Source organism: Chlorocebus sabaeus, chromosome 9, assembly GCF_047675955.1.
Source record: "Chlorocebus sabaeus isolate Y175 chromosome 9, mChlSab1.0.hap1, whole genome shotgun sequence".
Lineage (NCBI taxonomy): Eukaryota > Metazoa > Chordata > Mammalia > Primates > Cercopithecidae > Chlorocebus > Chlorocebus sabaeus.
The window spans coordinates 78,968,885-79,040,973 of record NC_132912.1 but is presented as its reverse complement, the minus strand read 5'-3'; the positions used below and the strand labels follow the sequence as shown (position 1 = coordinate 79,040,973).

At 36.8% G+C, this 72,089-nt stretch overlaps 1 long non-coding RNA gene across 1 annotated transcript; it reads right to left on the bottom strand.

Annotated features, from left to right (window-relative positions):
- Positions 1–44,103: 44,103 nt before the first annotated feature.
- On the bottom strand, positions 44,104–50,769 carry LOC140712506 (uncharacterized). The gene is made up of 3 exons (XR_012094110.1): positions 49,646–50,769; positions 48,892–48,946; positions 44,104–45,551 (listed from the first exon to the last, which is right to left on the bottom strand). It is a non-coding gene; the product is annotated as an uncharacterized lncRNA (long non-coding RNA).
- Between the last annotated feature and the right edge of the window lie 21,320 nt (positions 50,770–72,089).

The window sequence follows — 72,089 nt, the reverse complement described above, 5'->3', positions numbered from 1 at the left end:
GTAAGCCTAAATAAATTGTAAAGAATCAATATCTTACAGACTATTTTCTCTGACCCTAATGCAATAAAATTAGAAAATATTAACAAAAAATTGCTAAAAATCAAATTTTAGAAGATAAAATATTAATTCATAATCCTCTAGTTAATTAGAAATGGCAAGGAATATTGTAAAGTAAAAATTAAATAGTTCATGTCAGCATTTGTGGGATGAAGCTAATACAGTACTTAGGGGGGAAAATATACCTTAAATGCATATATCAGAAATCAAGAAAGTTTGAGAACGAATGAGCTAAGCATTTATTTTGGTCAGTTTCAGGGTAAGCATTAGAGCTCAACAGCAAAAATGCAAATAATAAAATAATAATGATGAGGACAGACTCATATCTCAATAAAGAACAAAGAGACAAGGTGAAAGAGAAAGTGAGAAAGGAGTTACCAAAAAGTACGAAGTGTAAAAAAATGAAAATTTAAAAAATATTATTTTTAAAACATATGCATACATTTGAAAATCTATATAAAACTGATAAATTTTCAGATACCCTAAAATGAAAAATTGGTGCAAGAAAAAATAGGAAACAAAGAGATAGCTATGCACAAAATAAATTGAAATTGTAATCAAACATCTCTCTTTCTAAAACGCCCTGGACCTACATAGTTAAAGAGATACCTTCTACTAAGCTTCTAGCAATCAGGTTGTGAAGGTTAATTTTAGGTGTCAACTTGACTGGATTAAGGGATACCCAGGTAACTGGGTACCCAACATTAAATAGTTCATGTCAGCATTTGTGGGATGAAGCTAATACGGAGGGGAAAACGTATCTTCAAATGCATGTATCAGAAAGCAAGAAAAGTTGAGAACAAATGAGCTGAGTATTTATTTCAGTAAGTTGAAGGGTAAACAATAGAGCTGAATCACAAAAATAAAAATAATAAAATAATAATGATGGGGAAAGACTCATACTAGTAAGGCATTCTGGGTATGTCTGTGAGGGTATTTCCAGAAGAGACTGGTGTTGGAACCAATGGACTGAGCAAGGAAGACCCACTCTCAACCAATGTGGCAGACACTGTTTAATTGGATAAGGGCCTGGATAGAACAAAAGGGCAGAAGGACAAAGTTTCTCTTTCTCTCCTGGAGGTATGACATCCTTCTTCCTCTGCCCTTGGACATCAGAACCCCAAGTTCTTTGTCCTTGAGATACTGGGACTATCACCAGGAGCCCCCTGGATCCTCAAGCATTCAGTTGCCAACTGAGAGTTACACCATCAGTTTCCCTAGTTCTGAGGCTTTGAGCCAAGCTACCAACTTCCCTGGCTCTCTGGCTAGTGTAACCTTGACTCCAAAACAGGAAGAGGAAAAAAGAAGAGAAAAGAGAAGCAAATGGGAGGCAAAAGAAGAGAACATTTTAGGTGCATGCTACATAAAACATAGCTGCAAATATCCTCCATAAAATATTAGTTGTATAAATTAAATATTGTACTAAAAGAAAACTTCATGATCCCAGGAAAGCAAGTATCAATTTTTATTAGAAAATGTATCAATATATTTCTCCAAACAAAGAGGAGAAATCATATTATCTTAAAAGTTTCAGAAAAACAATTTGGGAAATTTAATACCCATTTGAAATTTAAACAAAAATGCTATTGGCAAACAAAGAACAGTCAACAATTTTATTTGCCAAGGGTTATATACCAAAAACATATAGAAATGTAATACTTAATAGAGAAATACATTATTATGAAAAGAATTTTAGGTATTATTCCTTACATATTCGGGCAACCACACAGATACTCACTTTTACCACTGTTTTCTAACAAACTCTTAGAGAACCTGGTAAATGTTTTAAGGAAAAAAAACAACTGTAAGGATTAAAGTGAGAGTTAAAACTCTAAATGTTTTCAAACTATATGGTCATCTATACAATTAACAGATTCAACAAATTTTAAACTAATAAGATAATTCAATAAGGTTTATGAGGTTTTAAACATCAACTAATGAAAATCTAAAGCATGTGTCATGACTACTAATGTCCAGCACAAAAAATCTCTAAGAATGTTCATAGCAACTTGTCAATGACCTTAAGTCAAACAATCCAAATGTTTATCAATCAGAGAATGGGAAAACGAATTGTCGTGTATTCACACACTGAAATACTGCTCAAGAATGAAAAAGGAATAAACCATCATAAATAAATCTCACAAACATCATGTGTTGAACAAAAGAATGCAGACACAAAAAATACATAATATATGGTTCTAGTTATACAAAGTTCATATAAATGGTAGAAGACATGAAGGACACTTTGGAATTTTTGAAAGCTACTACACGTTGGTTTGAGCGGTATTTGTATGGCTGTATACAAAAATAAAAATTCATTAAGCTGTACTCTTCAGGTTTATGCAATTTATTATATGTAATTTATACCCCAAAAGTAAACTAAATAATCAGTAACATTTCTTTATATGAGCAATAACATAATAGAAAATATAATAAATGAAAAAGGCTATTCATAATGGTACCAAAGGTACTGTAAATAATCCAGAACTTAAAAGACCCTTAAGGATAACATTTTTAAATCATAAAAGAACATAAAAAATATTTTAATATGTGGGGAGACATTCCTTACTCTTGATTGTAATGACTTACTAATATAAAAATATTAATATTCTCTGAATTTTTTGAAGATAATAAATTTATTTTTACAATCAATATGGAGAAACAAATATAAACAAATTGCTAAATAAAATATGAAAATGAGAAGCAAAGGAGTGGACTTACATTACCAGGTACTGACATACTACAAATGCATTATAATAAATTTTTTTTTACTCGCACAGGAATAGACAAATATAACAGAATAATTAGCCAAGAGACAGATCACTTTTATATGTAAAAGTTGCACTACAAATCAGTGGAGGAAGAAACAGGTGTTTAGTAGAACTTGTGGCGGGAAACTTGCTCATTATATGGAAAAATAAAACTAATCTTCCACTTAACATCATAAACACAGAGAGCAATGGGATGGATTAAACACACAAATGTGTAAGGTAAAACTACAAAATTAAAACAACTGTAAGATCTGAGGGACAAAACGACTTGAAGGCATAGAGAATGAATAAACCAGAAAACACCAGAGGGGAAAAGGAAACAGCATGTAGTGAGCTTTTTTTAATTTTTAAATTAATTTTTTTAAGTATGAGAGCAAACCACAGTGAGGACTATGTGAGTCGGTTAAAACTTTGACATAAAATACACAGATTATCTTGCTAGAAAAACCAGAGGACACAGTTCAGTGCAACGACCATAGTAGGAAAATTAGGGGGGAAATTTCAGAAAGTCAAACTCTGAAGAAAGGAAGCCCCAAGTTTTTGGTATACTGATACTCTACACAAATCTGTAGCTGATACTTGAACATATACACGAAGTAGACTTAGTAGACTAACTAATGATAAAAGAACTCTGGCCAGGTGCAGTGGCTCACGACTGTAACCTGGGCTTTGGGAGGCCCAGGAGGGCTGATTGCTGGAGCCCATGAGTTTGAGAACATGATGAAATCTTATTTCAAAAAAAAAAATACAAAAATTCGACGGGTATAGTGGCACACACCTGTAGTCCCAGCTACTCAGGAGGCTGTGGTAGGAGGATCACTTGAGCCTGGGAGGCAGAGGTTGCAGTGAGCCAAGATTATGTCACTCCACTTTAGCCTGGGAAATAGAGTGAGACTCCATCTCAAAAAATAAAAATAAAAAATTAACTTCTACAACATATCATTCTCAATGTCCACGGTAAAATTCAAAATTACTTAAAATATGAAGTAACAATATAATGCTGGCCATTCTCAATTGAAAAGATAATCAATGGAGACCAAACCTCTGATGACTCATATGTTGAATTACTAGAGCATTTTAAATTATTTATTATAGATACATTCAATTATGTAAAGAAAAATACGCTCACAGTGAATGAAAAGACAAAGAAACAAAACCTATAGAAAGAAATTGATGGAAATTCTAGAACTAAAAACACAGTATCTGAAATAAAAATTTCACCACCTAGCTTAACATTAGAATGGAAATGACAGAGAAAAGGTAAGTAGAAATTATTCTATGAGAAGATGAGAAAAAAAATACGGGGAACTAGATGTACCATATGACCCAGCCATCCCATTACTAGGTATATACCCAAAGGATTATAAATTATGCTGCTATAAAGACACATGCACACGTATGTTTATTGCAGCACTATTCACAATAGCAAAGACTTGGAATCAACCCAAATGTCCATCAGTGACAGATTGGATTAAGAAAATGTGGCACATATACACCATGGAATACTATGCAGCCATAAAAAAGGATGAGTTTGTGTCCTTTGTAGGGACATGGATGCAGCTGGAAACCATCATTCTCAGCAAACTATCACAAGAACAGAAAACCAAACACCGCATGTTCTCACTCATAGGTGGGAACTGAACAATGAGATCACCTGGACTCGGGAAGGGGAACATCACACACTGGGGCCTATCATGGGGAGGGGGGAGGGGGGAGGGATTGCATTGGGAGTTATACCTTATGTAAATGACGAGTTGATGGGTGCAGCACACCAACATGGCACAAGTATACATATGTAGCAAACCTGCACGTTGTGCACATGTACCCTACAACTTGAAGTTTAATAATAATAAATAAATTTAAAAAAAAAAAAAAGAAATAAAATTCAGTTCATTAAGCAAAAAAAAAAAAAAAAAAAAAATACGGGGAAAAGGGAATAGGGCTTTCAGAATCTGTAGGATGATAGCAAATGGTCTCATAGATGTATATTTGAAGTCCCAGAGGAGATAATAGAAAGAATGAAGCAAAGAAAAAGTTTATGCATAACATTGGAAGGTATCTTTGTATCTTAAACTAAACCCCTAAAACACAAACCATAGGTGAAAATTGCATACAAACACTGCCTTGAAAATATCACATGCAGAAGCATTTGCGTTAAACACATTCATGGAAATCTGAAATTTTTATTTCAGATACTGTGCTTTTAGTTCTAGAATTTCCATCAATTTCTTTCTATAGGTTTTGTTTCTTTGTCTTTTCATTCACTGTGAGAATATATTTTCCCCAATCAACTTGTTCTCATTCTACACATTTAGGAGGAATGAGAACAAGTTGATTGGGGAAAATATATTCTAATTTTGGTATTTTTTTCACTTATACATAAATACTAATTAAGTCAACTATAAAACACTTATACAGAGTGGCTTACCTGAATTGCTTTATATATATACCATCCCTCTGCATCATCACCTTTGGAAAGTGGGGATAACTCTTCAGAACTTTCATTCAACTCAAATGAGTAGGAAAGGAAATAATTAGAGGGTCCCCCAGAGATTGGGGTAAATTTAAGAAAGAGGCGTTCCTGCCCTTCCTTGTTTCTGAGAGTCATCCTTGGGATAGATAGCTGAGCCAAGCAGGGATTCAGATACTAGTCATCATGTAGCTGGGCTCCAGAATATTCCCAAATGGACTTCCAAACCAAAGATGTTCTGAAAGCCAAGCTCCGTCTGGGATCTACATTGGAAAGTTCTGGCTGTTTTTCTTCCTTTCTGGAGTACTCTGTTGGTCTCACAAGCAATTGCCTGGGCAAAACAAGCTCTTAAAGGGTCTTAAATGTTAATGAGGCCTCTCACCAAAAGAATCAAACACAGTAGCAGATCGGTGAGCCTAGGGACTGCCTAACGTAAAAGCAGGTACTGGTCTTATTTCATCACATACTTTCTCTCTGTCCACAATACTTCCCTCCCTTTGGCCTATGTATTTCCTTCTACCAGACAACCAGTGCTCTAAGACTGTTCCCAAATGTTCAGTCCTTCTAACTGAGTTAGCCTTTTCATATTCTCTCTGGTATCACCCACGGTTTTATTTTTTCCTTAATTTTCTAAATTAGAGATCACTTTCCTCTACCTCAGCCACTTAGGGCTCTGCTCATTACTAGCTAACAGAAGAGAATGAAAGTAGGAACAGCTAAATAAGAAATGGCAGAGTGTGAAAACCTTCCCAGGTGTTTACATTGTAGCTCAGGGGTTCAGAGTCTCAATCCAAATGAATGAATCACTAGAACACTTATCATACTCTAGAATGATTCTTAGAGGAGTTGGTTTTAGAGAGAGCCTTGGGCAGGAGACAGTTCAGTGGTCAGAGCTCTGAGGCTCTTACTAGCACTTTAGAAGCAGCTGCTCTGCTTTTTCTTTCTTTCATGTTGGGTTTCTGAATAAAACTGAAGAAAGAAAAAATGTTCTTCTATTTTAAGTTTTAAAAAGAACAAAAGCAAAGAAAAATCAGAGTAGAGGGCTATGGGTAGGAACTTCATGACCATTCCTGGTGAATCTCTGAAGCCATGAGCCCTACTGATGTCTCATTCTACATCAGAAAGTCTGCATTTGTAGGCTGTCCCAGGCCAGTGAGGGTAAAGAGATGCATCGTGAGGGTAGAGGGAAGCATTACTTTACACTGCATCAATCACAATATTTTTATTTTTGAAAGTCACTCTGCACAGTCATTAAATAGCCTTGCAAATATAAATCTTCCATACACACCCCACATACACACACAACCCAAATTGTCATCTCTACTGCCGGTGTTGATCACTAACATTGTTCCTCAGAGGTATTGTAGAATTGCCATTATAACAGAATGGGTTCTTCTTTCTTTTTACTTTAAAACCTCTCTATCTGCTTACTTGCTAGAACCCCCTGCAGTGAACAAAGAAAACCTTGCAAAGGTTTATAGACACAGGTTGGATTCCCTAAGCAAAGAACACCGCAGGATGCTTTTACATGTAATGAGAACTTCCCAAATCCATAGTCTTAGAGGAATCCAGGTATCTAAATTACTGATGCATTAAATTCACTTAGGTAATATAATAGTAAATAAAATAGCCTTTAACACAAGCATTGTTGGCTAGTTCCTAGGAGGCTTCGCAGGTTGAAATGTGTATACATAACCAAATTCCTTTGTATCATTTCAACCTTGTATGCATAAATTAAGACTTGAAACTTGTTTAATAAACATTTAATACAGGATATTTGTCATCAGAAGAAATGTTTGTTATTATACAAAGTTTCTGTATCAAGACAGAACAGTAGCCAGAAACATGGTTTTAATTTCTTCAAATGTTTTAATCCAAGCAGTCTATGGGCAGAAGTAATACTGAGTCTAGCTCAGTTGAAAGATAGAAAGAAAAAAAGGAGGAAAGAAGGAAGAAAGGAAAGGAGGAAGGGAAGGAGAAAGGGAATAAAGGAGAAAGATAGGGAGAGATAAAGGGAGGGAAGGAAAACAAGGAGGTTATCCATATTAGATTGCAGTTCTAAACCAGCACTTTAGTTTACAGTATTTTCAAATTCCCCACTGAAGAGTTCAGTAGAGGATAATTGCAATATTTGAATCACTAAATCAATGTAAGTTCAATTAATGATCTGTAAACTTTGAAAGCATTGGTTTTAGTGATTCTGTAGCATTCGTGATTTCAAATGAATACATTTGAGATTATGAGAACTACTGTCTTGAAATGGAGGCAAAGGGAGACGGAGAACATGGTCACACTACATTATTATCCAATTGTGCTTAATGGAGAGTTCATAGTGAATGGGAATGATAAGAATTCTTGTTTCAACCTATACCAATGTTTTGCTTTGCTTAAAAAGTTACTAACACATTGACTAAATACTCACTTTAGTATCAGAGTTATGGAAAATAATTATGATCTACTGAAGTCAGTGAAAAGAAACAAAGTTTAAACAATCACATAACAGGGTTTTAAATTTTTTATCCTTAGAGATTACTTTTTCAGTAATAAAGTATGTTTAAATCAAATTAATACATAAATAATAAACTAGATAGTCATATCTTCTGCCCCTCATATCTCTTCCTTTTCACCATTTCTTTTTCCAATTAGGGGCATGACCAGCTATAAACATATAATTAGTCACTGGTAACATTGACTACTCACAGTTTGGGAGGCAGCAAATTGGTTTAGGGCCGACACTGACAAGTCACGCAGCCCTGGACTCCCATCCAGTGTCCACCACTTACTAGCTTTGATGTCTTCAGAAAGTAACAGTGCTAAATTCAAAGTACTCTTACTTGTAAGATGGAAATTGTAATGTTTACTCCCACATGTTTGATAGGATAATCAAATTTAATAATATATTTAAGACCTTAGTAAAGTAACTAGCACGTGGTAAGTATTCAACATAAGGAGATAGTTGAGGTTATTGTTAATTTTTTTATTGCATATAGGCATGATCTATCAATGAACATAATCTAAAATATAAGCACATTTTTATACTTTAGAAATTACATATTCTAAGAGCCCTCAGTCTGGAGATACAGGATAAATCTAAAGTAGATTTCCAGAGAAGGAAGTAATTTCTGCAATGTCAAATGCTAGCTGTTGGCAGCATGGGTGGTAGAACGCAGTTCAGTTGTTTCTCTGCCCCAGGCTTCTTCTATAACATTGTGTTTACCTCATATACATCCATCAAACATTTTGTGTGTAATGCACTACACACCAAAAATTGCACACCAAAAATCCCTGCATGAGTAAGATATGGCACCTGCCTGGGGAAGCTGACAGTTTAAAATCCCCGCTAAGTACTAATTCCTATTTCTACCAGTAGCTTCATTAAAGCAGAAGAATGGAAGCTCTTAATTCTTCATACGTCTCTTCTGAAAGGAGATTTCTCATGTCCAGCAAACAATGAAGTCTATAATGAATCTCTGGGTTCTGGTAAAACAGTCGCTGAGTTCTGTAACACGGAAAGCCTAGTGTAATGCTGGCCAAGTCTGGTGTGACTTTCCAGGTGTGACTTGCCCTTTATCAGCTTCTTTCATTCTCAGCCATTCAAAGTGATACTTAGAAAGAGCAAGAGTTACTCTTTTAATTTGCCAATTTTTATGACCATGGGTAAAAAAGCTAAAGTCATTTAGATGCTGTCAAATTGTAAAAGTACATTTTTGTTTAAAGCATAGAAATAAATCATGTGTTCAGACACAGCTGAGGAAGAAGGAGGTTTTATAATAAGATGTTCTAGAATGACAGCCACATAGAATGGATGATGGCCCCAAATATGACTCAATTTTTAAGATGGACCCAGAGATAGAGATAGTTTCAGCTCTCTCCTTTATCTCCCCGTTTTCTCTTCCACTCAAGAAAAAGTATTACACATGAGTGAAAGCAATGATATTTACAGAGATGTAAGAGGAGCTGCTTTAGCTTATAATAAAAAAGAAGTCCTATCTACTTTGGTATAATAGGTATGTTCCAGCAGATTTTTTGTGACGTACTTTATAGGATGCACAAGCATGTGGTAATGCCAAGATATGGAGCTTAGAAAAATATTCACTCTTTCTTCTAATCATGCTGCCAGACATATAGCCTGGTCATCAATGGCTTCAGGCTGTGTTCAACTTATAGTGAGCACTATGTATATGTATATGTGTATATATATGTATATGTGTATCTATATCTATAGGTATAATAAGCATTATGGGTGCAGCATGCAGAGGGCCCTTGGGAGAATGCACCAATGGCAATGGAGTCAGTACCATGCTAGCCACATATGTATCTCTTATTGGATGGGTGCTAATAAACAACCTATTCTTTCCCCTCTTCTTGAATGATCTAGTCTTGGTTTGAGCTGTGTTTCCTCTTAGTTGTTCCCTTCTATTAAATTCACAATTTTGGCTGTATCTGTTTGTCCACCTACAAAGAGTAAGTAAATACTTAAATATTTGATAATTTTCTTTAACCTGGTTCACAATGTCTTACATATTTTATCCAAAGAAATAATGCCAGTGAAATTGAGGTTTTATTTGTCTTCTAAGTCTTTTCTAGTTCATACTAAAATATTATTAAAATCTAAAGTGTCAGAAGCCTTAATCAGAACAATCAAGCAAAAGAAACTAATAAAGACATCAAAATTAGAAAAGAGAAAGTCAAATTATGTCTGTTTGCTGATAACATGATCATACACCTAGAAAACCTTAAAGACTCTTCCAAAAGACTCATAGACTTCATTAATGACTTCAGTGAATTTTCGGGTAGTCAAATCAATGTATGAAAATTAGCAACATTTCCATACACCAATAACATTCAAGCTGAGAACCAAATCAAGAACTCAATCCCACTTACGCTACACACACACACACACACACACACACACACACACACACACAGACAAATTACCCAGGAAAACATTTAACCAAGGATGTGAAAGCTCTCTCCAAGGAGAACTACAAAACACTGATGAAAGATATCCTAGACAACACAAGCAAATGGAAAAATATCCCAAGCTCATGGATTGGAAGAATTAATCTTGTTAAAATGATCATACTGCCTAAAGCAATATACACATCCAATGCAATTCCTAACAAATTACCAAGGTCGTTTTTCACAGAATCAGGAAAAAACCTATTCTAAAATTCATATGGAACTGAAAAAGAGCCAGAATAGCCAAAGCAATCCTAGGCAGAAAGAACAAGGCTGGAGGCACCATGTTCCCTAACTTCAAATTATACTACAAGGCTATAGTAACCAAAAGAACATGCTATTAGTTTAAAAAAAAAAAAAGAAAGAAAGAAAGAAAGAAATAAAAGAAAAGAAAAGAAAAGAAAAGAAAAGAAAAGAAAAGAAAAGAAAAGACAAGACACATAGGCCAATGGAACAGAATAGAGAACCAATAAATGAAGCTACATAGCTACCACAAACTGATCTTCAACAAAATTGACAAAAATATACATTGGGGAAAAGATATCTTTCAATACATGGTGCTGGGAAAATTGGATAGCCACATGCAGAGGAATGAAACTGAACCCTATCCTTTACTATACACAAAAATTAACTCAAGATAGATTAGAGACTTAAATGTAAAACGTGAAACTATAAAAATCTTAGAAGAAAATCTAGGGAGAATTCTTCAAGACATTGATCTAGGCAATGAATTTATGACTAAGATTTAAAAACAAATGCAACAAAAACAAAAATAGATGGTACTTTAAAAAAAGCTTTCACGCAGCAAAAGAAATAAACAGACAACATAAAGAATGGAGAAAATACTTGCAAACTATGCATCCAACAAAAGACTAATATCCAGAATCTACAATGAACTCAAACAACTCAACAAGAAAGAAAGAAAACCAACTAACCCCATTTAAAAGTGACAGACATTTTTCAAAAAAAGATACACAAGTGGCAACAAAGATATGAAATAATGGTCAACATTACTAATCATCAGAGAAATGTAAATTGAAATCACAACGAGATACCATCTTGTACTAGTCAAAATTGCTATTATTAAAAAGACAAAAAACAACAGATGTTGAGGATGCAGAGAAACTGGAACACTTACTTGCTGTTGGTGGGAATATAAATTAGTACAACTTCTATGGAAAGCAGCGTGGAGATTTCTCAGAAAGCTAACACTAGAAATACCATTTGACACAGCAACCCCACTACTGGGTTTCTACCCAAAGGACAAGAAATTATATCAAAAAGACATCTGCATGCATTTTTTGTTGCATCACTATTTGCAATAGTGAAATCATGGAATCAACCTAAGTATCCATCAGTGGATGATTGGATAAAGAAAATACGATGCTCTCTCTCTCTCTCTCTCTATATATATATATTATATATTATATTTATATTATATTTATATTTATAATATATTATATTTATAATATATAATATATTATATATATAAAATACCATGAAATATTACACAGCCATAAAGAGAATGAAATCATGTTTTTTGCAGCAGCATGGGTGGAGCTGGAGGCCATTATCCTAAGTGAAATAACTCAGAAACAGAAAACCAAATATCACATGTTCTCATTTGTAAGTTGGGAGCTAAACAATGGGCACACATGGACATACAGAGAGAAATAACAGAGACTGAGGGTCTCCAAAAGGGGGAAAGGTGAGTTGAGGGATGTAAGTTGAAAACTTAACCATTGGGTATGATGTTCATTATTCAGGTGATGGGTACACTAGAAGCCTAAACTCCAACACTATGCAATATATCTACGTAACAAATCTGCACATGTACCCTCTGCCTGAATCTATAAAATAAATGTTTTCATTTAAAAATGTCCATTGGTGCATCTCCCTAAAACATCTCATCCACCTTACCCCAGAAATGTGGTTTAGTGCCATAGGGATATGTGCCAGTTGGGAAAACAGCATTATGAATTTTTTAAGCCACATTTTAAAAATGCAAGTGTAACTGATTTTAGCACATGGAAAAACAATTTGTAAAGCACTGAGCTAGCTCAGTTTGCATGTCCCAAAAGATTACAAAAAGATAGCATTGTCAGATACTTTGCTGAAACAATAATGTTAGGCTAATTTTGCCCAAAATAATCGATCCCAGGAACTTGAAATTTATTCACAACAGTGGACAGTTAATAACTTGTGATATCTGTCTCAGAAACCCCAATCATCTTTTATAATCCATTAATGACATAATTAGAGAATATTTTCCAATACATTCTTCAGGGCCTCCTTCCTCTCAAGAAAAGGAAACCTCCTTGTTACCCAAGTCCATCAAGCCCACAGTGGAGATGTGGCAAATAGTAAAAATTACATGCCCCTCATCATGAGTGTGGTTATGAAGAGACCTCCTGGAAGATGAGTCTCTTGTCTCTCAAGCTGCCTACAGTCTAGCTGATAAGACTGAAGCTAACATATGTGAGGTGAGAGAGAGAAAAAGAAGTAGAAGATGGTATATAACCAAGGGCTCAATCAGGAGCCAGTGTCATTCAATATCCAAGGAAAGAGAGAACAAGCAGGCCAGAATCCCTAAGAAAGACTTTATGGAACAAGCAGAACTCAAGTTGACCCGGTGATTGGTCACAGTTAAGAGAACCAAAAAAGAAAAGCATGTCAGAAAAGAAAAAAACATTAATGAGGATACGGATGCCAGTGGGAGTGAGCTGGTGCTGCCCATCCCCTCGCGGGACCAGGCAGAGGCTGGACTAATTGTTGCTGGGACTGCCAGCCCTCCGTTTGTGAAAATACATCATTGCTGAGATAAAAGCAAAGAGATTTAGCTTTCACAAAATAAAAACTTCCAGAAAAACTGAATGCATTCCCTTAGGGTAGAGCAAAGCATGGAGAATTTCAGCTCCAAAAGCAGAATCTTTGAGTTGGAGATAATAGGGGGAACAGAATTGGAAGCCAGGACGTAGCCCTAGGAGGGAGCTCGCCGCTATGCACAGCAACTACACATTTTCCCCTTTTCTTTGTGTTAACATTACATCTGTGCTCACATTTATTTCCTTGGGGATAGGTATCTGTTTTTCACTAGAACCACTATTTTATCTTACTTTTTAGTATCCTTTCTCAACTGTTAAATTTTATGCCAATTAATCTTATTAATAAAAGATCCCAGATTCAAGTAACACTTTTTTTTTTGAGTTTGGATAGCTCAAGCCGACTAGGACTACAGTCAGATCAATCACTTCTGTGGGCATTCATGAAGAAATCATGAAAGGATATTGTCTGGGAACCCAGTTCATGGTACAGAGACCCTGATACTGTGATTTTCCAAAGATTCTTTTCAAATGGGCCTTTGTGCTTCAACCTGCAATGCATTTAACACATAATTTTTAGCCACACACACTGCCCTGTTCACAGGGTGCCAAATATCTGCTTGAAAGAAGAAAAATATCAACCCTAAATTGACACTTCCAAATACTCACATGTTTAAATATGTGAAAAGAAAACATTTGGGTTTTGGGGACTGTATTTATCCAAATGATTTGACAATTCATATTGTTCCATCTGAATGTTCTTAGGAAAATGTGGATTCTTATTATGTGTCCATAACTTATTGTTATTTTAGTATTACCACTACATTGAAAAATAGCAATTTGGTCTTGAAAATTAACATTAAATATGTACAACAATCCAAGTTTTAAAAAGCTTTTTTTTAAAAAAACAAAGTACCTAATTTGCCTTCTCCCCCGCTGAGTGGTAGAACTACTTTAATATCATTCATATATAAATAGTTTCTCATTTTGGGGGGGAATAGTCAATTAGCAAGCTTAAATACCCAAGCACATACATAAAGGACACTATATTCATGCTTTTAATTCTGATAACCTTGACAGAGACCATGACGTCAACCTGGGACACATCTCCTTTCTCCATTAAAAATAAATATACTACTTTGATTTCAAAAGAAAAATGCAGCATCTCTCAATAAGCTTATGTAAGTAATTTAGTTTGGAAGGGTGGGAAGGGGAAGCTGTATTTATAAAGATTTTAACTAAATTGAGAATAGGCCCTGGATTCAAATAGAAGAGTAAGGAAAAGAAAATAGGGAAAACAGGACCATTTATTATCATTACCTTTTAGAAAACACCCAACACTCTTGCAGCAAGATACAACAACACATTTGATGAGTGATCTCGTTTCTGCGTCATGATGTTTGCAAGGAGAAGAGTGTCCAGCATACAGATATCACTCTCAGAGAGTCTGGGGATTTGGTTTTCCTCTTTGGGAAACCATAAATCTTGTGGCTGTTTATCATGACCTAACAGGACCTCTGTCTGAAGGAATGGCAGGCGCATTCTGGCTCTAATCTCTGACATCAGCCTGGGCTGGCTGGTAGCATGTGTTTACACAGAACTGTCTGAAAGCTCTGGCATGTGACAAGTGTCACAGCCCTGCCTTCTTTGGGCAGCCTAATTAACTATTGCTACCTGATACAGTAGGGACGGGGCCCCATGCCAGGCCAGGGAAACCTAGATAGGGAAAGGGAAGCAAGTGCTTCTGAGGCCAAGTCTGAAATCAAAGGAAGGCACATATGATTAAACAGATCTTCCAATGCTTATAATCGAAAACTCAATAAAATCACAAAGTCTTATAGATTCTATTCCAGAGGGATCTTTAAAAACTAAAATGACAACAGGAGGTAGCTAAAATGGATAGATTGAAATAAAAACTGCACATGGCCTAGGACTCAGGCTGCAAGAGAAATCAGGAGGAATCAGACCAGAAGAGCATCCTCCTCAGATGAAGAGCACCCAGGAGACAGGAAGAGAGGTGGGGCCAGGAGGTGGAGGGGAGTTTCCGGAACAAACTGTAAAAGTGCATGGAGGGGCCTGCCAATGGTGGCATTAAGGAAAGTGGCTGGAAAATCAATATGGAAAGGAAAAAATTTTTAAAGAAGTCTAGTGAAAAATGAAAAACAGCCTCATTAAAACATTTGGAAGTGATTATAAAAACCACCTTGAAATAATCAGTGTTAAACACAGCTTCAGAAAAATGTACTGAGATTTAACTTAGTTAACTCTTTCAGTCCTGCACTGATGTCGGCTCTCACAGGCACAACTTTATGCTAAATATACACTTCTTCTCACTGTACCGGTTTTAAATAGGAACCATTGATGCAAAGAGGAAGTGACTCAAACAAAATTCAAAGAGATATGAATTAAAGAAACCATGCAAATTACCTCTGATTTTTTTTCTTTAAATCATACAAACCAAAAAAGAACCCAAAACAACTCCATCATGATTGTACATAAAAGAAGCAGCTTAAAATAAAATGTTTGTAATCAACCAATGAAGAAACTATGATGTTAAATCAGGCTTTTATTTATGTATTTGTTAAATGACTCCATTTCCTTGGCCAGAAAAGAGGTCACAATGAAAATAAAGCTTGAGAAAAACAGCAACCAAGAACCAAGGCACGTGGCCATCCTGGCCCTTCCGCTACACCATGGTCCCCTGTCCAGGAGTCACCGGCTGCCCTAGGTCAGAACTTCAAGGAGCCTATGAACATTAGGAATCCTGGGCAGATTCTGTGTGTGTTTGCTTATGCTTTTTCTTTTCCTGGGCAAAAGGTTTGTTAACCTTCTTGCAGCTTTCCAAAAGGTGTTTATGACTCAAAGAAAGTTTAAAGGTTTGAAGTCACCTCTTTGAATAAGTGACTACTTTCACAACGTGATGGTGGTAGGGGCCAGTAGCCCCAAGGACCACCCCCTAAGTATTCTATCACCTGTTCCTTTAATGCTAAAAAATGCCACAATTAGAACTGCATTGTTGTTAGCTCACAACTAAATCCTGTTAAAATGAAAATCCTGTACATATATATGTATATATGTATATACATATATGTGTGCGTATATATATGTATATGTGTACATAGACATCCTCCAATAAAAGAAATAGCAATTTATATCATCCTCCAATAAAAGAAATCAGGGCTTCTTGAATAGATGGCTGATTCTTTGGCTGGGACATAATGAGCCTGGGGGCATCTTGTAGTACCAGAAAATAAAGAATTGCTAAAGTAAATAACTAAATAAAATGACCCTGGGAGGTTAGGGGTGTGTCAAAGGGATATAGAAGTTATCTGAAATAGCTCCCAATGTTCTAAGCTGGAGCAATTTGAGCAAAAGTAAATAAAGTAGAATTGGACCTAAATTATAAAATAAATAACCATGAATCCATACTGACATAAATAAATGGTTGGATAAATAAATGGGAGAGAAGTGACAAATCCCTCATGCAGAAGCATTCCAAATGTCATATCCTAGATGTAGAAGATATTCTTCCCTCAAATGAGGGGCAGAGGAGCTTCATTCCCTACTGCTTAAGTGTGAGCCAGGCTTACTGATTTCCTTCCAAAGAGTACAGCATGCAAAGAGGAGGATAAAAGAATAACTTTACAATGGAGAAATCTGGCAAACACTACCTCAGCCAGGTGATTAAGGTGAGTATCAACAGTCATAAATCATGTCGATAAAATGGACCCTTGGTATGACATGATAAAAATGGCACTTTGCCTCTGTGGTCTTCCTCCACCAAAATTTTCCATAACCCTAGTCGTGATAAAGACATCAGACAAATCCAAGTAGAGAGGCATCCTATAAAATGCCTAACCAGAATTATGAAAGCCATCAAAAACGAGCAAAATATGAGAATCTGTCACCACAAGAGGACTCAAAGGAGACATGACTACTAAACTCCTAAATATCATGTGACATCCCTGTATGGAATCCTGGCACTGAAAAAGGACATTAGGTAAGAACAAAGGAAATAAGAATAAAGTATGGACTCTAGCTAATTGGGAAAAAAATGATCTAGAAGGATACCTACCAGTATTATGATACAAGTTGGGGAGAGCCGTGTTGGCCATAGACTTGAAGAAAGTGGACAGTGAGGCTGTGGGGTGGTTCAAAGGAATTCTAGCAGAATCCAAAATTCCTTATATTTTTTAAACAATACTGGTACCTTATGTGATGAGGGTGAATCTGGGTTACAGGCGTATTATTATTATACTATACCTTAATTTTTCCATAAGTTTTAAATTTATCAAGAAAAATAGGTAAATGTGTTTGTTAAAAGCAGGAAGCAGATAACCCTTTGAGCTGTAAGCTGTCATCCCTGTACAATGGTTTTCCAGCTGAGTTCTGTAGTCCCATATTTCTTATCACTGCCTCAAGGACCAGAGCAAAGGTATAGAAGGCTGAGTGGGCAGGACTTTAGAAACTACTGTTGCTTCAACCAGGGCAATCTTCTCCCAACTGTTTTATAAACTGGGGTGACTATGTAATAAGGAAGGATTCTCCCTCTTAAAATGGATACTGCTGGTCGTGATTTTTTTTTTCCTTAAGAACAGCATCCTCCAATTTTAGCAGGACATGTGGGCACTCAGAATACAATTCACGTTGCCCATGCTTCCTTGCAGGTAAGTGTGGTCACCTGACCACCTAAGTTATAGAAAGTAGGATGTAAAGTATCCTTAAAGGAGGTGTCATTCTCTCTCCTGCCCTTTCCTGCTTCCTTCTGACTGAAATATTGGATGTGATGCCTATAGCTTTCAGGTTTTGAGAGTACCTGGAACTATGAGTTGACCTTCGGAAAGTAAGGAACACATGGTGGAGCACCAAGATACAATATGAGAAAGAAATCAACCTGTGTCTTATTCATTTGGTGATTTAATTTTTTTCTGTTCCTTGCAGCCTAATCTAGTTGTAGCATGTCTAAAGAAATATCACTCATTTGGATGCATTAATTGGGACAGACCATGGGCCCAAAAAAGGATTTTCTCTAATATCATGGGTTAGGGTGTTGATGTATAAGGGAGGCTGGTTTGGGATATGAACTGTTTCTGAGACAGGAAAACCCTCATGCCCTAGCTTCCCAGACAGACACTGTGGGTGAGAATGCTTTCGACAAATGGCTGTAGATTGTGTTTTGAAAGGGCAGTTACCTAAATGGTAGAGCCATATGAGCAGGAGGACGGATGACCATAGCTCTGCCTAACACAGAGAAAAAGAAGTTCCCATTCACCCCTCACATCTGCAGTCTGCCACCAGCCAAAAATGGCAGTGTGTGCAGATAGGTCTCTGCTGTGGTCTTCCATGGACACACAGTGCCGTGGCTTTGGTACTACAGTCTCCACCAGTGACACCATGTGGCGGCAACAGCAACAACAGCAGTGGAGGTCTTGGCTCCTGGGAAGTGCATTAGACTATTTTGGACTTTTTCTTCATATGGTGTCTTATATGTCATGAACTGAATATACACTTTTAGCATTGTTGAGCTTGTTATGGGAAGGAAAGGTCCAAGGAGAAAAGAGAGACATTTTCATGACACCACGATGGGACTTAGCATCATTTAATTTGAATATGAAAAGAGAGATGACCTTGTTTTGAACTCCTACGTGGTGAAGTGGGACATATTGGTTACATGTGTAAGATTTCATTTAACATAAGGTTTTGCTGCTAAAGTAAATTTGAAAAACCACTGCCTTATTGTGAATGAAGGTTGAGGACTTTACAGTAAATGTGTTAAAACTCCAGACTTCAAATCAGACACATAGGGTTTGAATCCCAGCTCCCCTGCCCCTTTTCATGTTCATGGACAACTAATGTAATCTTTCTGAAGCTGCATTGCGTCTTCCAGACAAAGGGGATAACTACATCTAGATTTCCTATTTGGGGAAGTAAGGAAGACATTGTGTATAACGGATATCTGTGTGTGAAAGTAGTTAAGGTGAGTTAGCAATCAAATGACCAAAAGTGATTAACTATGAGTGGTACACAGAATAATGACTCCCCAAAGATGTCTAGGTCTCAATCCCAGGAATCTGTGAATATGTCATCTCTCACGGCAAAAGGAACTCAGTTACCGTAATGCAGTAACTGGATCTGCCTGAAAAGGGCTTGGGTCTTTCAGAACCACCAAGCAGTGAAGAGGTCCTGAGCCGCTATACAGTTAGTATTTGTGGTTGGAATAATTATGCCACCATATGTGTGACATGACTGTGGCCCTTGAAAACGACAGACATGCACACCATAAACTAACACCAACATTATATTCAAAGAAAGGGACTCAGGAGCAATGACAGTTATTTGAGTCACAAGCACTCCTGAGAGAAGGCAGGAAGACATCATGGCATGAAGGGAAAGGAAATACTTTTGTAACTCAGTACCAGTGTGATCCTTGGCATAACACACTATCCTGGAGCCTTAGTCTCAATGTATTTGAGGTGAAATTGAATAATATATGTGGCTATGAAGTTCCTACCCGACCTAACTTTTAAAGTCTCTAAGTGGTAAGAACTCCATTTGACTGTCAAAGAGCTCACTTTATTAACATTTCTTTCTTTATGGGTAAACATGTAAAAAGGTTTATAACCAAGTTACTTTCCTCTTGATGGGCTTTTTTCTATGTTTTCTTACTTTCTAAGAAAAGTGCTATATTTTACCAAATTTTACTATTATAATTTCAAACATAAGCCATGATTCTCTAGACCCATTAGACCTGTTAAACTATTCCCTAAGATATCACAAAAAATATTTGCTTCCTTTTCTTATCTGCAGTTTCTTCCAACATTTTTTTCAATCTCCTCCAGCATTTTATTTGCCACCGCCAAGCTGATTCACAAGCCCTCTAAATTGTGAGGCACTGAGGTTTCTGACCAACAGACCAAACACATGGGACTTTGGGTTATGTTGAAATGAAAAGGAGGTAATTCCCCAGCCCTGTTAAAACTACTAAGACAATATAGCCACCACAGAAACCAAATATTTAAATTCTAAAATATTGGGGGATAATAGAATCATTATTATTAAAGTGAAATCATTCAAGCCTCCTTTTGTTGGATATGTTGATTCATTCTTTCTAGTCCTGTGAATCAGACCTCCTAGAACAACCTGATTGGGGCAAGTTCAACACATTTCAGTTCAGTTTTCTCCAATTCAAACACAACTTCCACAATGAGGTGAGCTTCTAACAATTCAAAGGAACAAACCATTAAATTAAAATTCCTAACTTGATTGTTTGAATCACACTGGGCTAAATTTACATCCTCCATAACACTGTGGGAATTCACTCAGTGGGAGATTTTTCTAGCTACATTTTTTTAAGCAAACATTTTCTTTTCGCTTCTTCTTTTTAAGGGTGAATTAGTTGTTGCTGTACCTTTAATGATAAGAGGAAAGAAATAAAACTGGGCTCCAGGAAAAAACAATGAGGCAATAATTTTGAAATTAAAATACAGCACATGATATATCAATATAATTGTCCTGCGTATGTGGAGATAACTCTGCTTTGATGGTGTTATTTCCTGAGCATGCAAAACCTAATAAAATCTGGAGGGCTGAATTGATGAGAAATTCAGGGTTAGAGATTATGAAAAACACACACTCAAATAGCCAAACTAAATTACTGAAAAACAATTGTAGTGTAGAATTATTTATCTAAGTAACGCAGGAGGATTTATAAAGATCTCTCAACGTTAAAATAAATTACTTAAAACACTTCACTTCTTTGGCAAAGGAAAATGTGATTATGTAACTAGCTGTTTGACCTTGACCAAGTCAGTTGATGCTTCTGTGCCTCAGATTCCTTAATGTTTTCTTAATCATCCTTAAGAAAACTTTTAATTCTAAAATTTCTATGATTGTATGCTTATAGTGACAAGTTTTTTTCCCCTTATCTTGTATCTATCTCATTTCTTCAAAATGAAATCATTATTTATGGAATAGAAAAGATTCAGCAGTGACCAGCTCACCAATTGATAATATAAATGTCAAATTGCGGCAGAATCAGCCATGAAAGCATCCAATGACGATTGTAAGCATCCTATCCGAGGGAAAAAATCATCAGGATGCTAACCTTCCCTACACAAATGTAGTTTAACCACTTATTTGCTTGATGTGACGTTGAGTGTGTCATTGAACTGTTCCGAGTCTGTTTTCTTTTTCTGAAACATAAAATGGAGGTAATAACAGTATTTGCTGCACAGGATTGCTGGAGACTTAAATGAAACCCCAATGCCTGCCATACAATAAAAGCTCCATAAATATTTCCCATTACTACCATCATCATCATACATATTACAGATAAACTCTCAGCTGTGATTACCATTTGGGGAATAAATTTGAAGGAACTGGACATTCCACTTTTAATGTGAACATTACAATTTAATGACAGATAGGAAAAAATTTGGTAGGAGAAATTCTTCCATCCTTTCCTTATAAATAATAGAACATTCGCTCAAACAAATAAGAACTAATTGTCTTACAACAAAGCAGTACACTTTGACTGCATAGTCATAAAAAAGACATTTGTGAGCTATGTGATTCTGCTGTGAAGAGAAAAGGTAGAGGAGAAAAAGGAAGAACAATTTTCTGTCTATGCCTTGGCATCTGTTCCCAGGCTTTGAATTATTTTCCCTACTAATTAACCCCTTCTACTTATAAACTCAGAAATCATACTTTATGAAAACTCCAAAGTTTTTTAAAAATTGTCTTGCATTTTTGGTAACCCCTACTTCTTTCTACCCCACTAATCCCTCTTCCTCATACACACCTGCTGGATTTCTCACAGCTCACTTAAGAGTCATGAAGGTACAGTCTTCTAGCTTCTTCTGTCAGAATTTGATATATTATGCCAAGGAATTTCTCTAGCCTCAAACTCCACTGGCAATTCCTAACCCCAAATTATTTGAGTGAGGCTAATTTATTTATATGACATTAATAACAGAGTTCATAATGTGGCTGTAAGTATTAAATAAAAAAGTAAAGTTTTAGTAAACAACTCAGGAGAGGAAGGTGCCCAGAGTGGAGTAAAGAGAAGAAGCCTAACAAGGTGGAGGGATGGAAGCCTTAGCAACAGAAGGGACAATGGTCAATAACTGAGAAATTGTCCCTGGACCATGAATGCTGTATGTTCTTATTGAAGATATTGATCATGCAGTAACGTAATGTGAACTGCTGTATGTACCTGGTTCAATTCCATGCCCATACCCAACTTTTGTACAAATCTGTTATAAATTTCACTTTGTATCACTGGTCCTTTGAAGGATAAGGTACCAAAGTGAATCTAGTGTTGGGAAGGCAAATTAGTGACAACAAGCCCAGAGACAGATACTGAAATTAAAAAAAAAAAAGAAACAAGAAAAAAGAAAAAAAACTAATTCTGTAGAAGAAAACAATTAGAGCCAGAAAAACCTAAGCCCTCAACCCAAGAATCTGGGGGGCCATTAGAAGGGATCCTTGAGTTTTACATCTATATATAGAATGAGAACTCAGGTGAATTTTATGTGAATGCCAAAGGACAGGGTACCCTAGTCGGCTGCTAGGTTGCAAAGGCGAAGTACTTGGCAAGTACTTGTATGCTTAAGTGCTCAATAAATATCAGTTATACTATTAGTGAAGATTTTGATTTTGGGTGATATTCTGGTTATTTAATATTTGCACCCAATATTTTCCCTCATAGTGCTTACCAACATTTGTAGCCACATATTTATTTTCATAGCCTAATTGATTATCCTTCTTTAATCTCGATGTAGCTTTTTAGAACATATACACTAGATCTCTTATACTGCTGCATACACATTGACAAACTTGTACTATTTAATTTTTCATTTTACCAAGCACAAAAACACACCATTTACCTATAATTGAATCAATCTGTAGCTTTCTTTACTTTGTCATTTCTTCCTGACTATACTCTGGTCACCCCTAGTAGATTCAGGAAATGTTCTAGTCTTAGAAAAAACAATCACAGGTTTCTACTCAAAAAAGAAAACTTCTACAAATATTGATAAAGTGGTATAAGATGGACTATATTAGATGGAATGAGAAAGAAAAAGGAAAGAGATTTCATAATCAGAAACTTGCATCAACCTCTAAGTAACCCAGTTATTTATTGGTTAGGTTTCTTTACTGTAAGCAACAGAAACCAAATCTGGCTAACTTAGCCAAACACTAAAAATAAAAAGGGATAGAAAAATTGTAATCTGTTCGCACCTATAACTGAAAAATTCAGTAGTAATATCTTTGTCATCATTCTATCTAGAGGCTTATATATTATCATTAGTGTTAGGTTTCTCCCCATCTTTTTGTTCTGTCTTCTTCCATGATGCTGTCATTATCTGGATCCATATAGTGATAAGAAAGTTGCCAGAAACTCTAGAACTGTATCAACTAAGGTTCAATTCTATTAGAAAAGAGAGAATGCATCTTCCTGGACACTCAAGCAAAAGCCCTAGAAAGGACTTTGATTGAACTTGATTGACCGGCTTTTGTCCTAACTCAACAAAGCACCATGGCTGAGAAAAATGAACCATGCTAATTAGCTTAAGCTTAAGTTACAGGCCAAATAATGGACTGAGAAAACGAGGAGGTTATTTCTTGAAAGAAAATTAAGAATCTGATGTCTGGAAAATAGTAAATAACAATAACAATAATATTAACATTTTGTTGGTCTTGTAGGTCAGGAAGTTATTCTATACACTTTATTTATACTAACTCATTTAATCTTCACATGCAGATACATATGATTATTATCTCATTTGGCAGATGAGGAAATCAAGGCTCAAAGTAGTTAAAAATAACATGACCAGAATTACTCACGTAGTTCCTGACAGAGTTGAGATCTGAACCCAGGCAGTCTGGAGCCAGAATGTCTTTATAACCACTCTAATTCACTAAGTATACTATGTGTAGGAAGCAAAAAAATTAGTCAGTTAAAATTGTGTATTTTCACAGACTCTAGCTGTGTACTTATGATCACTGATTTACCGTTCAGGCCCTACAAGTAGTATTTGGCATATAAGAAACATTTATTGAATGAATTTGTTAATAAATGAGTGAAAGAATAAGTGATTGCAGTGTGAAATCTACTGCAATATATCTCAGCTAACTTTAAACTTCAACTAAATTTTAAACTCCTCGGGACAGTCATACCTTGTGAGCTTTCTGTATTCTATCCAAAGACGAACACAGTGTTAAGTACACAAGAGGTTCTTAAAAATGACTTCTCATTATTGAAGGCCTACCCTGAACAGTAAATCCTGCAGATTACCATAATTTAGGTTTTATAAAAGATGTCCTTTTTTACAGATAACAATAACTGATGCTGAGAAAGGTTAAGACATTCTCAAGGTCATATAACTAGTAATGAGAAGGCTGGGATTAGAACTCTTGTCTATTTTGCCATCATAGAAGCTTTTTCTGACTTCATTCTCCATTGTGGTTCTTCCCTCACCAAGAGCTCACACTATAAGAGGTATCTATAGTGACCAAGCGTTCCTATACTTACGAGCTCTCAAGAAGATACAGTTGTATGTATGAAAGTCCAAAAAAAGCTATATTAATATATAAATTTAAAAAGCAAATTTTTGGAAACATGCACTAACAGGAGAAAGGTGTGTTTTCTTTTATCACAGTGATAGGAAAGAAAGAGGAATTTTTAGAGAATTAATTGTCAAAGAAACCAATTTGATACCATGTTGGGAAGCTAAGCAGAAGGCTGTATCAAGTGACAAGTTCCAAAGACAAGTACCCTTTATTGCAAGTTATTTGACCTGCCTTAAGTCTCTTCAATTCAAATCTGGCCTCTGTCAAGGGTGCTCAAATGTGTTCAGCCAGTGAACTGTAATAAAGACAATGAATGGGCTCCAGAACTTTCCGTTACTTAATTCATTGTGAAAAATCTTAAGGTTTTGTTTCTGTATTAGATTACTTGTCAGCTGAATCGAATGTTCAGAACTAATAATAAGGAATAAATCAGGAGAGAATGAATGCCTTTCTCCTCAAAGACACCAATAATATAAAATTACTAGAGCTAGCTAAGTTGGAATATACTGAATAACTGAATATATTTATACATTGCAGATGGTGTGGAATGCTGCCAGTGATACCTTGGGGATAACTTAAAGTCTGGTTTTCCTAGGGGCAGAGAGATAAAATAGCCAAAATAGAATCCCTTCAAACTTGAATCAAAAAGACGGAATGAAAATGTAAACTCATTTAAAAACTCGAAGGACTTATCTACCCTAATACAAACCAAGGGAATAACTCAATACATTTGAAAAAAAAAAAAATACTGTTTCTTATCAAATCATCAGAGTAAAAAGGTCTTTGCAAAAATAAATAGACCCACAATGCCACCATACAGACTAAATATCTGAGACTGTGTGTTCAAAGGCAAAGTGGAGTGGAGAAGAGATGAATCAATTTTTTTGTATAATTCACATAAACTCTTCTCCTTTTTAAGGGACTGGAGGCTCAGAATTAACCAGACTGGCAATGTTGATTTAGCTCACAGAGCAATTTAGAATTTTATTTTTATTGGAACCAAAAGGACATTTAAAAAAATCTAGTCCTACTTACTCACAGTATAGCTCAGACAATCTAAGTTCAAAGGGATTAAGCTACCTGCCCAAGGTCACACCACTAGTTTAGCTGTAGAGGAAGAATACATATCTAGAATGCCTAACTCCTAGTCACCTGTTTTTTCACAACACACTATACTTGATTTGATATTTGCGTCTAATATATTTTCTCTGGGACAGCTTCATTCATGAAGACATATCTAAACATAAACAAGAAACAAAATGTTAGGGACTGAATTTAGTCACGAAAGAAAACAAAACATCTGAACTTCCCCAAAATTGATCAAGGCATATTTAATCATCATTTCATCAAGATCTTCATTATACAACTGTGAAATTCACAGCATAGCTAAACTAAATATTTTACCTGATTTCATTTAGGAGTAATTTGGAACTACTGTTTCCCTAACATTAATCTTACTTGTCTGTATGATAATACAATAATTCTATTAATTTAGTAGGGCAAAACATTTTCTGAAGTATATGTGTGTGTGTGACATATATATACATATATTCTAAACATGTGTTTAGATGTATATATCATATCTAAACATGTGTTAGATATATATAGATATATATATATATTCTAAACATGTGTTTATATAGTCATATATCCCCTTTGATGAGATAATATTTTGTGTCTGTTCTGATGATGACCTCATTGTTATTACAGGGCTTCTTGACATTTTTGGAGTATAATCATTAAACATGTTTAATTTCACAAAGATTATGCTCCAGTAAGAAAGGTATTTTATTCTTCCTTTCGTTAGTATAAAGCTTAAATATTCTTTTTTTTTTTTTTTTTTTTTTTTTTTTTTTTGAGACGGAGTCTCGCTCTGTCGCCCAGGCTGGAGTGCAGTGGCCGGATCTCAGCTCACTGCAAGCTCCGCCTCCCGGGTTCATGCCATTCTCCTGCCTCAGCCTCCCGAGTAGCTGGGACTACAGGCGCCCGCCACCTCGCCCGGCTAGTTTTTTTGTAGTTTTAGTAGAGACGGGGTTTCACCGGGTTAGCCAGGATGGTCTCGATCTTCTGACCTCGTGATCCGCCCGTCTCGGCCTCCCAAAGTGTTCTTTTCATAAGTCTGACTCCCTGTCATCAGATAATCTATTTTAAATGAATTTTCCTTCTCTTGGTTCCAAAATGCAGATTGAGGCAGGAGCTCAAGAAAGATTAGTCCTTGGTTTTTAGACTGTCTTTTTCAAATAAGATGTAGATCTATCTTGCCACTCATAAGGGCCTTTAAGAACCTGGTCACTTGTCCTGTTCCGACTGAATGCTAGCACTATAGCTAATGAAAACTACCCTATGGTTTGAATTAGACCTAACAGTCCTCACTTCCTGCCTTAATTTGCAGTTACAGCTTTTTTCAGGATAGTGTTGTATATAGTAAGACCTCTGCAACTGTGTAAACAGCTTTATCTGAAAGCTGGATACCCTAGGCACAATTGTTATTGATAAGAGGTAAAGGGATTATGGTTCAGATGCATTTTCAGTGTGAATATGAAAAGTCTCGTCAATCCCGAGATAGCCAGTGTTAATCTCTTGATATCATCTAGATTTTGCCATCTTTAACGATATTACATTTTGTTTTGGGGGGAGAGAAATTTACTTCTCCCTAATGAGTGAAGGGTCCAGAATCAATAAAACACAGAATTACACAAACAGCCACATTCTCAAAGAAATTGCCAACTCCACAGTTTGACTGTAATCTGAGTTTAAATAATAGCTTATTAGGAGGCAAAATACTTTGCATATGCAAAGGTTCATCTCTCTAAGAAGGTTAATGGAAAGAGGAAAAGTGGATCCAGACTGCACCCAGCATATTAAACACATCTTTTTATTTGAATTTTAATAATTCCAGCATATTCCTTGGATACAGAAACAGAGACACTGAATTGTATCCTTAAACTCGACTGTAAAATCTACCACTTAGCGCTTCTATATTAGTAATGGTCTAAAAGGACATGGGAACTCTGGAGTGTTGAGTTCCACATGAAACATACGGATTTCTTTACACCAAGACCTCCTATTGCACACTTAAGGTGTTACTGGGGTTTTCAGTGGAGCAATCAATAAATGACCACTGTTTGATCTGACCGAAATTTGAAAGACTTGAGTAAAGTAAAAGCAGCAAGTTTTTGTTCACTTATTCATTCATTTATTCAACAAATATTGATCTGTGCCGGGCCTTTTAAAGTTTCTAATCAGACAAGAAACTATGAGAAAATAATATTTAAAGAAATTCACTGGCTCGTCTTGTCAAACTCTCAAACGACTGGTTTGAAACTTTATGGAGGAGAAGGGACACAGAATCTGTAGAGAAATTGTTGAAAGTTGTAAACCTTCAAAAACAACATCACCAACAACAAAAAGACACCTAAATCCAGACAAACGCACAAATGTTTACATGCCACTTCAAGGGTTTTCAAGTGTTTCTAAAATTTACCCAAGGACACATGCTTAAGAACCACTGCTCTAGATTAAAGACCTAAATAATTAACTAAAGGCTAATCAGTTAGCTGCCGATGGTGTACACCAAGGCAGTGTCATACTTTTTCCATCTTCAGCATTCACTTTAACACTTTATTCATCAGTGTTACCGAATTGAATGTTGAGAATATTGAATTGAGAGATGAGAACACTGATTTGGGTCTCTCCTGTCTCTGTCTCTCTCTCTTGCTCTCTCTCTCTCTCTCTCTCACACACACACACACACACACACACACACACACACACCATTTGCAAAGTTCATTGCCATTCATCACTTTATTGTGGGGAAAAAATGCACTTTCTCAAAAATTATAAATATTCAGCAGAAAAAGTAGAAGAGTGGTTCTCTTTTTTTGTATAGGCTAGATAAACACAAACTATTGCAATTCAAAAACAATTTTAGAAGCCTTTAAAAATATTTTAAAGGCTAAGTTAAATAACAAATAGTACAATGTGTCTCCAGGGAGAGAAGAAAGAAAAAAAATTAACATAATTATACATTGATAAAATCACTGAGTCCCAGACATTTTGTCTGAAAGAGCAGATTATATTTCACCTGGAACCTTCACTTTCATTAATTTTCCCCAGTTCATTTCTGGTACTGCTTTCACCTTTATGACTCTGGTCTTGGTCTAGACTCCAACCAATGACCTAGACGTGAAGGGATTCCTGGCTGCCAGATCATTGTTTCTGCAGCAGATCAATATCACAATGCTACAGTTCATGGAGCATTGGCCCAGCTGGTCTCTTCCAGATCTCAGAATGACAGCTTTGCTGATCTCTCTGAGCTCTAGCCTCATGTACTTTATAAAACTAGGGAATGGCATTTGGGGAACCCAGGAGTGACAGGTACATTCTGCATGTGATAACTCTCACCAGGAATAGTTTTCATGTTTAGCAGTTCCAAGGAAAGAAGAATTTTCCTCTAGTCTATCAAATGATTCTGTATATAAATGAATTGGCATTGACAATTTTGATATTCATTAGGTAAATCAAATATATGAAGACAAATATCTTGAACATTAACATATCAATGAAACATAAAACTGATAATGTTATCAAATTATTATTTATTTTTAGGTGTAATAATGGTCATGTAATTTTTTTACTTAATTTTTTTCATTTTTAGTTTGTATACATTCATAGTAGGTATATATACTTACAGGGTACATGAGATATTTTGATGCAGGAATAAAATGCATAATAATCACATCGTGATAAATGGGGTACCCATTACCTCAAGCATTTATCATTTATTTATGTTACAAATATTACAATTATACTCTTTTACTTGTTTTTAAATATACAATAAATTATTGTTGACCCTACTCACCTTGTTGTGCTATCAAATACTAGATCTTATTCATTCTCCCTAACTACATTTTTTGCCCATTAACCATCCAAACACCTCCACCTCCTCTACCCTTCCCAGCCTCTGATAACCATCATTCCACTCTCTATCTCCATCAGTTCAATTGTTTTAATTTTTAACTCCCACAAATAAGTGAGAACAAGTGATATGATTTGGCTGTGTCCCCACCCAAATCTGCTCTTGAATTGTAGCTCCCATAATTCCCATGTGTTGTGGGAGAAACCAGGTGGGAGATAATTGAATCATGGGGGCAGTTTCCCCCATACTGTTCTCATGGTAGTGAATAAGTCTCACAAGATCCCATGGTTTTATAAGGGAAAACCCCTTTTTCTTGGCTCTCATTTCTCTCTTGTCTGCTGCCATGTAAGACGTACCTTTCTCCCTGCGCCATGATTGAGACCTTCCCAGCCACGTGGAACTGTGAGTCTGTTAAACCTCTTTTTCTTTATAAATTACCCAGTCTCATGTATGTCTTTATCAGCAGCATGAAAACAGACTAATACAACAAGTGAACTCTGTCTTTCTGTGCCTGGCTTATTTCACTTAACATAATGTACTCCAGTTCCATCCATGTTGTTGCAGATGACAAGATCTCATTCTTTATGGCTGAAAATGTACTATTTTCTTTATCCATTCATCTGTTGATGGGCACTTATGTTGCTTCCAGATTGTGGTTGTTGTGAATAGTGCTGTGATAAACATGAGAGTGCAGATATCTCTTTGGCACACTGATTTCATTTTCTTTGGATAAATACTCAATAGTGGAATTCCTGGATCATACGGTAGTTCTATTTTTAGTTTTTTTGAGGAACCTCTAACCTGTTCTCCATACTGGCTGTACTAATTTACATTCCCACAACAGTGTACAGGGGTTTCCCTTTATCCATATCCTTGCCAACATTCATTATTGCCTGTTTTTTGGATAAAGGCTAGTTTTACTGGAGTGAGATATCTCATTGTAGCTTTGATTTACTTTTTTTTAATCAGTGATGTTGAGCGCCTTTTCATATATTTGTTTGCCCTTTGTATGTCTGCTTTTGAGAAATGTCCATTCAGAACTGTCACTTATTTTTTAATCAAATTAGATTTTTTTCCTATTGAATTGTTTGAGCTCCTTATTTATTCTGGTTATTAACCCCTTGTCAGATGGACAGTTTGCAAATATTTTCTCCCATTGTGTAGGCTGACTCTTAACTTTGCTAATTGTTTCCTCTGCTATGCAGAAGCTTTTTAACTTAATGTGATCTCATTTGTCCATTTTTGCTTTGGTTGCCTATGCTTGTGGGATATTACTCAAGATATCTTTGCCCAGTCCAATGTCCTGGAGAGCTTTCTCAAAGTTTTCTTTCAATAGACTCATAGTTTGAGGTATTAGGTTTAAGTATTTAATCGATTTTGATTTGATTTTTGTATCTGCTGAGAGATAGTGGTCTAGTTTTATACTTCTCCATATGGATATCCAGTTTTCCCAGCACTATTTATTAAAGAAACTGTCCTATCCCCATTATATGTTCTTGGCACATTTGTTGAAAGTAGATGTATGGATTTGTTTCTGGGTTGTTCATTCTGTTCCATTAATCTATGAATCCATTTTTATGCTAGTAGCATGTTGCTTTAGTTACTATAGCTCTATAGTATAATTTAAAGTCAGGAAATGTGATTCCTAAAGTTTTGCTCCTTTTGCTCAAGATGGCTTTGGCTATTCTGGATCTTTCGTGGTTTCATATAAATTTTAAAATTATTTTTTCTATTTCCATGAAGAATGTAATTGGTATTTATTTTGATAGGGTGCATTGAATCTGTAGATTGCTTTAAGTAGTATAGACATTTTAACAATATTGATTCTTCCATTCCATGAACAAGGATATTTTTCTATATCTTTGTGTCCTCTTCAATTTGTTTCATCAATGTTTCATAGTTTTCATTGTAGAAAATTTTCACTTTTTTGATTAGGTTTATTTCTTGGTATCTTATTTTATTTTGCAGCTATTGTAAATGAGACTATTTTCTTGATTTCTTTCTCGGATTGTTCAACGTTGGCATAGAACTGCTACTGATTTTTATGTGATGATTTTGTATCCTGCAACTTTACTAAATTTATTTCTCAGTTTTAATAGTTTTTTAGTGGAGACTTTAGGTGTTTCTAAATATACGATCATATCATCTGTAAACAAAGATAATTTTATGTCTTCCTTTTCAACTTGGATGCCCTTCATTTCTTTCTCTGGTCTGATTGCTCTAGTTAAGATGTATAGCACTATTTTGAATAACAGTAGTAAAAGTCAGCATACTTGTGTGATCATGGCTCACTGCAGCCTCGACTTCCTGGACTCAGGTGAGCCTCCAACTTCAGCCTCCTGAAGCAAGAACTACATGCTTGTCACCAGGCCTGGCTAATTTTTTTTTTATTATTATACTTTAAATTCTAGGGTACATGTGCACAATGTGCAAGTTTGTTACATATGTATACATGTGCCATGTTGGTGTGTTCCACCCGTTAACTCATCATTTACATTAGGTATATCTCCTAATGCTATTCCTCCCCCCTCTTCCCTCCCCACAATAGGCCCCAGTGTGTGATGTTCCCCTTCCTGTGTCCAAGTGATCTCATTGTTCAATTCCCACCTATGAGTGAGAACATGCGATGTTTGGTTTTCTGTTCTTGCGATAGTTTGCTGAGAATGATGGTTTCCAGCTGCATCCATGTCCCTACAAAGGACACAAACTCATCCTTTTTTATGGCTGCATAGTATTCCATGGTGTATATGTGCCACATTTTCTTAATCCAGTCTGTCATTGATGGACATTTGGGTTGATTCCAAGTCTTTGCTATTGTGAATAGTGCCACAATAAACATACATGTGCATGTGTCTTTATAGCAGCATGATTTATAATCCTTTGGGTATATCCCCAGTAATGGGATGGCTGGGTCATATGGTACATCTAGTTCTAGATCCTTGAGGAATTGCCACACTGTTTTCCACAATGGTTGAACTAGTTTACACTCCCACCAACAGTGTGAAAGTGTTCCTATTTCTCCACATCCTCTCCAGCACCTGTTGTTTCCTGACTTTTTAATGATTGCCATTCTAACTGGTGTGAGATGGTATCTCATTGTGGTTTTGATTTGCATTTCTCTGATAGTGAGTGATGATGAGCATTATTTCATGTGTCTGTTGGCTGTAAAAATATTTTCTTTTGAGAAGTGTCTGTTCATATTCTTTGCCCACTTTTTGATGGGGGTGTTTGTTTTTTTCTTGTAAATTGTTTGAGTTCTTTGTAGGTTCTGGATATTAGCCCTTTGTCAGATGAATATATTGCAAAAATTTTTTCCCATTCTGTAGGTTGCCTGTTCACTGATGGTATTTTCTTTTGCTGTGCAGAAGCTCTTTAGTTTAATTAGATCCCATTTGTCAATTTTTTCTTTTGTTGCCATTGCGTTTGGTGTTTTAGACATGAAGTCCTTGCCCATGCCTATGTCCTGAATGGTATTACCTAGGTTTCTTCTATGGTTTTTATGGTTTTAGGTTTACCATTTAAGTCTCTAATCCATCTTGAATTAATTTTCATATAAGGAGTAAGGAAAGGATCCAATTTCAGCTTTCTACTTATGGCTAGCCAGTTTTCCCAGCACCATTTATTAAATAGGGAATCCTTTCTCCCATTTATTGTTTTTATCAGGTTTGTCAAAGATCAGATGGCTGTAGATGTGTGGTATTATTTCTGAGGGCTCTGTTCTGTTCCATTGTATCTCTGTTTTTGTACCAGTACCATGCTGTTTTGGTTACTGTAGCCTTGTAGTATAGTTTGAAGTCAGGTAGCATGATGCCTCCAGCTTTGTTCTTTTGGTTTAGGATTGTCTTGGCAATGCAGGCTCTTTTTTTGGTTCCATATGAACTTTAAAGCAGTTTTTTCCAATTCTGTGAAGAAAGTCATTGGTAGCTTAATGGGGATGGCATTCAATCTATAAATTACCTTGGGCAGTATGGCCATTTTCACAATATTGATTCTTCCTATCCATGAGCATGGTATGTTCTTCCATTTGTTTGTGACCTCTTTTATTTCACTGAGCAGTGGTTTGTAGTTCTCCTGGAAAAGGTCCTTCACATCCCTTGTAAGTTGGACTCCGAGGTATTTTATTCTCTTTGAAGCAATTGTGAATGAGAGTTCATTCATGATTTGGCTCTCTGTTGGTCTGTTATTGGTGTATAACAATGCTTGTGATTTTTGCACATTGATTTTGTATCCTGAGACTCTGTTGAAGTAGCTTATCAGCTTAAGGAGATTTTGGGCTGAGAAAATAGGGTTTTCTAAATATACAATCAAGTCATCTGCAAACAGGGACAATTTGACTTCTTCTTTTCCTAATTGAATACACTTTATTTCTTTCTCTTGCCTGATTGCCCTAGCCAGAACTTCCAACACTATGTTGAATAGAAGTGGTGAGAGAGGGCATCCCTGTCTTGTGCCAGTTTTCAAAGGGAATGCTTCCAGTTTTTGCCCATTCAGTATGATATTGGCTGTGGGTTTTCATAAATAGCTCTTATTATTTTGAGATATGTTCCATCAATACCAAATTTATTGAAAGTTTTTAGCACAAAGGGCTGTTGAATTTTGTCAAAGGTCTTTTCTGCATCTATTGAGATAATCATGTGGTTTTTGTCTTTGGTTCTGTTTATATGCTGGATTACGCTTATTGATTTGTGTATGTTGAACCAGCCTTGCATCCCAGGGATGAAGCCCACTTGATCATGGTGGATAAGCTTTTTGATGTGCTGCTGGATTCAGTTTGACAGTATTTTGTTGAGGATTTTTGCATTGATGTTCATCAGGGATATTTGTCTAAAATTCTCTCTTTTGGTTGTGTCTCTGCCAGGCTTTGGTATCAGGGTGATGCTGGCCTCATAAAATGAGTTAGGGAGGATTCCCTCTTTTTCTATTGATTGGAATAGTTTCAGAAGGAATGGCACCAGCTCCTCCTTGTATCTCTATTCGGTTGTGAATCCATCTGGTCCTGGACTTTTTTTGATTGGTAGGCTATTAATTATTACCTCATTTTCAGAGCCTGCTATTGGTCTATTCAGGGATTCAACTTCTTCCTGGTTTAGTCTTGGGAGAGTGTATGTGTCCTGGAATTTATCCTTATTTCTTGTAGCCTTTCTAGTTTATTTGCGTAGAGGTGATTATAGTATTCTCTGATGGTAGTTTGTATTTCTGTGGGGTCAGTGGTGATATCCCCTTTATGTTTTTTTATTGTATTTATTTGATTCTTCTCTCTTTTCTTCTTTATTAGTCTTGCTAGCAGTCTATCAATTTTGTTGATCTTTTCAAAAAACCAGCTCCTGGATTCATTGATTTTTTTAACGGCTTTTTGTGTCTATATCTCCTTCAGTTCTGCTCTGATCTTAGTTATTTCTTGCCTTCTGCTAGCTTTTGAATGTGTTTGCTCTAGCTTCTCTAGTTCTTTTAATTGTGATGTTAGGGTGTCAATTTTAGGTCTTTCCTGCTTTCACTTGTGGGCATTTAGTGCTATAAATTTTCCTCTACACACTGCTTTAAATGTGTCCCAGAGATTCTGATACATTGTATCTTTGTTCTCATTGGTTTCAAAGAACAACTTTATTTCTGTCTTCATTTCATTATGTACCCAGTAGTCATTCAGGAGCAGGTTGCTCAGTTTCCATGTAGTTGAGTGGTTTTGATTGAGTTTCTTAGTCCTGAGTTGTAGTTGGATTGCAATGTGGTCTGAGAGACAGTTTGTTATAATTTCTGTTCTTTTACATTTGCTGAGGAATGCTTTACTTCCCACTATGTGGTCAATTTTGGAATAAGTACGATGTGGTGCTGAGAAGAATCTATATTCTGTTGATTATGGGTGGAGAGTTTTGTAGATGTCTATTAGGTCCGTTTGGTGCAGAGTTGAGTTCAATTCCTGAATATCCTTGTTAATTTTCTGTCTCATTGATCTGTCTAATGTTGACGATGGGGTGTTAAAGTCTCCCATTATTATTGTACGAGATTCTAAGTCTCTTTGTAAGTCTCTAAGGACTTGCTTCATGAATCTGGGTGCTCCTGTATTGGGTGCCTATATATTTAGGATAGTGAGCTCTTCTTGTTGAATTGATCCCTTTACCACTAGGTAATGACCTTCTTTGTCTCTTTTGATCTTTGATGGTTGAAAGTCTGTTTTATCAGAGACTAGGATTGCAACCCCTGCTTTTTTGTTTTCCATTTGCTTGGTAGATCTTCCTCCATCCCTTTATTTTGAGCCTATGTGTGTCTCTGCATGTGAGATGGGTCTCCTGAATACAGCAAACTGATGGGTCTTGACTCTTTATCCAATTTGCCAGTCTGTGTCATTTAATTGGACCATTTAGTCCATTTACATTTAAGGTTAATATAGTTATGTGTGAACTTGATCATGTCATTATGATATTAGCTGGTTATTTTGCTCATTAGTTGATGCAGTTTCTTCGTAGCATCAATGGACTTTACATTTTGACATGTTTTTGCAATGGCTGCTACCAGTTGTTCCTTTCCATGTTTAATGCTTCCTTCGGGATCTCTTGTAGGGCAGGCCTGGTGGTGACAAAACCTCTAAGCATTAGCTTGTCTGTAAAGGATTTTATTTCTCCTTCACTTATGAAACTTAGTTTGGCTGGATGTGAAATTTTGGGTTGAAAATTCTTTTCTTTAAGAATGTTGAATATTGGCCCCCACTTTCTTCTGGCTTGTAGAGTTTCTGCTGAGAGATCTGCTGTTAATCTGATGGGCTTCCCTTTGTGGGTAACCCGACTTTCCTCTCTGGCTGCCCTTAACATTTTTTCCTTCATTTCAATTTTGGTGAATCTGACAATTATGTGTCTTGGAGTTGCTCTTCTCGAGGAGTATCTGTGTGGCATTCTCTGTATTTCCTGATAGAATAACCAATGCAGAGAAGTCTGTAAACGAACTGATAGAGACGAAAACCATGACAGTAGAACGACATGACAAATGCACAAGCTTCGGTAACCAACTTGATCAACTGGAAGAAAGAGTATCAGTGATTGAAGATCAAATGAATGAAATGAAGTGAGAAGGGAAGTTTAGAGAAAAAAGAATAAAAAGAAATGAACAAAGCCTCCAAGAAATATGGGATTATGTGAAAAGATCAAATCTACGTCTGATTGGTGTGCCTGAAAGTGACAGGGAGAATGGAACCAAGTTAGAAAACACTCTGCGGGATATTATCCAGGAGAACTTCCCCAACCTAGCAAGGCAGGCCAACATTCAAATTCAGGAAATACAGGGATGGCCTGGTTAATTTTTTGTATTTTTTTGTGGAGAATGGGTTTTGCCATGTTGCCCAGGCTGGTCTCAATCTCCAGGCCTCAAGTGATCCACCCTCCTGGGCCTCCTCAACTACTAGGATTGCAGGTGTGGCCCACCATGCCTGACCTGGCATCCTTGTCTTATTCCAGATTTAGAGGAAAGACTTTCAGTTTTTCTTAGTTTTCAGTATGATACTAGCTGTGGGCCTGTCTTATATGGCTTTTATTCCGTTTAGGTATGTTCCTTTTATACCAAGTTTTTTGAGGGTTTTTATCATGAAAGGATGTTGAATCTCACACAGTGCTTTTTCAGCCTCAATCCCGTATGGCTTTTGTATTTCACTTGGTTGATATGATGTATCACATTGATTTGTATATGTTGAACCATGCTTACGTCCCTGGGATAAATCCCCTACTTGGTCATGAAGAATGATCTTTTTAATATTTTGCTGAATTTGGTTTGCTAGTATTTTGTTGAGGATTTTTGCATCAATATTCATCAGGAATATTGGCCTGTAGTTTTTTTTTTTTTTTTTTTTTTTTTTTTTTTGATGTGTCTTTGTCCAATTTTAGTATCAGAATAATACTGCCCTTATATGGAATGAGTTTGGAATAGTACTTCCTCCTCTATTTTTTGGAATAGATTCAGTAGGAGTGGTTTTAGTTCTTTAAATACTTGGTAAAATTCAACAGTGAAACCAATGGTTCTGGGCTTTCCTTTGCTGGTAGACTTTTTCTTAATGCTTCAATCTCATTTCTTGTTATTGGTCTATTCAGGCTTTGGACTTCTTCATGGTTCAATCTTATTAGGCTATACGTATCTAAGAATTTATCCATTTCTTCTAGATCTTCCAAGTTATTGGTATATAGTTGCTCATAATAGTCTCTAACCATTTAATTTCTGTGGTATCAGTCATAATGTCTCCTTTTTCATCTCTGATTTTATTTTAATCTTCTCTCTATTTTTCTTAGTCTGGCTAAATGTCTCTCAATTTTGTTTATCCTTTCAAAAAATCAACTTTTTGTTTCATTAACCTTTTGTATTGTTTTTTATTTGTTGCAATTTCTTTTATTTCTGTTCTAATCATCACTATTTCTTTTCTTCTGCTAATTTTGAGTTTTGTTCGCTCTTGTTTTTCTAGTTTTTTAAGATGCATTGTTAGGTTACTTATTTGAAGGTTTTTTGTTTGTTTTTTGTTTTGTTTTATACTTTTTGATGTAAACACTTATTGCTATTAACTTTCCTTTTAGTACTGCCTTTGCTGTATTCCATAGGTTTTGGAATGTTATGCTTCCATTTTCATTTGTTTGAAGAAATTTTTAAAAATCCTTCTTAATTTCTTCATCAACCCACTGGTCATTCAGGAGGATATTGTTTAATTTTCATGTGCTTGCATTTTCAAAAATCTTCTTTTATGGATTCTACCTTTTTTCCATTGTAGTTAGTGAAGATACTTGATATAATTTCAATTTTTTTGAAGTGTTTAAGATTTGACTTGTGGCCTAATACATGGTCTGTCCTTGAGAATGACTCATGTGCTGAAGAGAAGACTGTGTATTCAGAAGTCATTGGGTGAACGTTCTTTAAATATCTATTAAGTTCATTTGACTTGTAGTACACATTAAGTCCAATGTTTCTTTATTGATTTTGTGTCTGGATGATCTGTCCAATGCTGAGAGTGGAGTTTTGAAGTATCCAGCTATTATTGCATTGGGGTCTATTTCTCTCTTTAGTTCTAGTAATATTTGCTTTATATATCTGGTTGTACCAGTATTGGATACAACACTGCTACAAGCAGATTTTAAATTGTTATATCCTTTTGCTAAATTGACCCTTTTGTCATTATATTATGACCTTCTTTGTCTCTTTTTATAGTTTTTGTCTTGAAATCTATTTTGCCTGATGTAGTATAGCTACCTTAGCTCTTTTTTTAGTTTCCATTTGCATGGAGCAGCTTTGTCTTTATTTTCAGTCTATTATTTTCAGTCTATGTGTGTCTTTATAGGTGAAGTGAGTTTCTTGTAGACAGTAGATCATTGGATCTTTTCTGTTTTATCCATTTAGCCACTCTATGTCTTTTGATTTGAGAGTTTAGTCTGTTTACATTCAGTGTTATTATTGATTATTTAGGACTTACTCCTGCCATTTTGTCATTTGTTTTCTGATTATTTTGTGGTCTTATCTTCCTTCTTTCCTTCGTATCTTCTTCACGTGAACTTGATTTTCTTTGGTTTTATGTTTTAATGTCTTGTTTTTTATTTTTTTGTGTACCTGTTGTAGATTTTTTTATTCGAGGTTACCATGAGGCTTACAAATAATATCTTACAACTGATGGCAACTTAACGCTGATTGTAAAAACAGATAAACTAACAAGCAAAGAGGAAACATAAAAACTCTGCACTTCAAATTCATCCCCACCATACACACTTTAACTTTTTGTTGTTTCTATTTATATCTTATTTCACTGTTTATGTCTTGAAAAGTTCTTGTAGTTATTTTTTATAGGTGAATCTTTTAGTCGTTTTACTCAAGATATAAGTAGTTTACACACCACAATGCATTGTTATAACATTCTGTGTTTTTCTGTAGACTATTACCAGTGAGTTTTGCACCTATTGCTCCTTAACATCCTTTTCTTTCAGATTGGAGAGCTCCCTTTTGCATTTCTTGTAGGGCAGGTCTGGTATTCATGAAATCCCTCAGCTTTTGTTTTTTCTAAGAAAGTCATTTCTCCTTCATGCTTGAAGTATATTTTCTCTGGATATACCATCATTCTAGGGTAAAAGTTTTCTTCCTTCAGTACTTTAAATATGTCATGCCACTCTCTCTCGGCCTATAAGGTTTTCACTGAAAAGTCTGCTGTCAAACGTATCAGAATTCCTTTGTATAGTAATTGTTTCTTCTATCTGACTGCTCTTTGTGTCCTTTCTTTATCCTTGACTTTTGGGAGTTTGATTAATAAATGCCTTGAGATAGTCTTATTTGGGTTAAATCTGCTTGGTGTTCTATAACCCTCCTGTATTTGAACATTGGTATCATTCTATACATTTGGAAAGTTCTCTGTTATTATCTCTTTGAATAAACGTTCTACCCCAATCTCTAACTCCTCTTTAAGGTCAATAACTCTTAGATTTGCCATTTTGAGGCTATTTTCTAGATCCTGTAGGCATGTTTTTTTTCTTTTTTTTTCTTTTATCTCTTCTGTGTATTTTCAAATAGTGTGTCTTCAAACTCATAATTTCTTTATTCTGTTTGAAAGTGATGTCATTTTTTAGGAAAAGAAGCTCTTGTCATTTATAAACATATGCTGAAATATTACACATGAAATAATGTGATGTCTGATGTTTATTTCAAACAATGTGGACAGCAAGAAAGTTCTGAAGTGTAGATGAAACCCAATTTATACTGGGCCAGGAATTGATAATGTAGAAACTGTGAGACACCCCTTGAGAGTTTATTATAGCCCCTTTTTTTACATATCTTTGAAATTTTTTCATAATAAAGGTTTTTATAATTAAGAAATCGTGAGAAAATGTAAACAACCCAAATGTCCATCAACTGACAAATGGATAAATAACATGTAGTATAGCCACACAATTTAATATTACTTGGCTATAAAAAGAAATGAAGTAATAATACATGCTACAGTATTGACAACCTTGAAAATGTATGGAAGTGTAAGAAAGACCACATATTGTATGACTTTATTTGTATGACATATCCAGAATAGTCAAACCTCTGAAAATAGAAAGTGGATTCATAGTTACCTAAGGCTGGGGAGAATGTGGGCATTTGGGGATGATGGCTCAGGGGAGTGGGGTTTCTTTTGGGGAGTAATAAAAATGTTTTAAAATTGATGTGGTGATGAAGGCATAATTCTGTGAATACATGGAAAGCCATTGGATTAGGCACTCTAAAAAGAAGACATATGGGGAATAATTTAGAAAACTTGAATATCACATGTGTGTCAGACATCATTAGAGAAGCATTGTTAATTTTGTTAGAAGGGATAATGACATGGTAAATGTGTAAGGAAATCTGTTTTTTTGTAAAAGCATCCCAAAATATCTAAGGATAAAACATTATAATGTCTGAGATTTGCTTTAAACCACCTCAAAAAATAGATGGAAAAATCTAAATAGTTGTTATATGTATGCTGTATATAGGACTTATTATACTTTTCTTCCTATGTATGTTTGAAATTTTGAAAAATTTAAAAAATAAAAAGAAAAAGAAATCCATGAGCTATTGAGAAAGGAGACATTTTGAATCAGAATGGTTATTCCCAGGTGAACATTGTCATTATATACACAATAATAGTTCCCTGTTGATGCTGGAAAAATGATATTATGTGGTCAAATAAGACTGAGAAACCATGAGTTAGAAAAGACTGGAAGACTTTTCAGCACCTTAACTATGTAAAGATACAAGATGGATCTCCAAGATGAAGGATACATTATCATAAAAGATTTTTTTCATGTACATGCTGTGTATTAGGTAATATAAACAGCAAGGAGGCAAGATCATTCTGTAAAACACAGCTCATCATTTTGTTGATGAGAATAACGTGTCTTTCTGTGATCAGTCCAGTCTTATACCAGTACTAATGTTTTAATTTGGAGTCAAGGAACTAATAATAGACTTGCTCAATTTTTTTTCCAAATTTCTCACATTTCCATTTGCTTAAAATTATGTCTGTTGTTCAGAACAACCCATGGTCCAGACCAATGATGCAAGGTTTGAGTTGCATATTAGATTTTGCAAAATTTTAATGCTACTTAATTTATAAAGCTTTGCCTTGTCACATATTCAAGGAGCTAAGTCTTGTGAGCCTGGAGTATACAGTTTTGATTGAGCAAACCAGAGATCCATGCTTCACAATTCCAGTGCTCCAAGCCATTCTAGTCTTTCAGAGTATATTGCATATTCATGGCACAGACATGTGGAACAAGTTCAATGTACATACCTAGAAATTTCATCATCACCTTGCATGAAAACTGCCCTGTGAATCATGGGATGCCAGCCTTTAAGTGCTATTCTATGAACCATCCTTTTGCCTTCAGCTTCCAAGATTTTTTGGTAAACCCCTTATCACTCAAGCCTTTTGACAAAAGAATCACAGAACTTGAATTGAAAATTAATCGTCATAATTCTGGATGCTGCAGTTAACTCAGATATAATAATATATACCTACAAGACATTAAATCTTAGGTACATTAAAATTTACATCAAATGATTCCAAAAACGAGTATAAATAATTCAACTTTAACATTAAATCTTAGTTAGCATCAACCGAACTGGCCCATCTTGAGAAATAACCATTGAAGTCCTCTAGAGGCACTGTTGTGTCAGAGGGTTGAAAGTATCAAGTCCGAAATCAGAACGTATTCAAGTACAGCTTCACTTTGTATTAGCTATAAGACCTGGAACACCTTAGTTAACTTTCCAAATCCTCAATGATCCTTCTGAAAAATGAAATATAATGGTACCTACTTCATAGGGTTTTTGTGAGGACTAAGTGAAATGTTATGCATAATATGCATAAAGTATTTAATACAGTGTTTGTACATGGTATGTCTAAATATTCACTATTAGTGGTTTTTATGCATATTTTATTTTTCTAAAAAAATATAGTATTCAACTAAACACATGTGTGGGGGTAACACTGATTTAAACAAAATTAACTTCTAATCCTAAGCATCAAGCACAGTACCCTTTATATGATGGGTGTGTAAAAGATGCTTATTTTATTTTATTTTATTATCTTTTTTTTCTATGATGGAGTCTCTCTGTGTTGCCAAGCTGGAGTGCAATGGTGCAATCTCGGCTCATGCAACCTCCATCTCCCGGATTCAATATTCTCCTGCCTCAGCCTCCCGAGTAACTGGGACTACAGGTGCCCACTACCATGCCCGGCTAATTTTTGTATAAGTAGAGACAGTGTTTCGCTATGTTGGCCAGGATGGTCTCGATCTCTTGACCTCATGATCTGCCCGCCTTGGCCTCCCAAAGTGCTGGGATTATAGGCGTGAGCCACTGTGCCTGGCCAAAGATGTTTATTACTAAAAATGAAGGATAAATGATTAAATCAGAGTCTTCTAAGCCTATAGGTTAAGTCTTTGGGGGTTTTTAAGTTAGTGGCAGAAATGAAGACTTTGCCTACCTCACATACATCCTACTAAAACAGAATAGGAATTCAGTTATCTAAATAAAGCTTAATATATTCCTGAAAAGAGCATCATAACCAAATTCCATGTTCCACTAGCATCAGAATGTCTTTGAATATGATTATTATCTTAAGCCACATTCCAATGAGCCCAAAGTGCCCTGTGAGGAAAAATAATTACTCAATTGCTAGTAGTTGGCAGATCTCCCATTAAAAAAAAAAAAAAAAAACTTTAAACTTGCCTTTGCATTCCTCATTTCAATACTAGTTAAATCAAAAGTGGATTGTGATTAAAACGGAGATATTTTTATGCGCTAGCATTTACAGTATACGTTTTCTAAATCATATTATTTTTGGTATTGTTTAATGAAAGGTTTAGTTCTTCTTGGTTTTTCCCTTCCACATGAATTAGATTTTAAACTTTTCTTTCTCTAGTGAGGAAAATATTGTAGTTCTACACATACCCCTACAGCCCTAAATGACATATGATCTACTGATGACTTCACTGCTCCTCATTTGCAGACTTTACATTTAGAAAGTTCTTAAATGGAGAAGAATTACTGCCTACAAACTGATCTATTTGTTTAAAGTATGCAAAGAATAGGCCAGGTGTGATGGCTCACGCCTGTAATCCCAGCACTTTGAGAGGCCAAGGTGGGTGGATCACCTGAGGCCAGGCATTCGAGACCAGCTTGAAATGAAATGAAACCCCATCTCTACTAAAAATACAAAAAATTATCTGGGCATGGTGGCAGGCGCCTGTAATCCCAGCTACTCTGGAGGCTGAAGTGGGAGAATCGCTTGAACCCAGGAGGCAGAGGTTGCAGTGAGCCGAGATCGTGCCACTGCACTCCAGTCTGGGCAACAAAAGCAAAACTGTCTCAAAAAAAAAAAAAAAAAAAAAAAAAAATCAAAGAATATAGAAGTTGGAAGTACAAATTTGTTCCAAATTCAGAGACACAAAAGTAGTGATTTTCTTTAAAAATTACATATTTAAAGAAAAGCAAAAAATGAAACATCTCTAATTTGCAGCCAGCCATTCTTAGGGATTTCTAAGTATCTTTCTGGGTTGAATTTAGAATATAATTCCATAAACGAGAGAAACTTTTTTTTAAGTTTAAAAATATTTTAGTGGTCAATCATGTAGTGCTCAAGCTTGGAGTAACCAGAGGAAAGTGAGACCAATCATTTATTCTCAAATTTGCCAAATATTGGCTATATGACTAGCATTGGGCGCAGACTCTCAAGGAATTTTTCCTCATCTGTAACACAGGTATTGGGCTAAATGACCTCTAAAGTACTTTTTGGCGATATTACCCTATACTGGAAACAAAAAGATTGTGGGAAAATCTAAATCACTGTGAACTGAAAGGCAAGTGAAGGAAGCTGTTGATAGTAAAACATTCTGACATACCCAAGCTTTATTGAATGGAATCAGGCTATAATGAAAACAACATCTGGATGTGATTGTTTAAAACCAAATGCATAAAGGGGAATCCAAATTATGTTAGATGTTACACTGACTAACATCAGAAACTTGGGAAAAGAAACCATTTGACAGAAAAAAACAAGACAGTAATGGCCCAGACGGAAAGAGTGGTTGCTATAAACCAGAGCATATTATTCAACATAAAGGAAATTAAAAGACGCTAAAGTCAAGGAAACTGACAAAGCCAGGAACGTGAACTATCCCATTAATACAACCCTTATGTTAGCCTAATTGACTTCAAAATATTTTATTCTATCTATAATACAAATTTATATCTCCATGGTAATCTAAATGATAGGCATCACCCAGACAAGAGTTCTGTCTTTAAAATGTTCAATTAGATTTACAACTGCATTTGTCTGTGTGTTGTACATCTTTCTCTACCCTTTCCAGTAAAAGCATTTATGGTGGTTACGGCTACTAAATGTTCCCAAGTTGAGAACATCTTCAATAGTGAGTTTAAATATTTGTTAAAATGTTCTTTTTCTCTAATTTGACAATATTGGAAATCTCCCTGGGGCCATTTTGATCAATACATCACTCAAAGTTCCACAACAGCAGGATCTTGTGAGGTGTATATCATGTCAAATGTAGAGAGAGAAAAAAAGCAAAAATACCACTTATAGCACTTATTGGGAACCCAATACATAAGCCCACCCTATAAGCCAAGATGTGTCAGGTGGGTGTTATCTTGGTATTATAGCTGAAAAAACTAAAAGTGAAGTTCCAAAATATTAACTATTAACTAGCTTATTTAAAGTCATGAACCTGTCAATTAGCAGGGTTAGAACATGAACCCGGGTCTGTCAGTCTCCAGAGTCTATGCTTACTCCACTATGCCCTGCTGGAATTGACAGAGGCAGGATATAACATTATATATGCTTGCAAATGTGTGAGCATGCATACAGGCACATTTCTCTGAGTCGACGCTCCATTGCTTGAATCAACTTCTCGTAGAAGTCATGACCCCAAAAGGATTCAAAATTCCAACAGTGAATTCAGCAGATCCTGGCTGAATACCATTTCACTCTAGAAAAAGTTAACAATAAAAGATAACTAGGTTCGAAGTACACATCCCATCACTTCACTTAAGTTCCCATCTGCATACTTTGTGTATACACAGTGCTCTAAAATTTACATAGCTTCTTGATCATCCTCACCATAGCCTTACTAGAACCTCCTGTTTTGCTCAGGAGGAAAGAGAGAATCAGAGAGAGTAGAAATTTCATGTGAGAGCACAGCACTAGCCAAGGCTGAACTTCTTCCTGGTCCACAGTTCAGATCTAGACCTCTTCCCGTGTGGAGCGTGGCATCCCTGGGAGCATGCCCTTGGGCGAGGCACCCAGGCACTCAGAGCCTCTGCTCTCTCTCTTTAGCTCTATCACTCTGAAATTACTGAGGCACTGCAATATGCTCTAGAAAATATTACAGAGTCAAGAAAAGGAATTCCTAAGAATTTCTTCTGTCCAACAAAGAAGCTTATATATATAAGCTTAATCTCTTTTCCCTGATTAGGAAAAAAGTGATTCTAAAGTAAAGTAACAAAACATTACCCCCACCCCAAAAAATGCCAGTTCCCTTCCCAGGCTACTAAAGGAGCCAACTACTCAGGAAAGCATTCTTGTTCAACAGTTACCTATCAAAACCAAATTGCAACATTGATAGATGCCTAATTTATAAATCCACTTAGCCCCATATTTTTCTCACTCTTTCCAAAGTGTTTGTTATATATCTACATATCTTTTAGGCCCTGTTCAATTTCCAAAAATAGTTGAATGTTTTATTACAAGCTTACACGTGCCAAATGTGCACAAACCTTATCAGTTGCTAACCCGAAAAAAGAGAGAGGGGGGCAAATTGGGAGGAATGGAGGGACACATAGATATATATTGTAGAGTTATAGAGCTTTGGTAACTTTTCTGGAGAGGACAGAGGAGAATAAGAGAAAGAAGAAAGAGAGAGACAGGGAGAGGGAGGGGAGAAGGGAAAGAAGGGAGAGGGGAGAGGGAGACACATTATTCTAGATAACCTACATGAAACAACAACTGTCAAGAAAGTAAAGCAGGCAAATGATTCCCTTTGTCAGATCTTCTCCATGGAGTTAGTCCACTTCCTTTCCTCCATCTGTTCTATGGTACAGAGTGGAGGGTGTGTGCCTTGGGGCAAATGTTCAGGTTGGTGAACCGATACAGGCTGTGACCATATGCCTACTTGTCTATTTGTTCTTTAGCCAGTTTGAACAGCCCTGTTTAGATGATTTGGGAACCAGTGATCAAAGATATTGCTTCTTGTGCCATTACACATATTTCAATAAATCAAACTCTTCCAAAAGCTACCATTCCAGATTTCCAAGTTGAAAAGACAGAGAGATTGGCTCTAGTGTGTCGGGCCTGTGCCAGGGAGTTCCCCAGTCTCAGCATGACAGAAACATGATGTAGAATATCTTTTTTGCATGTCATCTACCAATGACCCCTGAACATTTTCAATGAGAGGATTTTAACTCTTAGATTCATGCCTTTTACAGGTTAATGGCTATGCCTTTAACAAGTGCTCTTTAAATAAGAGAAAAAAAAGGTAAAGCAGACTAATTTAAATCTTAAACAAATTGCGATGATTGCCTCTTAATAACAACACTCTCCCTTTAAGTTGTCCTTTAAGGTGACACCTCTAATCTCCTTAGGTCACACCCCTCTCTTTAACCTCCCTTCACGACTCAAATACATCATGCCTTTTCCTGTATAAACTTCCCTCGATCCAGCCTCCTGTTCCTGGGCTGTTTATAGAAACAGATAAAGAACTCACTTTGTTCTTTTACCCATATGGCACAAATGTGTCCAAAATCAAAGTCACAGGTCCCATGGGCAGAGAACAGAGGAAGGGAGGGAGAATGATTTATGATAGTCAAAGTGTGGGATGGTGCAGGAAGATAAGAGAATAAAGCAATTTCTTGCATGAGCCTTGTTCTCAAGGATGATTAAAAATAAATAGCTAATCTTTCCTTCTGCTTGAGTGAAAGACTTGTACTGACATGTGGGTGAAGAGAGAGGCCATTACTTCTCATAAGTATTTTTGAAATCAAATCATTCAAAACAAATGTTTATTGAATATTTACTATGTACATGAATTTATTAATAATTTCACCTTCTGTACTTGAACTAGTTCAGCTTTATCTCATGTTTAGCTGATTTTTGCCCTTTTTTCTTATCCCTCCTGGATTTTCCAACCTAGAGTTCTGCTCAATTCCTATTTTCTCATTTTATTCTAAGCTAATATAACATTTTATTAAACATTGGCTGTTAGGCATAGAAGCTTTTTCCCCACCCACATGTACACTGAGTAGTTGTTTGGGGTAGATATTTACTAAGTTATGCTCTATAGTTCTTTATAAATCCTTTTACCAGCAAGCCAACTTAATGTGCAAGTTAAGGGCTTTGTGCAAACTTCAAGGTAAATTTGTTCTTCCCAAAAGCTTTCTCAAGAAGGCCCGTACCTTCACGATTTTAAGAGCTGTAAACTTCCTTATGGTGTGACTGGGTCTTAAATTTCACTTGTATTCCTCAGAAGCACAGGGATATAAATGGAACACAAAACAGAAACTCAATAGATATATATTTAAATAGACTTTATTCCTTCCCTTTCTGGATGTTATTTCTTTCTGGAAACTGAGCTCCTCCGTCTTTTTATAGCTGGTATATGAAAGTGACTTTAATTAAGCTTTATGGGTGGGTATTATCAGAGGTTTGTCCAGCAAGTGTAACCCAACTTCATAAAAAACAAGGTAAATCTCTGTGTGTGTCTGCATGTGTGTATACGTGTGTATTAAATATAATGTATTACACATCATATAAAATTATAAGCAAGCAATCAAATATAAATAAACAAATATAGCAATTTGTTATGGACTTAAGAAAGAAAACACATTTAAATGGCAGGCAGTGGAGCTGCAGGGCAAGGAATGAAAATGAGCCATGATGAATAAAACAGTCCACAGAGAACACAGTCACATCCTCCCCGAGTCTAATAATGGGCACCTCCCTCAGACAGCCATGGTGAAGATTAAAGGAGATAATACACGTAAAGTGTTTGGAAGCACACCTAGCACTCAGTAAGTGCTCAGTAAAGATTATTACTATGGAATTTTAGGTGCTTAATGTGTACCTGTGAATAGGAGGTGCCGGGAATACAATGATGAATAAGAACAAGCACTTGTGGAGTGAAATAAACATAAAATAAAATATGTAAATATAATCATTTCACATTCTGCCAGTTCATATGGTGAAAAAACTAATAGAATGCCGAGAGCAAAAGTAATGAGCAGGCACGCCCCTCCATTGCATGGCCGGGGAAGGGCTGAAGAAGGGATACTTACACTGGTTTGGGCACCTCAGCTGAGATATCTTCCACTGTGACTTCTTGTGTTCCTTCTCCAAAAAAAATTTAAAAATTAATAAAACTTTTTAAATGTTGTCTTTCCCCCTTCTTTCATCATATCCTCAAAGTCACTTATAAATTCCATTCTTGTAGAATAGAACTACATATTCCATATGAACTAAGCTCAGTTCACAGTGATCCCTGTATTTTTCTAACTAGTGACTACATGCTCTATTTTTTGGCCTCAGACAGATCTGGGTTGAAATCCCACTTCCTAGTTGTGTGTCTCTGGCCATTTTCTTCTTCCGTAAAAAATGTGGAAAATAAAATCTCCTGCTTCATAGAGATATCATGGAGGTAAATGAGATATTTTAAGCTCTTTTTTTATTATCATTATTTTGAGACAGAGTCTCGCTCTATCACCTAGGCTGAAGTGCAGTGGCATGATATCTGCTCACTACAACCTCCGCCTCCCAGATTCGAATGATTCTCCTGCCTCAGCCTCCTCAGTAGCTGGAACTACAGGCACCCACCACCACACCCAGTTAATTTTTTTGTATTTCTAGTAGAGATGGGGTTTCACCATGTTGGCTAGGCTAGTCTCAAACTCCTGACCTCAGGTGATCGGCCCGCTTCTGCCTCCCAAAGTGCTGGGATTATAGGCGTGAACCACCACGCCCGGTCAGAAACAATGTAAGTTATTTTCTCAGTTACTGACAGAGTTAAGTGCTCAATAAACAGGGAGTACTTACAATAAAAATTAGAACTTTATCAACAACTGTAGCAGGTTTACTATCGAGCAACTGTGGCCATTATGCCCTTTCTGCTGTTCTTCCTAATTACACTTATTTCACCTTCATCAATCTACACTTCTTCCAAAAGAAAAAAAAAGAAAAGAAATGAAAAATCAAATAAGTTATCCTCAAGTTCTTAGCTTTAAACTTGATTTGTGGACACGTTGAGGAGTTGTGTAGAGCCCATCTGGTTTATTTCCTTTATGTGAATATCAGTCTCCCCTATGTCACCAAGTAGTTGCCGGCCACTGAGACAGTCCATACTGTTGGCTATATAAATGCTAAAGGGTCCAAATGCACAGCCTACAAAAAGCAAGGGAAATGAATCACTCTATAGAGTGTTGTTGATAGAGTGTTGAGCAGTATCTGATGTCCCAGCTCCACTTCTTCCAGTTTTGTTAGAATGACGACTTATTCTTTCACTTTTTTTTTCTAAATCAAAACAAACAAACAAAAAAATGCCAGTTATCACTGAAGGCCATTTGAATTCAAAGCCAACATTCACTCTTGCCATATATCATCACAGTGTACCTGAAGGCCATCACTCCCCTTTTGCAGTACATATTGACATCCCCTCAAACAGTTGCAGAATATTCTACCATGACTATAACAACAATATTAGTTCAACGATTGAAAATATTATCCAGTGCTTTTCTTTAATTTCAAGTTTTATTTTGGATTCAGAGAATATGTGTGCAGGTTTGTTACGGCATGATGCTGAGGTTTGGGGTATGAATGATCCCAACACCTGATAGTGAGCATAGTACCCAATAGGTAGTTTTTCAGTACTTGCCCCTCTCTTTCTCTCTCCCTGCTCTAGTAGTTCCCAGTGTCTGTTATTTCGATCTTTATATCTGTGTGTACCCGATGCTTAGCTTCCACTTATAACTGAGAACCTTGTCCAGTGCTATTTTATAGTGAAAATTCTACTTTGCTGCCATCAACTTACCAAGCCCCTGTACACACATAGGCAGTGGGTATAATTCCCTGACCCCAAATGATGTATAGAATACCCTTGCCAACAACAGTTACTATTTTGGCCCTCTGGAACTTATCAAGGCTTTTTGGTGTCTATTTCCTCATACCATCTTCCCAGTTCTGTGAAGTATGGCAGCTGTCATAGTCCCCATTCACAGATGGAGAAAAATGAAATTGTAGAGCTATAGAGAATTTCCGAGAGCCACTATCAATAATATTTACTCTTTGCAAGTCACTCATTAACAGGCCATCTGAAAGAGTATAGCCTGGAAAGGTCCTCTCATTTTGATGAAATAGGAAGCAAACGTTTGCAAACAGTGTTCAGTTGGAATATGCATTTGCAAAGCAAAAAAAGCTTACAGCACATATAGCACATATACCAGTGTAGTCCTCAGACTCATTGATCTTGCCTGGTTTGGTCATCCCATGAGATGAAAGCATGGAGAGAAAGAAGCCTGGATCACAGGTGAGACCCTCTTCCAGGTGAGTTACACTCTCCATGTGTAAAATCTGTCTCTCTTCTAGAAAGCCCCACCCCTGAGCCCAGCTGGCTGTTTCATGAATCCGTGTTTCTGATCACAGGGGCAACTAAGTGAGGCAGTGTGAAGACCTCAAAGCAGGCCCATCATCACTTCTGGAAGCTCCTCTACGCACATGCCCTTTTGCCTCTTGGCACAAATAAGGGGTAGAATCTTTCAAATACATCAGTAGAAAATACAAAATCTTTGCTCACAGAAGTCTTACCTTAAAAATAGAAACTTGTAGTTCTTTTACATCACCATGAAGAGTAGACATTTTTAAAATACTATAGAACAGTGGTCCACAAACCACAGCCTGCCATCTGTTTTTATAAATAAAGTTTTATTGGAACATAGCCACGTCTATTCATTTACAGTTTGTCTATGGTTTTCATGCTGTAATGGCAGAGATTTTATGGCCCACAAAACCTAAAATATTTACTATCTGGCCTTTCACAGAACACATTTGCTGGCCCCTGCTATATAACATAGTCCCAGAGTTTGAGGCAGAACAGCATCCTAGCTTAAAGCATGGGCTCTGAAGTCGGTATTCGATGTTTAAAGCCTAGTTCTGCTGCCAAGTAACTGAAACTTTGAAAAAGTATTCAACTTCTCTGGGCCTCAGTGCCTTTATCTGTAAAACAGGAAGATTAACAGCATTTACTGGAGAAAAGTATTATAAGATTAATTGAAATAATATATCTAATGGGTTTAGAATACTGCCTGGCATAAAACATCATTACTAGCATCACATTGGCAACAGCTGTATCAACTTAACTCAAAGAGAAAAGATTCAGCTGAGTTTCAAATGGCACTTAAACATGCTTGTAAGATTTTCCAAGATTCATCACTGTGTTATACAAAGAGGGTTCTCAGCTTATTTCCAATGACAGGCAATAGGCTGACATAAATGACAGCTTAAGTACACAGCCATTTTATATCCTTCTCTCACTCTATCCCCCAACCACTGCTTTGGATTTCAATAGCTTATGTCTACATATATCATACATTAGTCTGTACTCAGACATTCAGACTTCAAATTATTTGATCGTCCAACTTGTCATTCCTCATGTTTTTCTTCCTCATCTCATCTCCCTTGGCCTTCTTTTCTTTTTTATTTCCAGTACTCATTACTTAATACCAATTCTACATCACCCACAAATTCTCTAGGTTGTGGAGAGTGCTGGAGAAAAGAACTCCAACACTTCTCCTCAAGCCAATGATACATGAATGTGAATGCCATAAAATCCCTAGTGAGCATATTTTAAATGCTACTGCAACCCACACAGAATCTGATTTCATAGGCCTGGGATGGGCCTAGAAGTTGCTTTGTTTAGTAGGAAGCATACGGCTGATTCTGACATAGGTCACCTGTGGATCACACTGCCCTTCTCTTCTTTCCCCTACTATCAAGAAAGGAGCATTCTGAACTCAACACATGCATCTCATGTCCTCTTCTCTATGAAAAAACTGGTTTTTATGCATTAGTGGTTGGGGGGGATGGGAGTGGGGTTAATATTTTTATGGACGTACATTGGTCACAACAATATGGTATGAATGGACTTAACGAAAATAAAACAGAACTTGATGCCTGTGAGTAAGATCAGTACAGATTTGCTGAGATGTGTAATGATGCATACCATGGACCAAAGGGTAAAGGTAAGCTCATAAGGCTTTTCAGCTGTATTTGGTACTTTGGAACATGAGGGTCTTTACAGATCAATTGAAACTATCCAGATGAACTACCTGATTTAGTAATAACGGGATTTTTTTTTTCTGACTTCGCAAGTTTCAATTTATAACTCCAAGCTTGGGGAAACCATCTCAAGTTAAAGACTGGTTTTGAAAATCATTCTGTGCACCACCCCCTACTCAACGAAGCAATGAATTATTGGGAATACGCTGAAGGCTTACAGCTCTGCCAAGATTTACTTCCTGTTTCTACTCAGGCTGGTTTAGTATTATTTTCCAATGTTCCAAAATTGCATGTCAGAATTTATTTGAAAACATAATAATTTGGAAGTGGATATCTTGCTAATTGGAGCATCTGTCTCTAGCTATAGCTCTTTTCTTCTCTTTGTAATATCCTAATTTACAATGATCATCTCACCTTCTCTTTGTAACGTCCTGATTTACAATTAGCAGATATTGCACAGTATTTACGAATAATGCTGAAGACTGTTCTGTCTCTGGAATAACATAAAGTCATGTGGGTTATGCGATTATTCTACTACCTAAGAATTATCTCTATAGTTTGTTCCCTGCTGGTTTGGTTGGTTGCCAAAGTGGTGATTTATATTTGCTTGCTTCTAGACTATGCTATTGCAGTGCTTTCATATGCAGACTGATTAGATTTTGCACAAAACGAAATGAACACAGTTCACTTAATCAAATGTGTTACACATCAGTCCCTGTTTTCTTAGGTTTCCTCATGACATCCATTTTGAGGTGAGATATAGAATCCATACCACTGAAGTAAAAGCTCTAATTCCTATTGATTACTTTGAAGATTGTAAATCCTATGTTTCTAGAATTAAAATTATGTCTTACATCTGGCATAGACAAAGAGATGTTGATATTTTGATAATTGGAGGTTTTATTCAACCAACCATATAAACCAGAACTGATTTTGTTACTGCTCACAGTTTTTGTGCAGTTGCCATTTAGGTTTCAACATGATATATACATACAACCTTACTCTTACAGTATTGGGCCCTTTAGGCTGCCTGGCATGAAGGAAATATGGTTCTGAAGAAGAAGGAGGTTTCTCACATAGTCTAACTTTTTTCCCCACGAAGCAAACCCACATCCAGCAACCCTGACTGAAAGCTGTTCTGCATCCCCCAGTTACCTTCAATGACTAAGAGTTCAGTACTTTAAATGCAGCTGATACCGCTGTGAAAAATTTCCAGTTGCTGATCCCTTCTTCCTTGTCAATAGGATCTCAAGTCTCCTTGTGGTAATTTCCAAGCTGTACTGTAGTTTTACTTTTCTTTCTTCTGCAGCACTTGTTATAAACTGAATGTTTGTGTTTCCCAAAATTCCTGTGTTGAAACCCTTACCTCCAATGTGATGGTATGATATGGTATTTGGAGACAGGGCCCTTGGGAGGTAATTAGGTCATGAGAGTGGAACCCTCGTGATGAGATTAGTAGTCCTTATAAGAAAAGACTACAGTTTGTGCTCTCTCTCCCTCCCTGTCCCTCTCCCTTGACTCCCTCCATTTCCCTCATTTTCTCTCCTTCTTTCTCCCTACCCACCCCTCTTCACCAAATAAGGAGACAAGTTGGCCAACTGTAAATCTGAAAGAGGATCTTCCCCAAGAACTCAACCATGCTGGCCCCTGATCTGCAACTTCCAGACTCCAGAACTGTGATAAATAAACATTAGTTGTTTAAGCCACCCAATCTATGGTATTTTGGTTATAGCAGCTACTACTAAGACACAAAGATTTCCACATGGTAACCATTCTAATAAAAGGACAATTAAATTTATCTGAAGCTCTTTCTCCAAACTAAGCCTGCCCAATTTCTTTGGCTGTCCCTCACATTCATGATTCTCAAAGATTTCATTTTGTGCTCAGAGTTTTTAGGAATCACTTATCTTTACCAGTTTCTCTCCCTGCCACTAATCAGTCCATGTGATTCAGAAAATATTACTTTACCATTTCCCACCTTATAATAGACCTGCATAGGCTGATCCTTCCTACTCAAAAACTCTAGAATCTAAGAAATGCATAAAAGAAACTCAATGTAGAGAAAAAGATGAATCAGGCAAAGCACTCTGCACAATTCCATGGGAGAAAAAAAAAAAAACATTAAATTTTGACCAGGTGCAGTGGCTCACCCCTGTAATCCCAGCACTTTGGGAGGCCGAGGTGGGAGGATCATTTGAGGTCAGGAGCTCGAGACCAGCCTGGCCAACATGGTGAAACCCCGTTTCTACTAAAAATGCAAAAATTAGCCAGGAGGTGGTGGCACATGCCTGTGATCCCAGCTACTCAGGAGGTTAAGGCAGGAGAACACTTGAGCCTGGGAGGCGGAGGTTGCAGATGGTGCCACTGCACTCCAGCCTGGGCCACAGAGTGAGGCCTTGTCTCAAAAACAAAAACAAAAACAAAACAAAACACAGTAACTTTCATGTATATACCCAAAATGATTAATGACTCAAGCTTCCTATTTATTTCCTAACAGAATGGGCATACAGTTTTGAAAGGATATGACTCAAATGATAATAATAATTATTTTGGGGTAAAAGTATTATATTAATAGATACTTTCTTTGTTGTTTCTGCTTATTTAGAAGGTCTAATTTTTTCTACACTAAGCTAGCAATGTTTATGTAAATCTTTTTAAGGCAGTCATCAGCAAGACCAACTATTCTTAAACAGATTTGCCAATTAATTATTATGGGATAGATAACTTCCAAATGTTCAAACTCTGGGCATTAAAAAAACTTGGAAACCAGATGTTAAATCTTTTTTGTATAAAGCAATGATTGTTTTATAATTGAGGAGGAATCATGAGAAATTATCTATGACCCTAGAGTAAAGGCAAGAATTTTGAACAAATAATTCATCTGAAACATTTAGGCAAAAGCACTGCCTCTGGCTACATTGTTTTAAATCCATTTCTTGTGAAACCTTAATGTGGAAGATAACACATACAATGGTGTTAGCCTACGGTAACACACAACAGAAAATGTATTATTAAACATGGAATACTTATAAGCATCCTTACACAAAAATGCCCAAAGTAGCTGCCTAAATTGAGACATCTAGAAAATGAAAGCATTATGTGTTGACCTGGGATAATTTGCTATGATGCTGGTGATTTTCTATTCATTTTCTTCAGTACTTTTCAAAGACTATTGTACTTAAAAACCAAATTGCTGGTACCATGCAATTTGGAAAAAAAAAAAAAAAAAAACATCAAGTACACAAATTACCGGAGAAAAATGCTTCCTGTATTTTCCAACCAAGTTAGACCCACAGAAAATGTCATGTCAAAATCCTGCAGGGTCATCCTTTATATATTTGTGGATGAATTTATTACCTTATTACCCAGACCATCCCCATTATAGAGCAAAAGTACTGCCTGAGTAATGGAAGCTTATGCAAACATTGATTTCTCGTGGTTAACTTCCAGGCGTCTTCGGATTATTCTTGTGCACTCTCAGAGCTTATCTCTTCACCCAGCAGCAGACAAGCGAGTTAATACACAGCGTGCGTGTGTCCATTTCCGTTGACACAATGCACAGGCTATCAGTCGCTATTAATTCCAGGAGGGTAAGGGCAGGGCAGAGGGCAGGCAAAGAGGAATCTCAGCGAAACAGTAAAAAGAATATGCGCTGTCGGATCTCTTTTTGTCGAACAGTTCAGTTGTGCACCACTGATCTTTTAAAGTCTGTGTTTGCACTACCTTCAATTACTTGCTGAAAGCAGCCCAGATTGGCTTGTACATGTCATTGTTTGTATAGCATGGAAACATGAATTAAATCTGTCAGTCTTTTGATCTGCATGCCAAGTCAACAGTGTACTCATTGTAACGACTTACCAAAAAAAAAAAAAAAAAAATCACCTCCCTGTGTTCTTCTACGAAGAAGAGAAGGAACAATTTTTGCCCTTTTGCTTTTTTTTTTTTAAGTGTCATTTATTTGTCAGTAGGAAAAAAAAAAAAAAAAACTTGTCAGATACAGTTCTTAATTATAGATTTTGAGGTCTGTGAAGGCTTGTGTTACCTCTTTCTATTCAGTATGTAGCCACACGAGTAACAGAGAAAAGTAAAGAGTAACACAAGGAAAATCCTGTTTCGCACAGGTCCTGGTACAGGTAAAATTCCTTCTCTTGGAATTTTTTATAAAAATGAAGTTCTGGAAGCAGACAGAACATCAGACAATCTTTTGGGAAGAAAACAGAGAAGATACTGATCTCCATTCAAGCTGAAGTTCAACATTAAAAAACAAAAAAAAGAAGCTCTACCGGACAAATTAAGTTGGTACTCTTGATTCTGTTTAATCCTCAAAAACAAACATCTTATATATCAAATGTTTCAACAAAGACAAAAATTATTTCTAAATCATATCTTTGAAATAAAAAATATGGAAGACTAGGAATAAAAGTTCCTTGGCTTTTTAAAATTTACCTTCTGTTATGCTTAATATGAACGGAAAGAAGATACGTGCAAAAACTTTACATTTTAATAGCCATAAATAACTAGAAGATGGATTCCATTGATAGTTGAATAATCCTTAAACCTTAGTTTACTAACTCTTCCTTAAGTACCTAATAAGTAGAAGATTGATCCTATCTAGCCATTAGAGGTGAAAAAGGATGGAGAAAAAGTTCTAAAGGAAAACAGAGCAAATTGGAGAAAGGATCTCAATAGTAATTTATATTATCAAACACTGAATAACAGAGTAGGTTCTTTATGTTTAACGTTCATTTTGAATTAATAATGAATCCTGTTCCCCACAAAACAAAGTGGAGGTTCCAGCATGGAAAGTTAGGGAATTTATCTCTGAAGCTTTGGGGTGAACATCATTAACAGAGGCTACATTTGTTTTATTTTAGAAGCTTGAAAGGACTCTCCCATATGACCAACAATTAATCCAAACCAACGATGTGCTGAAAAATCACTATGACCATAATTGGAAGTCACCACAAGAAGTTATCTCTTTTAGGCTGAGATGGGAACAAAGACGCTACTGAATGTGTTGTCTTGGGTCTTTTTGTCTGGCTGACCTTACTGTAGATGAAAAATCGGTGACAGCTGTAGCTGTGAACAGCACAAAGATCTCTCTCAGTATTCTGTATAACACACACACTCCAGCTTGCTTTGCTTTGTTTCCAGAGGCATTTTATTCTCAAGTTTCAAAGCTGAGAGGCAAGAAAAGTGCCAATTGAAAGTCAAAAACAAAACAGTGAGGAGATATACTTTAATAGATTCATCTGCATCGCTTTGTTAGTATTCTGTGATTCAGACCTCCATTTTTCCATCACTCAAATGAAGTACATCTGAGTCACATAAAGACATCATCTCTGAATAATAAATTGTCATAAGAGGGCGAATAGTTTTGGGTTTCCAATTCCAGCAAATAAAGTTTGCAAGTAGCAATGGAAGAGTTGCAGGTTTTGTTTGGGCTGGTTCTAGTGCCAGCTCCCAGTGTTTGATTATGTATGTAAACCAAATACTTCATTCCTCTGAAGTGGCGTAGAAATCCCATGAGATCGTGCTTTCAAACATATTTCCAGCATTTCCTGCTTTTAAACAGGCCAGCAATATCATGTGAATACATTCTGTGTTTCTTCTCTTTTTCTCTCTCTCTTTCCCTCTCTCTCTCTCTCTCTCTCTTTCTGTCTCTCTCACCCTCCCTCTCGTGTGTGTTGTTTCCGTTCACATGTTCTGGCCAGAACTTAAAGCAACATGAATCTGAAAAATAGTCTTTGTGCTTTTTGTCAGTCATCAATGCCAACATTTGAACTAACTTGCTAAACATCACATATCTGAATTTCCTCATATAGGGACAGGAAGTATTGTAAGTATTTGGTCTGACTGAGATTTTGAGGCATATACAATTTCATGATTAATAATATATTAATCATCATATTAATGAACAGATTCTTAGCGAATTAACACCTAGGGGTTAAAGGTGTACTTAAAAAAACATAGACTGGCCCACATAAAATCAGGAAACTTCGAGTCTGAATATGAAGGTGATGCAATTTTCCATGTCTTGATGGAAGGCCAAAACCATAACGAAAAGATGCATCTGTGTAAGTGAAGGCATCCATATAAGCAACATCAAAAATCTCGCTTCTAATGAGGGCAGTAGCCACCATGTTCGTGGTACTGTTCTCTACATGCCACGATCAGCATCACAGTAGCTGATTTAATATGCAGCCAAGAAACTACCAGTCAAGATTCTGGGAAATCTTGCTATAGCATACCATTTTCAACAGTTGAGATGGATTGAGGTCTGATAGTTTAGTAGTTATAAATTTGGAATGTGGATCCATACAGACCTGAGTTTAAGTCTCAATTCTGTCATTTACTGGCTGTGTGGCCTTGGGCAAATTACTTTACTCTCTGTGCCTGTGTAACCCACTATTAGAAGTAGGAAAAAAAAATGCTTTACAAGTTTGCACAAGAGAACTTTTGAGTTAGCTAGAAGAATTAAGAAAGAGAATTCCTATAAAGCACTGGGAGGTAGAATGTGCTCAATAGCCTGCAACGACTGTTTACTTATTATTAATTATTATTATTGAATTAAAGCTTCCACCTGCTATCAGTTTTCCCTGGGAAATGTGGTTCAATGATTTATCCCAGAGTAGTCTTTCACACTGAGTAAAACTTCCAGTGACTTTTCAAGGGGAGATCCAAGCAGAGGGAAGCAAGAAGAATAATCTGTAAGGAAGAAAGTAAAGGTTTGAGGGAAAGCTGTACTCATCAACTACTGTGACGTTGACTTTGTACCTGTCCACCAAAGTGCTACAATTAAGCTTCAGCCATTGAACTTTAAGCTAGGACAGGAAACTAGAGGAATCTCCTAGACATTTGCCCACTTGCCACTCCAGAGATACTGGGGATTACTGGTAGAATTCTCATTGCTTTAGAAACAGAGAGAAATCATGAGAGAACCACAGGTGGGCAAAATCTCAGCTCCATAAAGACTACGCAGAGTTGTAGAAAAGTACAAGTGAAGTGAGCAAGGGGTAACTTCAAAACCCCTGTTGGTAAGAAATTCTAGGCTCTACCTTCTAATGTCACTCTTGAAAGCAGAACTCTGGAGCCTCGATAACACACTGCACATACACACACATTCACACTTACACACGCACACTCACATGCAATCACCATTGCCCTTCTGATTTAGGAAATGGTTCCAGCACCACCATTTACTTTACAAATAGGGAGCTTAAAATCTAAAGCTAAGGATTTGACCCCAAGCTAATACTTAGCACACACACACTTTCTATTAGTAGTTAGCCCAGAAACACTTTATGATATAATGCCTAATAGCTCACTAAATGGCTTTTCGGTAAAAATTATTAAAATATAATCAGTGAATGTCTAGCCAGTAAACAGCAACAATATTACACCTAGTTGTTCAAGCCAAAAAAAAAAAAAATGCCTTATCCTTTGCTACATCAAAACTGTTGGCATTCCTATTTGCTCTGCTTCAAAATAGATTCCAAATCTGGCCACGTCTCACTGTCTCTATTCCTACTACCCTACACCATGCGGCAGTATTTCTTTCCTTGTCTCCCGGCTTCTTCTCTCACACTTTTAGAATCCATACCTTACGCAGCAGCTAAAGAAATTCGTTGAAATGTAAATCAGATCACATCCTTCCCATTAAGGATAATAATTCTTATAGGTCATTTAACACACCTACGTCTTAGATTCACTACTTACTATCAGATCTCCATCATCCTCCCATCACGTAGATGAGCTGAGTTGTCCTGCTGCTTTGCTTCCCAAACTCACCTCTTACTCCTCTTACTTCTGGCTTGCTTCTCTTAACTTCTGGCTTACTCCTCTTACTTCTGGCTCCTACCTTGGGTCCTTTCCAATTCTGTTCCCTCTGCCTGGAACACTAGCTTGATTTCCCTGTGGCTGTCTCCTTGATATTATCTGGGTCTCACTGGAAAGAACACTTCCTCACAGGGACCACTCAGAGAAATGGACGCCATCCTCAGTTATTATTGCATCCCCGCTTGCCTGGTTTCACAGTCCTCACTGCTATTTGACAGTATCTTGGTCATCTCTTTGTCTCCCTGCTGCTTACTCTCTGCCTCCCCAAGTCTAGAATATAAGCCCAGCGAGGGCAGGAATTTCATCTTATTTACTACTGAGAACAGTGTCTGATAGATATTTTTGCTGAATAAGCATGTGTTGAGTGCCTACTATGGACAAATATGAGGGTAAGCTCTCTAGATGGATTACCTTATTGAATACTTCCCCCAATTTTTGAGGTGGGTACAGTCAGTGTCCCTGTGTACACAGAGGGAATATGAAACAGAACAGTTAAGTCACTTGCCCGATCAGATGGCAATTGAATGATAATATCTATAATTTATAAATCAAGTCTATTGACGTAAAATTTATTGACAGTAAGATGTTCTCATTTTAAGTGTGAAGACAAACAGATTTTGACAAATCTATGAACCTGGGTAAACACAATTAAAATATAGACTATTTTCATCAACCCAGAGGGTTCCCTTTGCCATTTCCAAAGTTGCCTCCCACCAACCCTGTTCTCGGGCAATAAATGATCTGCTTTCTGTCATTATAGATTTAATACAGTATATACTTCCTTGTGACATCTGTAGTTAAACTCTTATTAGAAACCATACTCAGCTACTTTGTCCCTAAAGTCATTTCTAAAGTTGCCATTGTCTTTGATGCAGGAATAGGTGACATTCAGAAGTTTAGATCAAAATTCTATATATTCCAAAATTTTTATAATAAAGGCTAATTATGCCAATGTGTATATAAATTAATAAAAATAGGCCAAGCGCAGTGACTCACGCCTGTAATCCCAGCACTTTGGGAAACCAAGGTGGACAGATCACCTGAAGTTGGGATCTGAGGGAGTTTGAGACCAGCCTGACCAACATGGAGAAACCCCATCTCTCCTAAAAATACAAAATTAGCCAGGCATGGTGGTGCATGCCTGTATTCCCAGCTATTCAGGAGGCTGAGGCAGGAGAATTGCTTGAACCAGGGAGGCACAGGTTGCAGTGAGCCAAGATCACACCATTGCACTCTAGCCTGGGCAACAAGAGTGAAACTCCATCTCAAAAATAAAATTAATAAAAATATACCAGCCATAACTTATTTAAGTTGAAAAACACTCAAAAATGAGACAAACTAGATTCAAATTCTGGTTTTTGCCTCTTACTAGGTTTTGTGGCCTTGGACTAGTTTTTCACATACCAAGCCTGCTTTCTCATCTGCATGAAAAATAGAGATTATTATAAACAGTGGCAGAGACGGTAAAAGGTTATGAGAGATCATGTAATTAACATAAAGTGCAGGTGTCTACACATAACAGGCCATCGATAGCCATAGTGCACTACTCTTTCTATTCCAGAAGCTAGGCCATACTGCCTTAAATTCTTTTCAAAGTAGCACAGTTGCCTATGGAAACTCAGGCATCTCTGTAAAGTAGATAAAGTAATTATCACTCAGATTGTTCAGGTGGAGAAACCAAAGCAAGGAACAGTCAAAGCAACTTCCACAGGCTGCAAACAGAGCTGTTGGCAGAGTGAGGTCAAGAACTGAAGATTTTTCTAAAGAATCTCAAAGTAATTCGTGTACATTATTCATTGCCACTATAGTCCTGCTAAGCTGGTAGGAGGAAACTGCTGTCACTGCATTTGGTAAGTGGCGAATCTAAGACATAGGAGTGCTAAACGACCTATAAGAATTATTAATATTAAACAATGACAGAGCCACGACTAAAACCTTAGCCTATAGATTTGCCATTTTCTTAACACTGAACTTCCCTATCCCACAAACTTTTAAACTGGAGCGCTACAAAGATGGATTACTGATCAGCACACTCAAAAAAATGAAGAGAACAGAGAGACAGAAGGGAAATAGAAAGAACTCTTAGGAAATTTGATGGAATAAAGATAAACACTGAAAATGGTAGAAGTTGTGAATATGGCCCATATGTTCTTCTGGAGCCTGAAATTACCAAGACAAATAGGTGGGAATATATGGCTGCTAGACAGACATTGTACCAGAGATATCCATCTAGGGATATAGTAATCAAAGTGTTATCAAGAAATGTGTCTTCAGGATCATGGAGAATATGCTATTCTGATGATGACTCAGAAATTTCAAAATTCTTGGTTTGTGCCTGCATAAAATGAGCTATTGGCTTGAAACGGAACAGAGAAGACAGACTTGCAATGCAGAAAAAATTTTACTCCTTTTTAACTAGCTCTTTGCAAAAGAATGTTATGATAGTTGGTGAAGAAGCACTTTCTAAAATAAGAATATCTGTTTTGGGAACAGAACAATTCTTAATATTTCCATGTTTTAAAAGCAGTAGTTTTCCAGCACTGTTTAAAAATTAATAGAGTGTGATGTTCCAGAATTCTTGTGCCTCTTTTCTGAAGACAGACTGGGGAGGAGGCTTTTGCCAATATTAAGTCATGAGCTATATAAGGCATACCTCTTGAATTCTTGCTGGCACTGACTTAATTCTACTGTCTACATGATAACCTACATTTTTTTGCCCTTTAAGATACAGCAGAGTGAAAGCAATACCTTTATCTTTTTGATAGAGATAGAGAATTTCATTTTTTAGAAACATACTTTCTGAGAATTTCTAAGGAGAGTTGATTCCCAGGAGGGCTTAATGAATACCACAGGTCAAGGACAATTTAAATACGTCAAGCACAATCTAAGAACAGTCCTGCCTAGAGGCAGAATGACAAATCTTAGTGGGAGGTGTTTGAATTATGCTGGAATTCAGAACATGCGATGACGCACTATAGTATTTACTTCAGTCCATTCCTACCCCTCACTCTTAAGTAATCAAAAGAGAAAAACAACATTTCACGTTTCTTCATGCTTGGGCTGTGTGGGCTGTGTGTGTGTGTGTGTGTGTGTGTGTGTGTGTGTGAGCGGGCGCGCATTGGAGTGAGAATGTCTTCCCTCCTTATGGAAGTAGCATGACACTGTTGGAGTTCGAGCTCCAGAGTTCAATTTTCTAAGACAGAGAAAATAATTGGAAAAAGATACATACTTAGCAAAACTGAAAAATCAGCAAAAAGAATCAACAATATCTTTCTATGGGACCACGGCTACCCTTCTTCCCCAATGTGTGACTTTGTGAAATCTCTCATATATGTTCTGTTTTCCCCAACCTAAAGACCACACTCCACCACTTCACCCACATTATATGGCACCCCATCCAAAAGCCATACACTTGAACTTTCCTGAGCTCTTGTTAAAGGATTGAAATAGGCCCTTTCCCCTTCAAGGCACAATGGCATGTGATTGGAAATGTATCCAATTTGGCTTGCATAGCATTTTTTCAGATCCGATTCAGTGCCACTCATTAAAAACAAAGAGTGCTCAACTCTAATCTGAATTTTGTACTTTTCGAGAAGAACTGAAAGATCTGAAGATACTGGGCTCACCATCCTGAAAGGCAACAGCCTCCAAGAGGGGAGCCTCGCCTGCCCCTTTTAGACAGGTCATGCGCATTGCTGTTTACCAACTTCCCAGAGGGCTCCCTCTGTTACTGTTGACTGCAGGGAGGGCTGTGTGGTTAGGGACTTTCAGTCACTGCCAGCATGTGGCCCATGAGAACAGAGTGGGTAGCCCCCCTTTAGAAACACAGAGGGGAGCGGGGTGCAGTGGTGTGCACATGTAGCTCTAGTTACTTGCTGGGAGGGAGACTAAGGTCGGAGGATCACTTAAGCCCAGGAGTTCAAGGCCAGTCAGACAACATAGTGAGACCCAGTCTTTAAAAAAAGTTATATATAAAATAAAGAAAACATAGTTATATAGAAGCACAGAGATGAGTCAAGAGGCCTGGTGAAGTTGCCTCTCATGCTATAAGGTGTGTCATTGCTGGCTGTACACCTAGAAGCACAAAAGTCCACAGATTGGGGGAATTCTTTGTTTTATTATTTTATCTTAGAGAAAAAGCTAAACTCAAATAACAAAAGAAATCCAAGACCAAAACTGACCGTAGCCCCAGCATCTAAACAAATCAGTGCTTTTTTTTTTTTTTCTTTTTTTTTTTTTGAGAAGGAGTTTCACTTTTGTCACCCAGGCTGGGGTGCAATGGCACAATTGCATCCTTCACCTCCTGGATTCGAGCAATTCTCCTGCCTCAGCCTCCTGAGTAGCTGGGATTACAAGTGTGCCCCCACCACGCCTGGTTAATTTTTGTATTTCTAGTAGAGATGGGGGTTTCACTACGTTGGTCAGGCTAGTCTCGAACCCCTGACCCCAGGTGATCTGCCCACCTCGGCCTCCCAAAGTGCTGGGATTATAGGTGTGAGCTACCGCACCCAGCCCAGTGCTCTCTTTTAACCACGTTACCTTGAAACCATGTTCATAGAAACAGTCAAAGATGACCTATTTGTGGCAATGCTGGACGCCTGACTTCGATACAGAGCATATGTTCCATTCACATCACACTAGGAACCTATCATTTTTCCCCAGCTTTTTTATCCTTTTCTCCCCCAAGTACCTAAGGTAACCCCACAAACATATGACAGCATCTACAAATGTAAATATAGGAGCATTTTGTTAGTAGAAAACGGGGTCCTGCTATATATATACATATTTCTCTGTAGCGTGCTTTTCTCACGTAACAATACAACATAGATAAGAGGACGTTTATGTCACTGAAAAACCCTTTTTACAGAGTCCCAGGAAGCCTTTTACCTCTTCACAGATGTTCTGTTAAGACCTCTTTGTCTGCGCCTAAGTGATGAGCAGGTTCCCCTGAGGTGAGCAGACACACAGGAGTTAGATTTACCCCAGGCATGGCTCACTGGGAAAGCCACGTTTTTAAAAGCCATATTATCAAAGGTCAGATAGACCTAAGTTTGAATCCTTCCTCTGCCACTTACTGGCTCTGTCACCCTTGGGTGCAGTACTGTTTCAGACAGTAAGCTAGCTAGGAGCACCTCACCAGGGTGCAGCAGCTGAAGAGCTACTCAAACCTGATGCAAGCCCATACTCAAATTAACTTACCCAGGACATAGACCTGAGAAAAACTCAGAACATAAGCTAATGTTTTAATTCTAGCATACACATGAATGTATTGTGTTATGAATTATTTTTATTTTGAATTATATAGATGGGTTACCATAATCTTTTTGGTGTTTAGCTATTCTAAGGATCTTAATCATGTTCCATTTTGGGAGGCAGGGGTGGGTCTCTAATGAAATAAAGGCCTTTTTTTGTCTCAAAAACAAGCTAATTAGCAGTTGGTCTCATGGCGCTATTGTGAAGACTGCAGGAGACAGATACATGAAAAGTGTTCTGCTCCATCCAGGTACAGTCAGTATTCCATAATGTTCTCTTCAGAGTACAGTCCCTGTTGCCTTCCCATTTCTGCCCATTTTCCCTATCAGTAGCCCTCAAGGTTTGACTCCTGAAAGCACCATCTTTAGTAAAGTTTTCCTTTTCTCTCTCTTTCTCTTATCCTCTTCAAATCCTTCACAAGGTTATCAGTATTTTCCACACTTACTGATATCCTGATCTCCAGTGCCAGTCTGAAAGCTCCTTGAAGGCAGGAACTGGTTTGCAGGCACTGGAGAAAAGAAAAAGAAGCCTCCAAGTCTAAATGTTGAACCAGGCCAGGCACAGTGGCTCACTCCTGTAATCCCAGCACTTTGGAAGGCCAAGGCAGGCAGATCACTTGAGGTCAGGAGTTTGAGACTAGCCTGGCCAACATGATGAAACTCTGTCTCTACTAAAAAATAATAATAATAAAAATAAAAATAAATACAAAAATTAGCGGGGTGTGGTGGCGTGTGCCTGGAGTCCCAGCTACTAGGGAGGCTGAGGCAAGGGAATCGCTTGAACCCAGGAGGATCAAGCCACTGCAGTCCAGCCTGGGCAACAGAGAGAGAGTCCATCTCAGAAATAAATAAATAAATAAATAAATAAATAAATAAATAAATAAATAAAGTTGAACCGGTTACTGTCCTAAACTGTTAGATGTATGCTGGCATCCCTGCCCTTCCCTTCTTATCTTTGACTGCCTCTGGCTATTTTCCCTGCTTATAGGCAGCCTCTTTCTTAGCTCAACCCAGTACAAGTGTTAAATGCTTCATTAGCACTTTTTTTTTTAGCGACTCAGAAGAGTTGATGCCCTCAAGTGGCTCCTAAGACCAAAGGCACAGCTCAGGCTGTGGCAATAGAGCAGGAACCCATGTGGACTCTGGACTCTGGACTCTCACATTTGTGCAAAACCCAAGAAGACTGCCACTTTCCTTCTGTCCTAGTTCTTCCAACAGCCTTCATTTGGGGCTTTACCCAGCTTCCAAGTTGTACAACCTACCTTTTTTTTCTTTTAACTTTTCAAGGCCAAAATATATTTTGTATGCACTGTTTAAAATAAATTACAGCTTTAAACATTCAACAGAGTATCTTTGTAGCTTTCTAGTTGTTCAAAATAAAATTAACTAGACATACAATAATAAAAGGGATTTTAAGGGAAAAAAATACTCATTGCCGTAATTTGTCTCCTAAATAATGGCAATAGATGAGCTATAGCTTCTTTTATCTGAAATTTCAGCTGTCTTTGTTTACTTCATGACACAGGGCCCAAGACCTACATTATTGCATTAAGTTTGCAAAGCTATCAAGATGCCCTTGAGTAAGATTCATCATCTTGTCCTAAATTCTCCACACGCTCCACTAAAAGCCTAGTGGCAGACTGAAGGGATTGTCAGAAAGCATAAAAGACAAAATAAAAATTTTATGCTCTTTTAGGCAAGTGAAGATTTACCCTGTAGCAATTTCTGATATTAACTCATTAATCCTCACAACCTATCTTGAGGATAGATTTTAGAAAGGAGCAGCCCTTGTCATCTTACTTGCCTTCAAAACTTGTACCAAACAGAGAGCTGGCTCTTTCCTTCGTCCTGTTCTGAACATCTCCGCCGAGCCCAGGAGGAGTGGGAGAGACGGACAGATAGAATTCAGAAGCACCTCTATAACTCCCTTCTTCTCTTTTTACCAAGACAGGTCCTCAGGTGGGGCTCCATGCTGTGTCTAAAACTTTTGGTCGCCATCTTAAAATCCTTAATGAATGGTGATCAAGGGGTCCTGCATTTCCGTTTTTCACTGGGCCCCACAAACTAGTAGCCAGTCCTGCTGTCATTCATCCCAGGAGAAAAGATATCAATGGTATAGCATGTGGGCCAACACGTGGTGCCTTGATCTCCACACTGAGGGTAACAATATAGTAGTAAAGCCCATATTTCTCATTAGCACTGTAGTTTTTCTCTACTTGTGCAAAATTGAATTGGGCTATGTGCTTAGAATTTTATCTAAAACATAGAACAAGATATCAGTTTGCCTTCTTAAGTCTATCTATGTTACATTTACTTCATGTTTTCTTGGTTTGCAGTCCTGTTCAATTTACCTTATAGTGTGTTTAATTATTGCCATATAATCCCATACCTTCTTTACATGTGGCATCTCAACAATGTGCAACTTCTAATAGTCAGCATGAAATCATAACTTAGAAAAACATTGCTGAGCTAATTACAGGGACAATCAAAATAAATCCAAATCTTTTCTGGGCCATAGTCCATATCTGAATCATAATAAGTGTGAAATGTTTACAAATCATTACAAATTTTCCACATAGTTTTGCTCAGTGTTAGGACCAGTCATGTTTTTTCAGTCATTTGAGTTGATGTTTCGGATCTCTCTGGTGAGAACACTGATTTTAGAAAACACTCAGTTTATTAGCAATTATAAAAATCAAAAGACAGAAGTAAAATCGACTCTAAAATCTAGAATGTAAGAAATATCTTCATGGAATTGTTTGTATACCAGCATAAACATAATATATTATTCATTAAAAAAAATTTTTGCTGAAGTTATAAAAGCAAAAAATTGAAGGAAACTAGCCAGGCACTTTAACTACTTTGCATATTCTAATGAATTCACATATTAAGAAAACCTCATTTAGAAGCCTAAAAATTGTACAATAATGAAGTAGTTTGTGTACGACCAAAATAATTGGGAATCATTTAATAATACTTGCCCATTATTACTTTTATAGCATTGGAATTGAGCTGCTAGCTCTGTATAATTTTAAGACTGACTTTTCATTAATTTATATGAGATTCATTGTACCTACTAAGTGTAAGGCATTAGAAGAATCCATTGATGCTACATTTTTCTTACTCCTTCATAGGTTCTTATTCCTGTTAGATTAAACTACTAGAAATATATTTTGGGGAACACTGAACTCAGGTCTTTCAAATCCCTACATCTTTGCCAGTAAGAAGCCAGATATTAAATTTTAAAATTCAAGGAAGTCGGGCTTCATTTTGCATTCTGATAAAAAATGGTTTATATTTACTTAGGTCTAAAAATTAGCTTTAGGGAGTACATGAACCCCCCAAAATTCTATATGAAATTTGGGGTGGAAGACATTTTCTGGTATGAGCATTTGTGTCTTTCATCTGACTCAAAGAAATCCATGGCTCCAAGTACTAACAGACTGTCCACAATACTGCCATTCTTCCGGGGCGCTCAGCCACTATTATGAGGCTCATTGGTGCACTCAAAAGCCACAAAGTCCAAAATAATTCTGTATTCTGAAAATTCTCTGAGAGTTTATGGTTGCATCACTTTGTTGTGCTTAGTATCGTTTGGTTCTGTGATAATTTTCCTGTCAGTGAGGTATATATTCTCCATGGGGATGCAAACCACTTTGGAGCCATGATTATTTTTAGTCTACTGCAGCTTGGATAAACACTGTATCCTCAGACATTTGTGAAGCATCATCTGTAAATGCTTGAAGGATGCCAGAACTGAGAGCATACATTTCCTTGATAGCAACAAAAAGTAATTTCCAACTTGACTAATATTTTGTTAAATAACATGTGGGAAAATAAGAAGGATTACATGTTGATAATGCTGTAATTTGCTAAAAGTAGAAAATATGTTTTTGGCCAAAATGATTCCAATGAATCCATTCCAACCTCATTTCTATCTTGCTTAATAAGACGTTTTTCTGAAGATGAAAATTCAGTTACATGATAATACAAAATAATGCCAGTAATTTGTCTTTGGTTTCAAAGCCTCAAATACCACACTCCAGATTCAGAATTGCTCAGAATGTGCTATATTTATTATAATTAATCTAGACCTCCTGTCTAAGAATAGCAAACTCTTCTGTGGGTCACTGCTTTGAGAAGAGATTGAGAAAGTTTGAGTACAAATGTAATTCTTTAAATACGTCCATGCTAATATGCTATGTTCATAATGCCTATTTTAATCAGTGTGCGGGCAAAGAATTCGATGTTATATAAAATAGAGAGCTGTGGTCACAGCTAACACTAGACCTCAAATTTGGGACACACCAGTAGCTTTGGGAATATGTAGTGCATATTTTGGCCTACCCTTATCCATTGTCCTCTCTTAGTAAGCATTCTCTAATTTTCTTTTGAGTGTCCCTGCTTCTCCAACACAGTATTTAGTGCAGGAAAAGCTGACTCTATTCTCCACACCAGAAATGGATTCTGGCAAACCAATTAACACATTCAATCTCTGACATAACCACCAGAGCCTAGTGGGGGTCAATGAAACACAAGAAGATCTTTGCTGAGAGTTTCTTTAACAAATAAATTTCTATACTCTTCTTTGAGAGCTACCAAAAGAGATTTTCTCTCTTTCACTGCTTAATCTGAATTAGGAAGCATTCAGTTCCCAGAAACTGAGCCCTTCTTGGATGAAGTAGACACTTTGGCAGGCAAAGAGGATCGTCAGAAAGTAAATGGGATCTTTGGTAACATGGTTTCAATTTCTGGATCAAACCTGGCCTGAAATCTGACCTACCTCTGACTCACCAGTAAGTCAATAAATTACCTTTTGGGTTGTTTTTGTTCTGTGTCATTCAGACAAGTTCAGCACCCATAGGTCATGAAGTTCATAAATCTAGAAATATCACCAATAAGGAACATACTTGAACAAATTCACAAATTTTGTCTCTAAATACTATCACTATCACTTTTTTAAAAATCTGGAATGAGAAACATTTTTGAAGGTAATAACGAAGCCCTTGAATTTTGTTTCCGGATTCAACTGATCAATAAGTATTGATTGAATGATAATGAGGGCAATATTTATTGACTATTCACTATGCTCATATAACTAAACAAATGCTATTTTGCTTATGAAGAAACTGAGGTTTCGGTTAAGTAACTTATCAAATGTCACTGAAGAAGTGACACGGTCAGTACTTGGATCCATGCCAGTCAGACAGCAAAGCTCAGCCTCTGAACCCACCATGTATCCAAACCTTAGTAAATGAAAAGTAATTTTACTACATCCTCCATGTATGTAAATACTTTTCTTTCTTTCTTTTTTTTTTGAGATTGAGTCTAGCTCCCATCACTCAGGCTGGATTGCAGTGGCACAATCTTGGCTCACTGCAACCTCCATCTCCTGGGTTCAAGCGATTCTCCTTCCTCAGCCTCCCAAGTAGCTGGGATTAAAAGCGTGTGCCACTATGCCTGGCTAATTTTTGTATTTTTAGCAGAGATGGGGTTTCGCCATGTTGGCCAGGCTGGTCTCGAACTCCTGACCTCAGGTGATCCACCCACCTTGGCCTCCGAAAGTGGTAGGATTACAGGCATTAGCCACTGCGCCCAGCCAGGTAAATATTTTTCATTTACTAAACTACAAAAAGTAGTTTGTATTACTATGGAAATATATCCTGCACTCACAAGAAAAATAAAAAACCACATGATTCCAAAGCACAACAAAATAATGAACAATAGAATCTCAGAGAACTTTCAGAATCCAGGGCCCTCATGTAAGTGGCAGAGTGGTACAAGGAAGAGATGTGGTCTAGATGCAAGAAATTGGGTAATTCAGCTACCTTCTGGGCCTCAGGCTCCTCATTTGGCAAATAGCCTGGCAAACTAAATAATTCTTTTTTGTTTGTTTTACTAATTTATCTTTCAATTGATAAATAGAAGTTGTATATATTTATGTTGTATAATATGATGTTTCAAAATATATATACATTGTCGAATGGCTAAATAAAACTAATTGACATATGCCTCACTTCACATACCACACTTTCTTACCAAAAAATTGTTTTGTGGTAAGAACATTTAAAACCTACTCTCTTAGCTATTTTCAAGCATGCAATACATTGTTATTGACT